General features: G+C 41.1%; 1 protein-coding gene and 1 non-coding gene across 2 annotated transcripts; one reads left to right on the top strand and one right to left on the bottom strand.

The window, feature by feature from the left end:
- The first annotated feature begins 19,011 nt into the window (after positions 1-19,011).
- LOC118712752 (hypoxanthine-guanine phosphoribosyltransferase-like) lies at positions 19,012-19,960 on the top strand. The gene has a single exon (XM_036426839.2). The coding sequence runs from the start codon at positions 19,027-19,029 to the stop codon at positions 19,597-19,599; it is 573 nt and encodes a 190-aa protein (XP_036282732.1). The 5' UTR covers positions 19,012-19,026; the 3' UTR covers positions 19,600-19,960.
- Positions 19,961-38,218: 18,258 nt separating this feature from the next.
- Positions 38,219-38,320, bottom strand: LOC118713859. Its single transcript, XR_004986418.1, has one exon. It is a non-coding gene; the product is annotated as a small nucleolar RNA U13 (small nucleolar RNA).
- Positions 38,321-72,089: the final 33,769 nt, after the last annotated feature.

Here is a 72,089-nt window from a genome sequence, read left to right as displayed (position 1 = left end):
AGGCAGGGTCTTAGATATTTGCATGAGAGGGATTTCTCAAATCTAAGACTATAATTCTTCAAATGGTGCTGACAGGAAGGACAGTAATGGCCATGGGCAGCTTTTGAGGCAGACAGTGGCAACAGGGGGTTAGATACTAGGAGCAAGGACTCTGGCCCTTTAGATTTGACTGCGCTTGGCAAGATTCTTAAGAAATAACAGTGACCAAAACTGAAAACTTTTATCTGATGCCTAATTGTGGACTCTACCTCCTCTTCCCAAACCTTTAGCCATTACACAGCAGCTTTCACTCTCGGCCTGGCTAACCCAGGCCATTCTTCAACATCAGTTTCTCCTCTGACTGTGGCTTCACAGGAGGTTTCAGTCTTGCCGACCCTCAGTCTCTGGCCTTGGGGTCAGGAATGTGATGCATCATGGTGAAACGGAATTTTTGGACTGGAACCCGGATTCTTTGTCCACCGGAGTCGAAGAATGAATCCACGGACAGAGGGGAGTAGAGCAGAGGTGGAGATTTATTGAAGAACAAGTACAGACTCCCCTATGGGGAGAGGAAGAGTCCCACAGAACTGACTCCCTCGTGGGGAGAGGGAAATGGTCTCACTGAGTTCCCTTTTTGTATGGCTTATAAAGGCTGCAGGTCCTGGTGCCTTGATATCCCCTCTGATTGGTCACTATTCCCTTATACGAATTACTGATAGTGACTCTGAGGCCCTCCTCCTTCACTGCCCTCCTATTTCTTCTGGGCTTTCTTCCTTCTTCTTTATTTTGTAAATATAGACTATTGTTTGGCAACTTCCAACTCCCTTGTCTTACATAAATGCAACTGTTGCTGTTCCCTGTACCTGGCTTCCTTGTGTTATGGAGATGTACCTTCTTCCAGTCTGTAGCCCTGTGTTTTTCCATGGACCCCAATTCTAAAAATTCCCTAAGCCTGCCTGTATTCCCCTAAAATTCCTGTTTCAATGGTGGCCTGTCAAATTGTGCAGAGCCTCATTATCAATGAACATTGATTGAAGTGGGTTGTTCAATGCCTTGCGATAAGGTGTCATAGGTTATGAACCTCAAGGGGCTTACAGTCACAGTAGAGAGGTGGGGTGTGTGCATAATCCAGCATAGCACATCCCAAACACCCTCTGTGTTTTTGCTCCATGAAGCACAGATTTCAGCAGCAGAGTCAAAAAGGCATCCACTTGTGGCTTGTTTGCAGCTGCTTTTTGGAACCCCACCTAAAATAGTGCTAGCTCAATGTGCAGAAGTTCTGACCTGTTTGGATATGCCCAAGTTCAAGATACATGAGTTATTTTTAGACCTTTCTAAGCAACTGGGAAGGAAGTTGCCACTTCAGCAACATCAGCAGTTAAGAATAATAATATCAGCCCTGACTAATCTGGATCAGTGGATGGAGTGTTGGCCTGTGGACTCAGGGATCCCAGGTTTGATCCTATGTGGCAGGGGTGGGGGTGGTGGTGGGGAGGGGAGGGACACACTGCATGTGCTTTGGTTGTGGGCATTTTGATGTTTCTGGCTCTCTCCCCCTCTCCCCTACTCTCTGTAAAAAATCAATAATATATATATTAATAAAAGAATAATAATATTAGTCTCTCAGACACAAGCTTTGAAGATTAAATAAAAGTATCCTATCTAATAAAGAGGTAATATACTAATTGATCATCACACCCTCACAAAGATGGCGTGGCCCACAGCCAACAGGGAGGGAATATGCTAATTGACTGCCATGCCCTCAGAGATGGTGGTGCCCACAGCCAGAAGGTGGCAGCACCCAGTCCCCTCAGCTTTGCTGGGGTGGCAGGTGCACAGCATGGCCAGGCCTGCCCTCAGGCGGGTCTGCTGCTCTGCACACCTGCCTCCAGAGTCCCCTAGTCCCTTCAACCCCCCAGCCATCCAAGGCCAGCCTGAGGTGCAGGCAAGCCTCGGATGGCAGCTGCCTAGATGCCCAGGGCTGGCCTGAGGGACGACCAAATGACTGAATAAGCAAGCTGTGTGGGGTGACCAGGCTGGTGGGGGTGGGGGGTGGGGGGTGGAGTGAGGGACAACCAGGCTGGCAGGTGGGGCAGTTGGGGCAACCTGGCAGGCAGTGCAGAGCAGTTAGGGGTACCAGGCCATCAGTGGGGGGCAGTTAGGGGTGATCAGGTTGGCATGCACAGGCAGTGATGGGTGATCAGGCCAGCAGGGGAGGACAGTTAGGGGTGACCAGGCAGGCAGGCAGGCGAACAATTAGGAGCCAGTGGTCCAGGTTTGTAAGAGGGATGTCCGAGTGCAGGTCTAGACCACCAGTTGGACATCCCCCAAGGAGTCCTGGATTGGAGAGGGTGCAAGCTGGGCTGAAGGGACCCCTTGTACACGAATTTCATGAACTAGGTCTCTACAACACTGATTGCCATTCAGATATTCACTGGTATTGTTTGTCATTATTATATATTCAAAAGGCACAGCAGCTTCTTTAACATTTCAGTTTGACTATTAAATCCAGAGTGAGACACTTCCCTCCAACTGATCACTCTGGTGTTTAGATCAGATTCTGGAATCCTCAGAATACCAAAGTACCCATTTAAAAACTGCTATGGAAGATGACTGTCCTACCTTTTATGTTGCAATTTTTAAACAGATGCAATCGGAGAAGTACTTTGATGTTATAAATACCTACATGTCAGCTCATCGACTTTTAACTTAATCAAAATATTTATGCATCTTCAGAGAAGTGTTTCATATTCATAAAGCAAGGCAATAGTTATTTACTTCCAAGCACTATATCATGCTTTGGGAAATCTCTACGTGACTTGTATAAAAGGAATAAAAGGAATTCTACTGTCAGCCTAACAAATGCTTTAACAACACAGTGATTAAAAGCCCACCCAACTCTTTCCCTGTGGCTGCGGAGAGTCTGTCCTCGAAGGTCTTAGAAGGAAGGACATCTCCTTTGCCCACTTCCTGTACTGTCTTTGAGGCTGGGCTGTGGGAGTGCTGGGAGAGAATGGCTCTACTGTTAAAAGGTTAACAACCGCCATGGTGTCGTCAGCATCTCTCAAAGGCACTTCGGAAACCAGTTGCAGGGAGCTGAGGAGCAGCCAGACAGCACCCCCGAGAGTACAGTTGAGTGTGTTATTCCACACGATTACATATTCAGATTGGTTTGAATTCTCTGAGCACCCATGGGGATGTCAGGGGAGGTGGAAAAGATGCATGCTGGGCATGGGCAGGAGCAGTGGAGCAAGCTGAGCTAGCATTAAAAACGTGCTACAGATAGTTCCCTAAGGTATTAAAGCATCCTGATCATAAAGATTTGAGCAACCAGGAGAGCACTGTGCATCTAAAAATATGAGGCTGAATTTCCAAGTGACATACGGTAAGCCCTTTCAATACATTAAAAATTTGACCTTGCACTAGCAAGAACTTCTCTTTCTTCAATCCTTCATAAATGGCTTTTTAAAATTCTCCTACTATAGCTAGATAGGTCAACACATACTCTGCTCTCTACACTAAAAACTCCCCAGGAATTATGAGTAAATGTCTGACATTTTGGCTAACTGGAGTTGGTGTGGGGGGAAGTTTTGAGTATAGTGGCTACAGGCATAACCTTTGGCTGTCTTCACCAATGTGGTTTGAGAGGATACACAGTGGTGCTGGAAAGTGTGGGCAGAGGCAGGGGAATTTGGAAAACATATGAAATAGTTTATCAGTCTCGTATGTTTGTGACCTTTCAATGGCAAAATATAAAGAGAACTTTGCAAAATCATATGTTTCAATGACAGAAGTAGAATAAATAGAATATTGAGAAGGCTAACCCCTATTTTGTAAAACTACTGTTTGGAATTCTTTGCTATTTTTTTTTTAGATGGCCTCTTATTCTAAAAAAACAATAACTTTGCTTTCCAGCCTGCTTGAATAATAAGGAAGATAAACTTAGCTGTCTGACCTTGTAGGCCAGAGACTAGATATGCCCATATTCTCAATGCCATGCCAGGTATATTTTTTAATTGGATAGAACTGTATTGTTTTCAAGGTCAGCAGCAAGATAACCACTAAGCATGCACAGAGCTGGCTCTCTAATAAAAAGGGAAGTCCTGCTTGTAGCTTTGCTTAGAATTTGAATTCATTTTCTCTGAATGAATTCACCCACCACGGTGAATAAAGTGTGATTCCAAGCTCTCTGAACATTGCTTGATTTATTCCGGTTCTCTGTAACAATATGAGCATGTAGATAATAGCAATGCTATCTGTTTAAGACATGTGATAGGGTTGAAAGTTCTTATCAAGTTTTCCATTTCACCCAGGAATATGTAAAAGAGCCACTGAGGTGGGACCAGGGGAATAAAAAGGAACAGAAACTTGGAAGTAAGAAATGTAGATTCAGTACAGCTTTATTTAGAAGGTCTGACAATAGAACACAGGCGATGGATTGTGCAATCGGCAGGAGCCCCACACGAAAGCGGGGGCAATGGGTTTTTGACCAGAGAATTTCAGAGCTTCAGAGCAAGCAATATTCAAAGGTCTAACCAACCAGCACTACTCAATAGAAATTTGTAATTGGACACTTTCTAGTAGCTACATTATAAAAAGCAAAAAGAGGCAGGTAAAATTAATCCTAGAAATACATTTTATGGAATCCAGAATATTCCAAATATTTTCCTATCAACACGTGGACTGTACTTCAAGTGCTCAGTAGCCACGTAGGACTGTGGACAGCACAGAAATTGGCCAGGCTTTTGGCACTAGAGAAGTCTAGTAGACCAGAGGAGGACTAGCTTACCAAATGCTGATGGAAACTGGTATGCTAACTAATCATCCACAGAATATACAATGTAAGTGGTTAGAAAATTCATTAAAAATGTCCACTTTATGCCCTAGCTGGTTTGGCTCAGTGGATAGAGCATCAGCCTGTGGACTGAAGGGTCCCAGGTTCCATTCTGGTCAAGGGCACATGCCCAGGTTGTGGGCTTGATCTCCAGTGCGAGTGTGCAGGAGGCAGCCCATCAATGGTTCTCTCTCATCATTGGTGTTTCTATCTCTCTCTCCCTCTTCCTTCCTCTCTGAAAGGAATATATATATATATATTTATATATATATATGTGTGTGTGTGTGTATACACACATATATACATACATACACACATATATTTAAAAGAAAAAAGGAAACATATGTACTACTATGTGTAATGCTTCAAACAATAAAAAAAAGAAAAGAAGGCTCAGAGCTCATTTTGTTATCAAAGTTATATAAACTAAAATACCAGTGAAATACTATTTCTTACCTGTCAAAATAGCCAAGGTTTAAAAAAAAAAATTGCAGTTGTTGAAGATGTGCCAAAATTCGTATGCTGCGATTAAGAGTATAAATTAGAATAACATTTTTTGAAAAATAGTTTGCATTTCATGTCAAGAGCTTTGAATAATTTTTTTTTCAAATTCTGAGACTCTACAGCTAAAAAGAAAAGCAATCCTGTGTTAAGTGTTTATTATGTAACAGATAATATGCTTAGCACTTCATATGTTTTAAGTCTTTTCATTCTCACAACAACCCTACAAAATATTTATTATTATCCAGCTTTAACCCTATAAAATTAAAACAAAGTATGAAAAATTTAGGATTAGTATGTTATAATAGTGAAACTGAAGTTTTGGACTGGAACCTGGATTCTTTGTCCACCAGAGTCAAAGAATGAAACCAGGAACAGGGAGTAATATAAAAAGGTGGAGATTTATTGAAGAACAATACACACTCCCATGTGGGGAGAAGGAAAAGGGTACCACTGAGTTCTCTTCCCTCTGGTTTATAGAAGCTGCAGATCCTGGTGCCTTGATATCCCCTCTGATTGGTCACTATTCGACTGGTTGCTATAGTAACTCCTGGACTCAAAGGTCAAACACCACAAGGGACTTGTGACCCCCTCCTACTTCATCGTTCTCTCCTTTCTGGCTTTCTTCCTTCTTCTTTATTTTGTAAATATAGATCTTTTTGACTACTTCCAGCTTCCTTGTCTTATGTAAATGTGTATCCTACCTGAGCCTGCAACCCAAGCCAGCTTACCTGAAGCCAAAAAGCAGAGCCATATTCCTGAGAACCTGAAATGCATGTTTATTGTTGTATGTTATCCTGATTCCGTGCTTGTTTGCTAATATGTCTTAATTGAAGCAACAGCAGATTAAGACATGCATTTTTCCATGAAATTACATATTATTTACATACCTGGCTTCCTTGTGTTATGGAGATGTACCACTTGCTGCTTCCTTGTCTTATGGAAATGTAGCTGTGCCTGGCTTCCTTGTGTTATGGAGATGTACCACTTGCTGCTTCCTTGTCTTATGGAAATGTAGCTGTGCCTGGCTTCCTTGAGTTATGGAGATGTACCAATCTGTAGCCTTGTGTTTTTCCATGAACCCCAATTCTAAAATATCCCCTAAGCCTGCCTATATTCTCCTAAAAATTTCTGTTTCAGTAGCACTATTCAAAGAATTAAAAAGAAGCTAAGAAAAACTGGGGGGAAACCTAAATATCTCATCATCAGGGAATTATTACCATAGTGAACACACTTAATGGAGTTGATATGTTTACTAAAGCGTTCTTAAATAAAATGTAATTGAAAGATGAGATAGAGGGCTGAAAATTAGGACTACAGGCTTTATTAGAGAAGGTGCTCTGCAGGGCTGCCCCACAAGGGGGAGTAGCAGCACATGCAGAATTGAACATGCCTTTTGAGGGGAGGAATGGGAAGGGTGGTGCTTAGGGTACTCAGCACAGGCTACTTATATGGTGGTTTCATATAAGCACATGATTAGGCACTTGTAGGTACTTAAGAATCAGGGGCTTAGAGTATTTGGCACGTGCTGATTGGTGGTTCAATGTATAGTCCATATAAGGTGCCTGGTTAGGTGCTCAGGAATGTCCATGCTGCAGGTGCAGTTTACGTCATACTCCCTCCAACACTTTGGGGAAGAGAGGATCTATCAGTAATTGAAAGGGCAGGGCGGGGTGAGGGGGCAGGGCCGGGTAAGAGGGCAGGCGGAGTGAGAGGGCAGACGGGGTGAGAGGGCAGGGTGGGGCGAGTCCAGCTCCCAGTAAATGGACCCTAGGCTTAACCCAACCAATCAGGTCAGCCAAGGTAGCGGCACCACCCTTCCTATAAAACCCATTGATATGTTAAGTTCTTCCTCTTTCTCGCCATGCCCTCCTTGGTGTAAGTGGGATTGAGCTCGGACTAGTCCGAAATAAATACAGGCTTTCTGCAATTGCATTGGATTCGGCTCCCTGGTAGTCTTTGGGGTTTATGATACTTGGGCATAACATAATGTCATGGAAAAATGCATGTCTTAATATGCTGTTACTTCAATTAAGCCATATTAACAAGCACCGACTCCGGATAACATACAATAAACATGTATTTCAGGTTTGCAGGGATGTGGCTCTGCTTTTTGGGCTCAGGTAAGCTGGCTTGGGCTGCAGGCTCAGGTAGCATGCACTGTATTTATTTTGGAGTCCAGGTTGAAGGGGCACCTGCTGCCAGAAAGAAGCTCTTTTCATGGCTGACTCCTGGAGTGCAAGAGGGCAGGAGGGCACAGCATCTGCCTGCTGGCTTCATGTTTGCTAACTTCTCATTGGCCAAGGCAAGACACATGACTGAGCCTAAAACCTAAGTGAAATATAGTGGCAACTATACTTTGGTAAAAACTGCTGTTGGAATTTTAACACTGCTAAGTCTGGCTCCTGCCTGATTAAACACGGAATACTTACCTCAGCTTCCAGGTGGATACCTGGAGGCTAAGGCAATTTTCCCTGGCCTGGGACCAGGACCACAGGAGATTGATTCCCACAGACTCAGTAGCTTCAGGGATAGAAACTGTAGATAACCTTTAGAGACTAACTGCTGAGCTCTGCTTCTCTGTTATAGGCTATTGCAAGATAGGGCCACATTCCAATGTCCAGCAGGATGTGACTAGCAATGACCCTGCGGGCTGACCCCAGTCTTTAGACTGTAGTCTTTAAGATTTAGAATTTAGAACAAAGGAAAATTCCTGTGGTTTGAACCTTTTTTTTTATTTATTTTTTTTAATTTTTTTTTTAAAATCAATCTTTATTGTTCATATTATTACACAGGTTCCTCGTTTCTTCCCCCCTCCACCAGGTTCCCACCCCACCCTCTGCCCCCTCATCCTCATCCATTGGTGCACAGTTTATGTTCAGTCTCTTCCTCCCTCCCTTTCCCCGATAGTAAATCCCTTTTCAGATAGCAAATCTGTTACTTAGCATTTTCTCATATCAATAATACCTCCACATGCCCAATGATACACTTCACACAAAAGACATTTCCTAATAGGACAACCAGCCTCATCCAGGCCCCACCCAAGGCACTCACAGATCAACACCCCAGGACTATACTAACTCAACACATCCAGATATAAGCCTTCATCACTTGATTCAGCAGACCCTCAAGTTCCCGCAAAAGTTTCCAGCCATGTCTGAGAGGCAGTAGTGGGGCAGGGGCAGGTGAGGAGCAAGCTGTTTTGGGCCAGGCTGCTCCGGGCCTGGCCTCTGTTGCTCTGGTTTGTTCCACAACCAGCTGCTCCGTGTCTGGTCACTGCCGCTCCTGACCCAGTTGCTCTGGACTTGGCTGTTGCTGCTACAGGCCTGGCCACACCCGATTCGGCTGCTCTGGGCCCAATTGCTCCGGGCCCGGCCGCTCCGGGCCTGGCTGCTCCCAGCCTGACAGCCGCTTCTCTGGGCCTGGCCGCACCAGACCCGGCTGATTTGGGCCTGGCCGCTCCCAGCCTGGCAGCTGCTGCTTCGGACCTGTCCGCACCCAGCCTGGCAGCCGCTGCTCCCAGCCTGTCAGCCGCTGCTCCTGGCCTGGCCGCACCAGACTCGGCTGCTCCGGGCCTGGCCGCTCCCAGCCTGGCAGCCTCTGCTCCGGGCCTGGCCACACCAGACCCGGCTGTTCCGGGCCTGGCCGCTCCCAGCCTGGCAGTCGGTGCTCCGGGTCTGGTCACTACCGCTCCTGACCTAGTTGCTCTGGACTTGACTGTTGTTGCTACAGGCCTGGCCACACCCGACCCAGCTGCTCTGGGCCCGGTTGCTCCGGGCCCTACCGCTCCGGGCCTGGCTGCTCCCAGCCTGTCAGCCGCTGCTCCTGGCCTGGCCGCACCAGCCCCGGCTGCTCCAGGCCTGGCCGCTCCCAGCCTGGCAGTCGGTGCTCCGGGTCTGGTCACTACCGCTCCTGACCTAGTTGCTCTGGACTTGACTGTTGTTGCTACAGGCCTGGCCACACCCGACCCAGCTGCTCTGGGCCCGGTTGCTCCGGGCCCTACCGCTCCGGGCCTGGCTGCTCCCAGCCTGTCAGCCGCTGCTCCTGGCCTGGCCGCACCAGCCCCGGCTGCTCCAGGCCTGGCCGCTCCCAGCCTGGCAGCCGCTGCTCCGAGCCTGGCCACTCCCAGCCTGGCAGCCACTGCTCCGGGCCTGGCCGCACCAGACCCGGCTGCTCCGGGCCTGGCCGCTCCCAGCCTGGCAGTCGCTGCTCCAGGTCTGGTCACCGCCACTCCTGACCTAGTTGCTCTGGACTTGGCTGTTACTGCTACAGGCCTGGCCACACCCGACCAGGCTGCTCTGGGCCCGGTTGCTCCGGGCCCGGCCACTCCGGGCCTGGCCGCTCCCAGCCTGGCAGCCACTGCTCCGGGCCTGGCCGCACCAGACTCGGCTGCTCCGGGCCTGGCCACTCCCAGCCTGGCCGTCGCTGCTCCGGGCCTGGCCGCACCAGACCCGGCTGCTCTGGGCCCAGTTGCCCCAGGCCCGGCTGCTCCGAGCCTGGCCGCACCTGGGCTGGATGCTTTGGGCTTGGCTTCTGCTGTTCTGGGCCTGGCTGCTCCCAACCCGGCTGCTCTGGGCCCGGCCACTCCGGGTCTGGGTGTTCCTGGACTGGCCACCCTGGGCTTGGCCGCCTCTGCCTCAAGCCTGGCTGCCCCTGCCCCAGGTCTGGCTGCTCCAGTGCTGGCTGTTGATGCTCTGGTTCTGGCCGCTGCTGCTCTGGGGCCTGGCCGCTGCTGCTCCGGGTCCGGCTGCCACTGCCTTGTGCCTGGCCACTCTAGGCCTGGCCGCTGCTGTTCCAACATTCTGTCCCTTTTTCTTTCTTTCTTACTTTCTTTTTTTTTTTTTTTTTTTAAACGCATTTATGTTGCAATGTTGGCTGGTGAGTTGAGTTCTGACTTAGTCTTTGATTTTTCAAGATATTCTTTGCATTCTTTCTTAAGTAATTTTACTATCATTTGCTCTCACTTGATTTCTTCACATTGAGAACTTCTATGGTTTCTTCCTCCCCGTCCTGGAATCTCAGCAGGTTGGCCTGTGGCACCCCTTTGTTCTCCGCGGGCTCCTGCGCTGCTTCAGCCTGTCGCCGGGGTTGGCGCCGCCCAGGAAGCATCCCCGGTCCTTGGCTCTGTTGCCTGCGCTCAGCAGTCGAGGGCTCAGGGGCACCCCCCCCCCCCCTGGGGGCCCCGTCGCCTGGCTCCTTGCTGGCACCCGGCTGGCCGGTGTCCAGCGGGGGCTCCTGCTCCTTGTCACGATCCTCCAGTCTGGAGCTTTCTTTCTCTCTCCCGCTAGGGGAGTCCAGGATCAGAGTCAACAGACTGTCCTCTGCACGCAGTGTGCGCGACTCCGGGGGCTCGGCCTTTCGCCGCGCTCCCAGGACTCCACCTCACAGCCCCGTCTCCCACTGCCCAGCCTGGGTCCCCAGGGACTGGCCCAGACCGGGAGTTCGGGGCGGTCCGGTCTGAGGCTCAGCGCCGCCGGAGGCTTTGTTTCTTCTGGCTAGGGTAATCCAGCATCAGAGTCAACATTCAGTCCTCTGCGCACAAAGTGCGCGTGACTCCGGGGGCCCCCCGCCTTTCGTTTTTCCCCTGGGATTCAGCCTCCCAGCCCCGTCTCCCCCTGCCGGAGCCTGGGTCCCCAGAATCTGGCCCATAATGGGGCTCAGTGCTGCCGGTTCCGGGGTTCAGCCCAGGTTGGGGTTCTATTTCCTTCCCACTAGGGAACGCCAGGCAGCATCCAGCCCTCTCCTCCTCTCCGGCTGCGACCTCTCGGTGCGCGCGTACGTGAGAGCGCGCAGCATGTCTCCGTACCTTAGGCTCTTTTTTCAGCTCCTCTGACTTTTCCTCTGGCTTTCTCCCACCTTCCTATTGTAGAGTTTTCAGTCAGTTGACCACCTGTAGGTCTGGGCAATGTCCACTCTACATTTTAGTTGTATTCCATTGAAATTGTTGTGAGCTGCTGCGGTTAGGTGTCTACCCGAGCAGCCATCTTGGATCCTCCTCGGTTTGAACCTTTAAAAGGGGCTGCCTACCCCTGAAACTGTGCAGTAGTGTGGAGACCACCTGCGTGTGGTGCTCTCATGGCTGTCCTGGCAGATATTTCAATAAATCCTTGCTTGCTTTTTTAAATTAATCATCAGCCTCCGGTGGTCTCATTTTGAACCCAGGATTTGACTCCACAACACTAAGGGTGGGGAGGTATCCTCTGCCTGCCCTGAGAATGTGGCAAGAACGCTGCTGTCTAATTCTATTTCAAGGGAATAAAGAATTGGTACCAATAATTCAGTGGACTACAGTCTGGTTTCTATCATTGTCCTTCACATCCCTCTCATTCGAATATCCCCCAAATCTGCCACCGTGATGGCATCAGGCTAGGTAGTATTGCTGGATCTACATCAACTCCAGATGTGATTCTGTTACAGAGAACTAGAATAATCAAACAATGCCGGAGAGTTTGGAGGCATACTTTATTACATGCGGGTCCAGAGGAAAATGTCTCTCAAATTCTGGGCCCTAATATGGAGGAATTTTCCCTATTTATATGTTTTTACCTTCGTTGTCTCCCAAACATGGGGTGTTTCCTGCCCCCTTTTGCAAGTTCTTAAAGAGCCCCTATGTGCTGGGGCCTTGAGACTTCAACCAAAGGCTTGGCTTGATGCCAGCACTGATAATTTTGTCTGGGGAAGGTTTAATGTTTTCTCTGAAGTGGGAGTAGTCTCATTTTCCTTATTATTTAAGCAAGCAAGCATTTACATAAGCCAAATATCAGGGTTAAAATTTCAAAGAGAAGTTTTTATATAAGATGGATACTTCAATTCCTCTCAAGCTAGTGACCTTTTAACTAAAAAGACAAGTTGTCTTACCCCCTCCCACATCAACTTACAAAAGTGGAACAGAAACAAGATGACCACAATAAACACCGCCATTCTAATGGGGAAGAACAAGGAGCACCTAGCAGTCATGGGTTTATAGTAACCGTGAAATCCCTGTAGGCAAACTTTGGTGGCTTTTTTTTTTTACCTTGGGGAAAGGGACTGTTCTTGGATTAGACCCACTGCTGTTCCTTGGGAGAAGGTCCCCAGACCCCAGTCTGTTTTATCCCCAGACTCTTGGTCCCACTCTTTGGCAAGTCCATCTTCACCCACCTTCCTCCTTGGCCAAGTCTACAGACAGCATGGGATAGTATGCCCAATTTGGTGGCTGAACAGCCTTCTCAGGCTGCTTCCTGCCTGAAGGAAGTTGGGGAAAGGGGAGCCAGTGGCATTTTTATATCTCAAAGAGTCACAATTACTTTTGGTTCAAACTGACACAAGTTTCCTCAACACAATTTTCACCCTGCAAATCCTAGGGTTTCTGGGCTCTGCTTATTCATGCCCAGTTCTGTGTGTGAATGAGTTTTTCCCTGAACTCTTCTCTTAAAGTAGCTTTTCAAATGTAATGATCAACAACCCCCTTGCTCTACCAACATTGTGCCTTTAAACTAGCTTGCTCCTTATCCCACATTATTGGGTCTATTTTCTGTCTTTTGGTCTATTGCAAGTACCTGTTATAACAAAGTTTCCCTGCATATAACATGGATTAACATTTTTCAGTCCTGCCGAAGCCGGTTTGGCTCAGTAGTAGAGCATCGGTCTGCGGACTGAAAGGTCCCAGGTTCGATTCCGGTCAAGGGCATGTACATTGGTTGCAGGCAGCTGCTAGGTGTTTCTCTCTCATCGATGTTTCTAGCTCTCTATCTCTCTCCTTTTCTCTCTGTAAAAAATCAATAAAAATATATTTAAAAAAAACAATAAAAAAATTTTTCAGTCCTCCTCTAACAATTTCTTCCTTGCCTATTCCTGGGTCCCAGAGCCAATGGCTCATATGTTGGGGTTTGTTGTGGCAGCACCCCACTTCCAGTCTTATTCAGCTATTGCCCCACTAGTGCTATGCAACAGACAAAATCTCACAGACATGCAGCATTAAAATGTGTTCCTCATTAATGTGGTTTGATGGGTTTGGCTCAGCTTCCAGCTGAGTGCCAGTTGGCTGAGCTCTTGGTTTACCCCACTGTGGTAGTTTTGCAACTGGCCGCGTGAACTCTTCTCCTTATAGGCAACCACACCAGCACATCCCAAGCTCTGCTTGCATCATATTGTATTAATTATGCTTTTTAAAATATATTTTATTGATTTTAGAGAGGAAGGGAGAGGGCGTGAGAGATAGAAACATCAATGATGAGAGAGAATCATTGATTGGCTGCCTCCTGCATGCCCCCTACTGGGGATTGAGCCCCCAATCCAGACATGTGCCCTTGGCTGGAGTCAAACCTGGGACTCTTCAGTCCGTAGGCCGACACTCCATCCATTGAACCAAACCAAACTACATGCTTTTTATGCTGTAGTTGTGATACTTTGACATCTTGGGGCCTTGCTGCTGGAGGGACTGTACCTCCCAGGGCCAGCTAATTCCTAGAGGTAGCAATCCACTAGCCTTCCGAGAGTGCACCTTTCATGTGCAAACTAGTTCAGAGACTATTTCCTCCCCCCTCCCACTCCAACCATCATCTTCATATCAATATAAAATATTAATTCCAGGCCAATATTCCCCTGATCTGGTCACCCCAGGGGCAGTACCAGACAGCTAGGGAGAGCCCCTATACCACAGAACCCATTGAAATGATTCAGTAGCTTATCCTGTTTGCCCTGCCTCCCCCATTCCTTCCCAGGGAAACCACAATAAAGCTTTTACCCACATTTCCCCTCCCTCCCTCTGTCTCCTGACCCACCCTGGTGCTTCCCTGTGTGGCCTGTGGTATGGCATGACTCTTCTCTTGCCATCTGTATAAGTATAACCAACTTTCTTTTCAAAAGCCCTTGTGTTCTGATCTGTTGGCCTTTTCATACCTAAAGAATGAAACCTACTTTTTAAAATTAAACATTTTTAGTATTGACATAATTGCAGTGACCCCCTTTTCCCCACCCTTATCTCAGCTCCATCCCTCTCCCCCTCCCTTGGCTTTCACCAACCTATTGTCTATGTCCATGGGTATACCTATATGTTCTTTAGCTAATCTCCAAATATCTCCCTATTAATATTCTTTTGACCAACTTAAGTCATGTAAGCTCAGTGTTGACATGTGGGGAAGTACTTTTTGACCACCAGCTTGGCAAGTGAGAATGCATGTTTCCATTAGAAAGAAGAGAAGGATTGGATACTGTTCGCTGGAGTGGTGAGAGTGTGCATGTAACATTCTGTGACTGTGGATATATAATTCTATTGGAGGGGAGTGGAGATTTGGAGCCAATAATTTAGTGTGCCACACTGTATGTATATATGTATATGATATTAGCTTAAAAAAAAAAGTGAGATCTGAATATGATTTCAAATATGTCAAACAGAATCCATGCAGAGAAAGAAATCTTGAAGGAAAGACATTGAAATGTTAATTGAAATGTAAATGATATAACATTTGGGTTCTAGGACTGTGAAAGAATAAAAGTATTCCTTCTTCTATTTTACAAACTGTGTTTCATGAGAATATACTCATTTCATAATTAAAAACAGGCTCTAGTGACTTGAAGTGGAGTCGTCTAAGTATTAAACTAAAATTGTTGGAATATCAATAGGATCAGTAGCGGTCCTAAAAGCAAGTGCAAGGAGGATTCACTCCTGATCCTGTGAGGACAGAAAGGTTTCGGAGTATGGAACCCCAGGAATTAACATGGCTTGTCCTCTTTTTCTTTGTTATTAAAAGTGTGGTGCACAGGTCGCCAGCATTGGCATCACCTGGGTACTTGTTAGAAATACGCAGTCCAGCTGAGACCAGTTTGGCTCAGTGGATAGAGCGTCAGCTTGGGGACTGAAGGAACCCGGATTCGATTCTGGTCAAGGGCATGTACCTTGGTTGCGGGCATATCCCCAGTAGGGGGTGTGCAGGAGGTGTGCAGGAGGCAGCTGATCGATGACTCTCTCTCTTCGATGTTTCTAGCTTTCTATCTCTCTCCCTTCCTCTCTGTACAAAATCAATAAAATATATTTAAAAAAAGAAAAAAGAAAAAAAAAAAAGAAATACGCAGTCCGATCTTCATCCCAGAATTACTTAATCTGATTTGCATTTTTAGAGAATTATCCAGGTGGTTTGTATGCACGTTAAATTTGAGCTGTACTAATCTATTCCACACTGTTATAACATCATTTAAAGTAAACACTTTTTTTCCCCTTTATGATTCAAAAGGAATTATTATTTTAAAATGAAGTGGAACAGATAGTGGAACAGACAGGCAAACAGAATGAGAAAGAACCAACAATATTTGCACTGGAAAAATGAATTATTCAATCTGAAATAGTTATTTAAAAAAATATATATATATTTTATTGACTTTTTACAGAAAGGGAGAGAGAGGGAGAGTCAGAAACATCTATGAGAGAGAAACATTAATCAGCTGCCTCCTGCACACCCCCACTGGGAATGTACCCACAACCAAGGTATATGCCCTTGACTGGAATCGAACTCAGGACCCTTCAGTCTGTAGGTCGACACTCTATCCACTGAGCCAAACCGGTCAGGGCTGGAATAGTCCTTGATTGCCTGCTTGATGTGAGTCACTGTTCCAGGTGGAATAGCATTTCCTCTCCCCAATTATCCTATATAATAAAAGGCTAATATGCAAATTGTCCCTTCGGAAGTTCGACCGCTCACTATGATGTGCACTGATCATCAGGGGGCGGTGCAGAATGAAGAAAGGCCCTGGCCGGCAGCCAGCAGCTGGGGGAAGGAAGACCCTGATTGGCCCTGATTATTGGCTAGGCCTAGAAACCCTACACGTGCACAAATATTGTGCACTGGGCCCCTAGTAAGACAGAACTGTAATTGTGGGATGTGGGATGTGTTAGTAGAATGTTAATAAGTGTCATATTGTATTGTGTTTCCCGTGGCTGCTGTAACATATAGGCACAAACTGGGTTCCTGACCACAACACAGTTGATTATTTTACTGTTCTGGTGGCGGAAAGTCTGAAACAGGTCTTGCTGGGCTAACATCAGTGTCAGCAGCAGGGCGGGCTCCCTTGGAGAAGTTGTACCCTTCCCTCTTCCAGCTTCTCCTGGCTGCTTGCATTTCTTTGCCTGATTCCATCTTCAAATCCAGCAGTGGTCAGTAGAGCTTCTCTTATTGCCTCATCTTTCTTTCTTTCTTTCTTTCTTTTTTTTTTTTTTAAATATATTTTATTGATTTTTTTACAGAGAGGAAGGGAGAGAGATAGTTAGAAACATTGATGAGAGAGAGATATCGACCAGCTATCTCCTGCACACCCTCTACTGGGGATGTGCCTGCAACCAAGGCACATGCCCTTGACTGGAATTGAACCTGGGACCCTTCAGTCCGCAGGCCGAGGGTCTATCTACTGAGCTAAACCGGTTTCGGCTATTGCCTCACTCTTAAGTCAATTCTCTTCTGCCTCCTATTCCATTTCTAATAACCTTTGTAATTGCACTGGGCCCACCCAGCTAAGCCAGGGTCACCTCCCTATGTTAAAGTCGGCTGATTAGCAACCTCAAGTCCACCTGCCATGGGAGGTTCCAGGATAAGAACATGGGCATCCTTGGGAGGCTATTATCCTGCCCACCACACCCATGAACTAGAGATTTAGTGGGCACGTGAATCTGCAAATCACATGCCCTCCTGGGAGCTTTGCACTGTACCTTAGCATAGTGAAGGCTCTGAGAAATGAAGCAGAGAAGCCCATTTAACTTGGCCCAACCCGGGACCTCTTCTTTTATGTGCACATTTCATGAAGCCGAGCTAGAGAAATACACAGACATTCAGAGTAAATGAGAAAACTGGTTTCTGCCCTAGAGGAGTTGAAGAAAGCTTTTCATGTTTTAAAAATCATGGATTGCAACTTAATCCTGGCTTCATTGGTGCCTAGGGCATGCAGGGCAGGGAGTGAGAATGAACATCTGTGGAAACCAGAGGCCCCACTCCCCAGGCTTCTGTTCCATTATCAGGCAGCCTCGAGTGCAGCAGTGGTGGTGGGAGTCTGTGCCAATTTCCATTTTGACCAGGCACACGTTGTGGTGTTATGAATAATAATAAAAAATCTGTCCAGGCCACTCTCCTAATCTCTATAACTCCGTTTCTCATTTGTAAAATTGGGTTAATGGTATCCCTTTCATCCAATACCACTGTGGGGGTTTTAATTAATATTAAAATGTTTTTTTTGGCATCTACATGCAGAAAGAGTTATTACAGTTCAATGCCAGATATTATGATGGTAATGAGGACTAGCTCACCAATGTTTCATTACATGTGCAGCTTTTTTTTTTTATCATTAATTTACTACATAAGCCATTGTACAGTATTATCTCTAGAGCCAGAGCAGCCAGCTTCTTTCATCTTTTAGATAGCTTCTGTGGAAACCAAGAAATATAAACGGGAAAAGGCTGTGTCTTGTAAAAATAAAATAAAAAAATCCCAGAAGGCATTTGTTTTATGTGGTGAGCACAATGATTGCTTCCAATAAAGAGGCCTTGGAAAGCCTCGCTTGTTCTAAGATTATTCATGCAGCAATTATGCTATTGATGGCAACCTGTTTTTATGATAATATATTATAAGCTATTCTGAACCCACTCAACAAAGCATAGGATAGCACTTGCAATCTTACTCAGGACCTCTTTGACTAAGATACCTATTCACGTCCTTATTAGAAAAAGCTAAAGAATATAGGCATTTTAAAAAAGAGATAAAGTACAGATTGGTTGTAATCGTTAATGAATTGGGACTTGTAATTTTAAAGTGAAGACTCACAAAAGAGAGAAATTACTGAGAACCCTGACTTACATTTTTGATAATCTCACTTATCTTAGTACAAATGCTTTCCATGGGTCCCTAAATCATGTGCATGACACAAAGGAAGGGGACTTATTTAGTTTACTATTGGACACGAACAAAGGGTTTCTTAACTTTGTTTTGCTACGGGTTTTCAAGTTGACCCGTGAACAACATGGGTTTGAACTGCACAAAGGCAGATTTTTTTTTTTTTTTAATAAATACAGTAATCATTCTTTTATATTCTTGGGTTTCGCATCTGCAGCTTCAACCAAACACCTATCAAAAACAGTATTTTTGAACTTCCAACTGTAGCTTCCCAAATGCACATTCCTAGCTTTGGATCAAAAGTACTGTTTTCAATCCATAGTTGGTTGAATCCTTGGATGTGAAGGGGCTAAATGTAGAGTTAGAAGTTAAACCCAAAGTATTTTTACTGCAGGAGGTCAGTGCTATGAATCCCCATGTTGATTAAGGCTCAACTGTATTCCTATTTCAAGTGTGTATTATTAAGTTCTTTTAGGTTTTTGGTTTTGCAGGATTCGTAACACATTAATGCATTTTAATTTAAAATAGTTATTGTTGCCGAAACCAGTTTGGCTCAGTGGATGGAGCGTCGGCCTGGGGACTGAAAGGTCTCAGGTTTGATTCCGGTCAAGGGCATGTACCTTGGTTGTGGGCACATGCCCAGTGGGGGGTGTGCAAAAGGCAGCTGATCGATGATTCTCCCTCATCGATGTTTCTGACTCTCTATCCCTCTCTCTTCCTCTCTGTAAAAAAATCAATAAAATATATTTTAAAAAATAAAATTAAAAAAAAAAGTTATTGTCATTGTTTTGCTGAGGTGAATTTCTATGAAAAGAAAGCTCTTTAGGCTGCCCTCCACTGGTGTGTTTGTCGGGCTCCATTATGGCAACTGGCAGTCCCAGCCTTGTGATTACGGATAATGAACCAGGTTATGACCAAGATTTACTTTGCATACCCAATCATTACGTGGAGGATTTGGAAAAGGTGTTTATTCCTCGTGAACTAATTATGGACAGGACTGAGCAGCTTGCTGGAGAAGTGATGAAGGAGATGGGAGGCCATCATATTATATTCCGCTGCGTGCTCAAGGGGGGCTATACATTCTTTGCTGACCTGCTGGATTGCATAATAACACTGAACAGAAATAGTGATAGGTCCATTTGTATGACTGTAGATTTTATCAGACTGAAGAGCTACTGTAATGACCAATCAACAGGGGACATAAAAGTGATTGGTGGAGATGATCTCTCAACTCTAACTGGAAAGGATGTCTTGATTGTTGCAGATATAATGGACACTGGCAAAACAATGCAAACCTTGCTTTCCTTGGTCAAGCAGCATAATCCAAAGATGGTCAAGGTCAAAAGCTTGCTGGTAAAAAGGACCCCTCGAAGTGTTGGATATAGACCAGTCTCTGTTGGATTTGAAATTCCAGATAAGTTTGTTGTAGGATAGGCTATTATAAATACTTGACTATAATAAATACTTCAGGGATTCAAACCATGTTTGTGTTATTAGTGGAACTGGAAAAGCAAAATACAAAGCCCAAGATGAGAGTTCAAGTTGAGTTTGGAAACATCTGGAGTCCTATTGAAATCACTAGTAAAGTTATCAGATGTTCTAATTCTGTGGCCAGCTGCTTAGTAGAACTATTGCATGTATCTTCTAAGAATTTTAACTGTTTTGTACTTTAAAAATGTCAGTTGCTGCATTCCTGAACTCTTTATTTGCACTATGAGTCTAAGACTATCAGTTTCCTTTGGGTGGATTGTTATTTGACTTATGGATAAAGAATATCTTAAACCACACCACTATTGAATGGAAATATTAAAATTGTATTTGTGCCGGGACCGGTTTGGCTCAATGGATAGAGCGTCGGCTTGGGGACTGAAGGGTCCTGGGTTTGAATCCGGTCAAGGGCATGTGCCCTGGTTGCGGGCATATCCCCAGTAGGGGGTGTGCAAGAGGCAGCTGATCGATGACTCTCTCTCATCGATGTTTCTAACTCTCTATCTCTCTCCTTTCCTCTCTGTACAAAATCAATAAAATATATTTAAAAATAAAAATAAAAAATAAAATAAAATTGTATCTGTAAGAAACCTTTAAAGAGAAGATATATTAGCTTTTAATTGGTATTTTAATTTTTATATATTCAGGAAAGTACAGAAGTGATTGAATATTATTAATTATTCCACCATGTGTTTAGAAAAGTAAAAAGCAGTCAGGTTTTGTATCTAAGACATCACCTAAGAGATATTGTTATATTAGATAAACCATATGTCCTGGAATTCTTTAAGTAGTGTTTCAGTATTATTAACTGTATTTTCCAGCTTGTTCACATTACTTTCAGTGAAACTTTGTCAACAGTTCCTTTTAAATACAAATCAATAAATTCCAGAATAACATTAACACTTTTTGAATTCATCAGTGTAAAAATAAGGGCTGTCTCTTTAAAAGGAAAAAAAAAGTCAAAATAAATATTAAAAGATGTGTGCCTTGATCTTAAAGAGGTTGCTTAAATCTTACACTTGTTTCACTCAAGTTTTGTTACAAATTTATTTATTTTTTAAAATATGTCTTTGTTAATTTCAGAGAGAGGAAGGGAGAAGGAGAGAGAGATAGAAACATCAGTAATAAAAGAGAATCACAGATCAGCTGCCTACTGCATTCCCCCTACTGGGGATCGAATCTACAACCTGAGCATGTGCTCTGACTGGAATCAAACTGTGACCTCCTGGTTCTTAGGTCAATACTTAACAACTGAGCCACACTGGCTGGGCTTGTTACAACTTCAAATTGAGTTTATATCCACATGGACAGAGTGGAAAATCTCTCAATGAAGCATCTGTTTCATGTTGTCATCTATTTTCACTATCTACAAAACTGAATATAAAATTTATTATACAAAAGATGCCTTTTATCCCCAATAGGAGGATCCTGCGCGCGCCCCCCCCCCCCAATTGTTTTCTCCCCATTTCATTTTGCTTTGTAGATATAATTCTGGTAAGTGATTTGAAGATGGGTAAAGAAAATGTTTGCTGAAGCTGATGAGAGCAAGCAAATTGATTGATTAAGATCTTGGTCTCCTTTATAAGCTGCGTTGCAAAAATAGTTACGTAAAATAGCCGAAGCCTGTTTGGCTCAGTGGATAGAGCATCGGCCTGCGGACTGAGGGGTCCAGGGTTCGATTCTGATCAAGGGCATGGACCTTGGTTGTGGGCACATCCCTGGTGGGGAGGTGTGCAGGAGGCAGCTGATCGATAATTCTCTCTCATTGATGTTTCTAACTCTCTGTCCCTCTCTCTTCCTCTCCGTAAAAAAATCAATAAAATATATTTAAAAAAAGTTATGTAAAATAAAATTTAAAAATATGTGTATAAATCAGGGTAAAAGAATATGTTAAAGAGAAAAGTAAAATGAAACCTAGTGTGAAGTCACACTTAAAATGCACCTTACTCTTGTAATACACACTGTCAAGCTAAGTGGTATACACACGTTTATTTCTATATATTTTTTAGCAGCCCATGAAATAAAGGAAAATCACTTCTAATGAGAATCTCTTGAAGATCAAGTCCATTATTTAGCTGGAGTCTATTTCCAATGATGAGGCTAGTGGAGAAAATGAAACTATGTCTTTCTTTATCTGTCTATCTCTCCTATGTCTCTCTCTGCCTCACTGTCTTTGTCTCTCTCTCATTCTGGGATTGAGAATAATGAGTTGAATTCTCTGATATTAAGGGTGCCTCTGATACAACCTTATTGCTCTCTGAATTGGGCTGTTCAAGGAACAGAATTTTAAAGTCCACGTGCCTCTGTTATTTTGAGAAAGGTGGGGAGTGATGTGGCTGATCATCCGAAAATATCAGATGATACAACATTTATTTTTAGCTCAGAAATGCAACTGTGGGACTTTTAAATAAAATCCAACGCATTTTGTTGGCTAAACCAGTCACGACCAGCTGGCACGGCACAAAACTGAAAGTCACCACAAAGGGAATTATCAGTGGAGGGAAAGTCCTCAAACAGTCGATGGGGGCTGACAGTTTGCCCAGTGGTAGAGAGCTGTGTGTGTGTGCTGATATAATGAATCCAGGGATTTCCACCATCAGTTACTATGGGTGAAAGCCACTCTGGATTTTGAACGCTCACATGTCCGGTTGCCTCAGAGATGTGAAATCCTGTCCTGGCTCTGTCACGAACTCTCTCTGTGATCCTGAGCTAGCCACTTCCCCATTCCTCAGTCTGTTCCCTCTCCATGCAATGTGAATTGGACCTGAAATTTAAGCAGAGTAGTTCACATCCCCCGAAAACTTCATGTGTGTAAACATGTAATTCTTTTTAAAAAAATATATTTTATTGATTTTTTACAGAGAGGAGGGGAGAGTTATAGAGTTAGAAACATCAATGAGAGAGAAACACTGATCAGCTGCCTCCTGTGCACTCTCTACTGAGGATGTGCCCACAACCAAGGTACATGCCCTTGACCAGAATCGAACATGGGAACCTTCAGTCCCAAGGCCGACACTCTATCCACTGAGTCAAACCAGTTTCGGTCATGTAATTCTTTTTTACTTCTCTATAGCCAAACTAATTGCTCATAGCCCCTATTTTAATGACGAGAGAAGGAGGGAAGGAGTGAAGGAGAAGAGACAGAGAGAGAGAGAAACTAAGCAAATCAAGCAAACAAATTTCAATTTTGCCACTTCAAGCTCTCTTACTTTCTTCTGGTTTAGAAGTTAGCCTTTTGGTGTAATGGCTCAGGACTTAAATTCAGTGGATTCACAACTCAGACTCTGTTAGGGCTGCCTTTCCCTCTCAGGAGTTGTGCCCTGTCCTCTTAATCCCGCCGCTGTCCTGTGTGGTGTCCTCTACTTGGCACTTCTTTTCCTTGCGATGGCTTCTGCTGCCAGGGAAACTGAGGCAGCAGTGCAGTGAGAGGTGGGGTGTCTGGGCCTCCACCTGAGGCTCTCATCCCACCACCCCTGCTTGTGCTGCTGACATGCATGTGCACCTGCTGCTGATGCCCCGGGGTGGCCATGTCCTCAAGTCCACGTGGCCGGTGGGTACAACTCCCCTGCCATCCCAGGCAGCGAGGCTCTTGGGGCGCTGCTGAAAGAAACGTGTTCAGAAGCACTCATGGGAGGATGGGAGGTGGGAAAGGTTATTTGCATAAAGGTACTACATTTCTCAGGTTCCAGTCCTGGAAAAGGTGCAGCTGGGAGTTCAGTGAAGCCAGGAACCAGGCCAGTGTCCAGTCTCCAGTCCATGTTGCAGCTGGTGTGGCTCAGTATCCAGGCCGGAGTCAAGTCCGTCAGTCCCTGTGTGGAGCCCTCATGGCCATGCACCCGGTGGGCACAGTGAGTGCAGCCCCTGCAGCAGGGGCCCAAGAGGTCCCGGCGGCCTGGAGCCTGAGGGCCTGGCTTCTTTTCTAGAAGCCCATGGATTTAGACTTCGTGAGCTTGCACCAGCTCCGTCCATCCTGGCCAATTTCCTATTTCCAGGTGTGACTCATGGGCCAGCAGGGCCCAGGTCACTCAGACCTTACTGGGCATGTGTCTCAAAGGCCTTTGTTCAGTTCCTTTCCCCATCGAGGAGCAGGGAAGCGACTTGTTAAATGAAGCTTTTTGGCAAAGCTGTGTCTAAATGGATGGCTCTATCCAGCCTCCCCCTTCCTCCTTTCCTGAGAAATAACAACCAGATTATGACCATGGTACGGCATGCACTTTGTGTTCGCCTTATGATGCCCCCACTCCCTACCCCTCTTAGCTCTCCCCCCTCCCCCTGCAGCATGCAGGGGCTGTTGGACAGGAGCCAGCACTGAAAAGCCAGGAATTCAAAGCTCTCTACCTCTCTATGCTATGCCTTCATTTCTACCACCTGAATCTAAACTAGGATGCAACTAAGAGGGCTAAAGGCGCACAGTGAGTGCTTTTTTCTTTCTTCTGTCATAAAGCAGGCTCTTCGGTCCTGAGATCCTCAAGCCCACTGAGCGGTTTTCAGTTTGCACCAAGTGTCGCTCCATCGTGGAAGGGAGGGTACTGACCGATGTCTGTCTCTCTTTCCTGCCTCCTGGCTGGGGGGGGGATTACTTCCTCTTGTGTGGTGGGATATGGCATCCATTCCATATTACATATAGTATCTTTCTATGGGTCACACTACGCATTCTATTATCCAGTCTCAGTTTTAAGGCTTTGGAGTCTGCAAAGGACCCCCCCACCCCCCCCCCCTCGATCCCAAGCCACATGTTTCACAAAGTTCGGCTCTTGCAAAGTAGAAGTAAAAAATTCTGGATTTCTTGTCTTCAAAGTGTGCATGAAATCTGACTATTCTCTTTGTTGCTCCTAAGCAAGAGATTCTAAGACGTCTATGAGCAGAAGACAAAATTATCTAAAAATATTTAAAAATAGAATTCAGCTATGTGAAAAAAAATCTATAGCATTAATAAGTGGGGTTTATTTTAGGGATGCAAGGCTAGTTCAATATTTGAAAAATCAGTCAATGTAAGTAAGTTGACAGGTGGAGGAAGAAAAAAATTCACATGATTATATCAATTATGCAGAAAAATCACATGATAATACTTAATTTTCATTCATGATGAAAATTTTTTAGGAAAATAAGAATAGAGAGGGAATTTTTTTTAATTTCATAAAGAACACCTACAAAAAAACCAACAACTAACTTTATGGTGAAAGACTAAATACTTTCCTTTTAAATTCAGGTACAAAGCATGGATGTCCACTCTTATTTCATGGAAGTTCTAGCCCATGAAATTAGGTTAGAAAAGGAAATAAAAGTCATGCAGATCAGAATGGGCAGATGAAATCATCCCTATTTGCAAATGACCTGATTGTCTATATAGAAAATCTCAAGAAATACAAAGATTACATTCTAGAACTAAAGAGTAAACTCAACAAGGTCACACTATATAAATTAAATGTACAAAACCAATTGTATACCATCCATATGCTATATGTAGTATTTAGTATTAATGAACACGGACAGTAAAATAAAAAATAAAAATGCTATTTACAATTGGCCTATTACACTGAGTGGCCAGGTTATTATAATCTCTGAACACATAATAAATAATAATCTGGCCACTCAATATATATATATATATATATATATATATATATATATATATATATAGAGAGAGAGAGAGAGAGAGAGAGAGAGAGAGAGAGAGAGGCCCAGTGCATGAATTCTTGCATAGGTGGGGTCCAGCAGCCTGGCCAGGGGGAGGGGACATGGGTGGTTGACTGGCCTGCCTGCTGGTGGAACTTCTGGTAGAGGGGACAATTTGCATATTAGCCTTTTATTATATAGAATATACACTGAGTATATATTCAGAGATCATAATAATCTGGCCACTCAGTGTATTTTAAATACATTAAAATTTAATGAAATACATAGGTGTAAATCTAATAAAACATCTACAGGATATATGCTAAACACTACAAAACACTGATGACAAAAATCAAAGATGGTTTAAGTAAATGGAGAAACATATGTTCATGGGTTTGAAGATTCAATCTAGTAAAGTTTTTTCCCAAATAAATATACAGGTTTAATGTAATTCTCAACAAAACCCTAGCAAGATTTTTCTGTAGTTAAAGATAATTATTCTAAAATTTGTGTGGAAAATAATTAAAATGATGTTGAAGAAAAAAAATGGGAAGAATCAGTCCACCAGATTTCAATACTTACTACATAGCTACAGTAATCAAAATTATAGGGAATTTGTAGAGATATAGGCACAGAAATCAACAGAATGGATTAGAGAACCTGTAAATAGACTCACACAAATATTCTCAACTGTTTCTTTTCAAAAGTGGAAAAGCAATTCAATGGAGGAACATGAACCTTTCAAAAAATGATGTTGAAACAATAATACATTCACAGGGGGAAGAATGGATCATGGGCTTAAAGGTGAAATGTACTAAAATGGTAAAACTTCCTGTAAAAAATAAAGGAGAGAAATCTTTGGGATTTAGAGGTAGGCAAGGAATTATTAGACTGGACACTAAAATGAAGACCTATAAAAACTGACAAATTGGACATCACTAAAATTAAAAACGTTTGCTCTGAGAAGCACTTTGCCTGGAGAATGACAATATAAGCTACAGATTGGGAGAAGACATTTGCAAACCACATAGCTAACAAAGCACCAGTATGTAGAATATACAAAGAACTAGAGAATTCACAAAACTCAATGACATAAATAATTAAACTATAGAAAATGGGTAAAAAACATTTCACTGAAGATGACATACAGGTGGCAAATAAGTAAGTGGAAAAATGTTTCAACATCATGAGCCATCAGGAAAATGCAATGTAAAACTACAATGAGATATCACCGTGCACCTTTCAGATGTTTAAAGTAGAAAATAGACAACAGAAACCTGGCAAGGATGCAGAGAAACTGGACTGCTCACACATTTCCAGTAGGGATGAACACATATAGTCTCTCTGGAAAAGTTTGGTGTTTTCTGGAAAAAACTAAACATGCACTTATCATATAAACCAGCAATCACTTTCCTGTATGTTTATTCCAGAGAAATGAAAACTTATGTTCACCCAGAATCCTATACATGAATGTTCATAGCAGCTTGATCTGTAATACATAAAAGCTGACACAATCCAGTTGTCCTGCAAAGGATGAGTGGTTAAAAACACACTAAGGTGCATCCATACCATTGAATATCACTCAGCAATAAAAGGAAATGAACTGTTGATAGAACAACTTGGCTGAGTCTCCAGAGAATTATGTGGAATGAAAATAACCAAGCTCAAAAAAGTTGCATCCTGTATGATTTCATTTATATAACAATTTCAAAATTATGAAAATGGAGAATAATTTACTGGTTGCCAGGAGTTGGTGGCGGGTAGCAATGAAGAGGAGGTGGCAAAGGGAGGTAGGCAAGGCTACAAGGTAGCACCACCTGAAATCTTAGTGGTGATGGAAGGGATTAGCACTTTAAAAATTAATTAATTATATTGGTATATACTTAAACATTATTGGGGAAAGTATTACAGATGTCCCTCTTTTCTCCCCCACTCCTTTGACCCTCTCCACCCAGCTCCCATTGACTGGATCAATGCCAATATCATACTGTAGTTTTGCAAGATGTTTACATGGTAGGAATCTGGATTAAGGGTTTATGGGATCTCTGTACTATTTCTTACAATTCAATGTGAATCTGCAATTACCTCAAATAAAACTTTCAATTTAAAAAAGTAGAAAGGAAAGCAACCACAATCCTATCATCAGTACCTGTGCCCCCTACAGGGATTCTTGTACCCAGGACAGTCTCTGGCACCTAGAGGGCACTTACATTTTGTTGGATGAATGCATAAGACATTCATTTGAAACAAGGGAATGATTCATAAAGTATTTCATATTTATGTAAGACTCACACATTTTAAAACTTCCAGGAGAAAGAGGAACTATCTTGCATTATTTGCAGATGCTTTAAAGTCTCTCCCTGGCCCCCTGTAACATTAGCTCATTCTTCTAAGTTTGTGGACAAACCTTTGAAGGATTGTTGGAACCTAGAATATACCCGAGAGCCCAAATAAACTTCGCACAGAAGACAGTGGACAGTTTTCATTTTCCAAAGAAACTTTATCTGTTTTGCTTGTGCACCCATTTCCCGAGTTTCTTCCTCCTTTGCAGGTGCCTGCTCTCTGGGCCTCAGTTGGCACAGAGCACAACAGCCCCCTGACCTCCCTGCGAATTACAGGGACCAAAGCCTCCGCAGGTTCTGTTTTAGGAGTCCAGCACCTAGTGAGTTTTTGGAAACGAGCATTTTGCGGGGAGTGGAAGGGAGAATTATACTTTTGACTTGCTCAATGATGGAATTGCCTGCGGAGACTCAGTTTACCCCTCACCCTAAATAGAAGTCAGTCACCAGAGAGGCTGCGGAAAGGAAACCAGGTCTTTGAGAACTCATTCTGGCGAACAGGTGTGCTCCCACTCTTACAACTTTGAGGCCAGGGGAGGATATTTTGCAATTCGTGAAGGGGCCAGGACCAGATTAATGCTGGATTCATGCTTCGGAGAGAACTGGTATAAAAAACGGTGGAGCAGCTCCCTCTAGTGGACAGAGCCGGTGTTGCCGAATGGATCGAAAGGGCGTCTTGTAATTCAGAAATCAAGGCGAAGGAAAATAGAGCCCTTCCTTAGTTCGCCCACTAGCAATCATCTGATGTTCACAAATGCATCTTGAAGGTTTATCAAACAAACCGCCCTCCACAGGCACCCAGAGGGGACCTAGGTAATGGCCGGTAATCAGTCAACTACAATAGATGCATGCAGAATAGTGATGTGTCCATTTGCCTTTGATGCAGACTCCCTCCAGGGCTTCTTTACCCGGAGCTGTGAAACCTCCCACTTCTCCCGAGGGCAGCCCATCACATACACACCAAGAAATCACGGCTATTGCCCTTTATCAAGATCTGTGACATAGTATCATCAGCCTCAGATTTTAATGTGATAGACCAATACTGGTAGATTCCCTTTCCCAGTGGAAATACATTCTGAGCCCTGTTCTCTAAATGTAGAATTTAAAGGCCATTACTTTTCAAGCATTGAGTAGAGGTTAAAATTGGTTAGGGCAGTCAGCCCAGCCCCGCTCACGTCTTAGAATCCTTGTATCTGGATTGTTCTGAGGGTGTTGGGGCAGCAGCGACACAGACATGACCTAAGGCACTTGATTGAGGCCCCAAACTCTCTACCCACTGGAAGCCCTTTTTCACAAAGGCTCCTTTGCCCAGAAGCTTCCTGTCCTCAAATACCTTTTAGTCATCTTCAGGAGTTTCATTCTTTGGCTGTTTCTCCTAAATTGGATAATTGACACAGGTGATCATGCATTTAGGGGGCTAGGCTATGACGTTTGGAAACTCACTCCACCCAGTAAAGGCTCTTTGTGTGAGTGGTGTTGCCAAAAGGTGGCCAGGGAGGAGGAGGGGGAAGGAAAATGGTGCCTATCCACCTATTTATTGAAGTTCAACAGAGTACGTTTTAAAGTTACCATGGTTTGCGTGTGCTTTCCCCCACAATCTTTATTTAAAAGTTTAAATACCGTTAGAGAACGCTAGGTGGGCACTTGAGTTCTTGGAGCAATCACTTTGTAAATTATATTATTGTCTGACCACTCTGCTGTATACATGAAACTAATATAAAATAATATTGAATGACATCTGTAACTAAAAATAAAATGAAATAACTACAGTTTACTTGGGTGTCAAGTATCTCTAGGAAGTGTACATGGCTTTGAGGACTCCGTCATGCTAAGTGATAAGACTTCTGTAGGCTCTTATATTAATTATTTTTTATTCTCTTTGGTATCTAGTGTTTAAGCTGTTAACAACAACAACAACAACCACAAAAACAAACAAACAAAAACAAAAAAACACATTGAAACCTGTAAAGAATTTTTGTGAGATTATTTGAGCCAAACTGTCGAAATATGCTGGGAAGCAGAACCTTAACGAATTGAGATAATGCTCCAGAGAATGCAGGGTTACATCTATATTTACACATTGCAATCAAAGGAAAGGGACATAGGTGAGTTACATGAAATTCATTGGTGATGGATTAGGGAGGTGGGACAGAGCGAAGCGGGGGAAACCTCTGGGATAGGGTAAAAGGTGAAATGATGGACATGAGCTTCTTTCACAGAGATGGATACAGGATACTCTAACGTAATTAACAGTTGACAATTAGCTTGATAACAATAACACTGAGGGAATGTCTCCGAGACATTGGTTGTGCCCTGAGGGGTCCGGGGTAAAAAGGAAGTTACAAGTTAACCAGACTATCTGAGTTTGCAAGACTGGCACACAGGCCTCCCCTGAGCTTGTCAGGTTAGCATGTGGCTCTTTTCTATTTCCCCCCCCCCCAAATATATTTTATTGATCCTTTACAGGGAGGAAGGGAGAGAGATAGAGAGCTAGAAACGTCGATGAGAGAGAAACATCAACCAGCTGCCTCCTGCACACCCCCCACTGGGGATGTGCCCGCAACCAATGTACATGCCCTTGACCGGAATCGAACCCCGGACCTTTCAGTCCGCAGACCGACGCTCTACCACTGAGTCAAACCGGTTTCGGTGCATGTGGCTCTTTTCATCCACAAAGGCATACTTACATCAGAAAGAAGATAAAGAGAGCTATAGGTTAAAAATTAAAAATTTCCAATACCTAGAAGAGTATCTAGCACATGATAGATGTTCAGTAAACACTCATTTCCCTTAATTCCAATCTCCTTTCCGAACCTAAAAACCGAGATGCTACACTAATTTATTTTTCCCAGGTTAAATGAAGCTATTTTCCCTTCCACTGAAACAGGAATTTTTTGGGGTGAAAAAGACAGGTTTTAGGAAATTTTAGACATTAAGGGGCCCATGGAGGAAGCACAGGGCTGCAGAGCAGCAGAAGGTGTATTTCCATAGAATGGGAGAGCTGAAAAGCTGCAACTGGTACATTTCCATAGAAGGGGGAGCTGGGAACAGCAGAAGGTCTATATTTACAGAATAAAGAGAAGGAAGCCCTTCATCCAAAGGGAATAGGAAAACATTAAGGAAGGCGGGTGAGGGGGGAGAACCTCACATGTCTCCTGTGAGGGTCAACCTTTGAGATCAGGAGTTACTATAGTAACCAGTCCAAGGGAATAGTGACCAATCAGAGGGGATAACAAGGCACCGGATCTGTAGCCTTTATAAGTCACGGGGCAGAAGGAACTCCCCTCACCATGTGGGAGTCCATTCTGTGGGACTCTCCCTCTCCCCACAAGGGAGTCTGTACTTGTTCGTCCAGAAATCTCCACCTTTGCTATACTACTCACTGTCCGTGGATTCATTTTTCAACTCCGGCGGACAGAGAATCCAGGTTCCAGTCTAAAAATTCCGTATTACCACTCTCCTTCCCTCCTCCCACTTCCTTCTCCCCCCCCCCCCCTTTACCTACTTTTGTCTCTCTTGCAATAATTACCACTCTCCTTTACCTTCTCTCTAGCTGGGTATAAATTAGAATCTATTTAGGTAGACTAGTTATTATTAATTAACCTGGGCTATTTATAGCTTTTGGCAGGCTTTCATTCAAGAAACACTTAGACTTAATATGTGCTAAGGATTGTGCTTTAACTGTTGGAGAAAATGATAGTAATAAAAAATATAGGAAACTAGCAACTAACTGATTTGTTTTACAGATTATCCTACAGTTCTTGGAGAAATGCTCTATCTTCTCCCTCAAGTCTGGCATCTTTTTCACAGAACATTATATTCTGAACCAAAATGAGAAAGTTTCTGATTTTATCATAATGTTCCAATTGACTTTATTATATATATATATATATATATATATATATATATATATATATATATATATATATATTATATATGTTATATATATATATATAAACTTGGCCTAAGAGGACTAAATCAGGATTATGAATTTCTCACTTATTGTCACATTATGAATTTGGATGAAAACAAAATAAATCCTGATATTTGTATTTCTAACTGCTACAGTATAAATACACAAAAATTGCAAGACAACTACAACTGGAAGACCTTTGAACAAAAGATTATTTGTTTTGGGATCCTCATTTCAAATATCATTCTTATATGTGTCATTAAAAAAAACCACCATATAATATGGTATCCCAAAAAATGTATACACAAGCTTTGTATAATTATCAAGGCAGCGTTTTTTTTTGTGTGTGTTTTTTTTTTAAATACACTTAATTTTCCACATTGAGCTATCAGCTGTTACAGTGTGTACAAGCTGTAGTTTTGGGGAAAATTATTTTTAAATATGCCTTTCAGATATATTTTCTTAACTCTTTCTGCCTCTCTCTCTCTCTCTCTCTCTCTCTCCTTCCCCCCCCCTCTCTCTCTTTCTCTCTCTCTCTCTCTCTCACACACACACACACACACACTAAAGAAGTTATTTAATTTTATTCCTTTGTATTTGGTAGTGAGCTTGGAGACAAAAACAGCCATTTAGCCTAAGATCGCAGCTTTCCTCTACTGAGAAACAATCGTATACAGATGAGAAAATGTAACAGTTCTGACAGTGATTTAATGTTACCCATTTAAAAGTCATCTGCCAGTTTTAAATATGGAAATTTTAGTCCCATTTCCATCCACAGATATTAAAAATTTCTGCAACCCCTTATGGCTATGTCAGTTTGGATGTGCATAATGCCTTTTTAAAATAAGACTCAGCAGAAAAATCTCCATATTAATCTGGAGGTTTGGAAGAAGCAAAATTACTTTTCTGTGACAACTGAATAGCTTCTTAAATCATGAAAGTGTTTCTTCACTTTAGTCATGGGTTCCAGCAAAAGAATAAATCTTAAATATAAAAGTGTTTTCTAGCCCAAATATTGGAAGCATTGCCTGGTAGTCAAGGCTGGAAGCATCCTTGGAACCATCCCTCCAAGGCCCAACCTCCGAGTCTGAAGGGACTGGTTCTAAGTCCCACAGCCAATGGGGGTGGAGCTGGGCCTAGAACCCCTGACAGCGACACTCAACCCAATCTGTGGGTGCCAGCCTTCCCCAAACTGTCCTTTGAGATCCATTCAATGATGTCAAGAAGACACACTCTATTGAAAGGCAGTGCACTTCAATGTCAGAGCAGGAAGGGATGATTCCTACCCTAAGGTTCTTAAGCACAGAAAGATAATCTCAAACATAGACATAAATAAATCATGAATGTAACAGTCTAGTTTTCAGTATCGTATATACAATGCTTTCTATAATGAAGTAGTAATATTATCAAGAAACTTTGAAGCATGGACCCAACCATACAAAAGAATGGAGAGTCTTAATAGGAAAGTTATTTATCTAAGATATCCATAATGGAGGCTTTCGATTATTTTTTGTCTAATTAAAATCGTTACTTGAGCAAAGCATCAGGCTTCTAGCCTCATCTATTCCTGATCCTCCCCTACTCCTAGAGAGAGAACCTTTGTATAAACATATTCCCTTCTGTTTTTCCTGTGTGTTATGTAGACAACTGAGAATTCACAAGTAGGAATAAACATTTCTTTTCTTTTAGAAATAGAGATATCTTGACTTCCTCTGTTAACTTTTTCAATTTTCTAAAAATTGAGAAAACAGCGAGGGATTGGCTTCCTAAAACGTAATGCTCAGCATCAAAGAGAGTTAGGGGTGAGACAGGATTTTCTGAAGTGATAATTAATTGGCTACATCTCTATTTTATGCTTGATAAGAAATAATAGTCAAAAGCAGAGAAATCTGATATTTATCATTTTTGGATGAAAGCAAGCCAAAGATCAATAGAAGGTGTTGTAAAGGCACATGTCTTGATTTTCAAAGGAGAACGATTGGGGATTTGTTAAGAAGTGTCAGCATTGACTTAAGATAAAAATCACCCTCATTCTCTCAGATCAGAAGCAGGAAATTCCAGTCTTAATCTGAAGCTATTTATGGAGAATAGTGCTCTTTAAGGGAAAATTTAAATTTAATTTTGTGAGTAACCCTCCAGCTGGAACATAGAACCCTCTCTCAGAGGGGTTTCAAATGTAGAGAGCCCCAGAAATGACATTCCTATTGGTGTTTCCTTGAAGGAGTATCCTATATAATAAAGAGGGAATATGCGAATTAACCATCATGAAAGATGGCTGCACTCACAGCTGAGGCCAAGTTCCCATAAGGAGCCTTGAGCAATCAGCAGGGACCAGTGGCTCCACCCTGCTCCACCCCCATGAAGCTTGACAGGGGACCTCAGGCCACGCCCCCCACCTGGCAGGGCTTGACAGGGGACCTCAGGCCACGCCCCCCTCCTGGCAGGGCTTGACAGGGGACCTCAGGCCACGCCCCCCACCTGGCAGGGCTTGACAGGGGACCTCAAGGTGCGCTTCCTGTCCTGGCGCTGGGCTAGGGGACCTCAGGCTTCTCCCCCTGCCCCAGCACCAGGCCCGGGGAGCTGAGCCTGCACACCCCCTGCCTGGCGGGGCTTGACAGGGGATCTTAGGCCCTGTTCCTCACCTGGCAGGGCTTGACTGAGGACCTCAAAGTGCATCCCCAGTGCTGGGTCAGGGGAACTTGGGCTGCGTCCCAGCCCAGCGGGGCTTGACAGGAGATCTGAGACTGTGCCTGCCCTCCCGGTGCTGGGCCCGCTGCCGCTTCTGGGTTGGGGGACCTCAGGCCACCCACACCCCGCCGCGCCTCTCCCCCCCCCCCCCCCCCATCCTGGTGCCGGGCAGGGTTTGACAAGAGTGGGACTGGCTGGGTCTGGATCTAGCCCAATTGGGGGAGGGGGGGGTGTACTGGCTGGGTTTGGATCTCATGCGATTTTGAGGTGCATGTGGGTAGGCGGGGACTTGACTCTGGGTGCTGTGGTGTGCCCCAGATAGGAGGAAGGTTTTCATATACATTTTACAAGTTTTTCTTTCATCTCTGACACTACTATTACAGAGAAAGAGCAAATACCAATATTAAATTATTTCCTCTTATTAACTCCCTTTTAATGTGCACAAATTTCGTGCAACGGGTCACTAGTCAAATATAATTTCCAGTGTTGTTGAATATTAAAGATGGGAGAAAGCTTATTCTGACTTCTGTATGGTGCCTTATTCTGACTTCACCAAGCAAGATACCATATGTACTGTTATTTCCACATCTCTTACCACTCTTTGAAAGTCAAATCACACATGTTATTTCAATGTTTCCTATGCATTTAATAACTGTGACAGAGGTTCTGGTGATTAGTAACAACCCTTCCTTTCCTTACATTAAAACCATTGCATCTTTCTCACTTCTCTGACTTCCCTTCCTTAGCCACCCTCTGCTTACTTGTTACTTGTGAATTCTGTCCTACAAAACTTCAATTTCATCTTCCTTGACTTGTCTTTCCAGATTCAGCAAACTTATTTAACTCCTTCCTCCTTTGAATTTCCAAAGAATTGTGCTCATATTGTGCATTATAGCATTTCAAATGTGATACTGTTTGCATGTTCTATCACTACTAGATTTAAGGTTATGTCTGCATCATCTCTACAACCATCTCCAACATAAGGTCTCATTATAAATGTGATGACTGTCTTTGAGGAGCTTTCAGTCAATCAGGGAGCATATGTAAAAGCACACACACACACACACACACACACACAAAAAATAGGTGGCTAAATCAATTTAGTCAACAAAATTTTATTAATTGCCTATTTTGGCCTGGATATTAAATGGAACAAGACAGACATGGGTCCAGCTGGTGTATCTCAGTGATTAAGCATTGAACTATGAACCAGAAAGTCATGGTTCAATTCCAGTCAGGGCACATTCCTGGGTTGTAGGGGGTGTACAGGAGGCAGCTGATGAATTATTCTCTCTCATCATTGATATTACTATTTCTCTTTCTCTTTCCCTTACTCTCTGAAATCAATAAAAAATATATTAAAAAACAAAAAAAGACACAGGACTTCATAGAATTTAAAATTGGGGCTTAAAGATAGATATTAAATAACATATCATACAAATTATTTGCAATAATCACAACAATAAAGAAGAGCAAGGAGAACAAGGAATAAGCACAGGCAACAACATGTGCAAAAACCCTGAGGTGATAAGAAGCTTGGTCCTTTGGAGAAAATGAGAGAAGATGGTATGACTGATACAGGAATCGAAGGAAAAGACTGCCAAGAGATTAGTTTGGGAGGCTTGGTAGAGGCCAGCTCATGCAGGGTCTTCAGGGTTATTTTAAATGTCTGGAATTTATTTTAAAATCAAAAGGAAATCATTCAAGAATATCAAGCAGGACTGCAACATTACTCAATTTATTTATTTAAAATACATTTTTATTGATTTTAGAGAGAGAAACATTGATGCATTAACATTGATCAGCTGCCTCTGCACACTCCCTAGCAAGGATCAAGTCTGCAACCCAGATATGTGCCCTTAGCAGGAATTGAACCAGGGACCGCTTGGTGCATGGGTCAATGCTCAACCACTGGACCACACTGGCTGGGCTGAGTTTATTTAAAGTCTTAAAAAGATCATTCTAGCTGCCAAATGAATATTGGAAATAGGTAGATAAGTTAGCTGTGTAAATGATGATGGTAACTTACACTAGTGTGATGTTAGTTGTAATAGAGAAAAGTGGATGGACTTAAGAGAGTTTTAGAAGTTAGAATCTGCAATATGTAGAGATTATTTGGATTTTCGTTTAGGTATTTTGTATCAGACGAGTGGTGGAAGCAACAGGGAGAAGAAAATATCAAAAATGACTCCCAGATTTCTTAATTGAGCAACTATATGAATGACAGCATGTTTTTTTAATGCTCATGTGGACAAATTTAGGAAATGGAAGGATAAAAACCCCATCCTCTGTCATCTTTCTTCAACCTGAAATCCACTGAATCTTTATAGATTCTCAAGTGTCTCTGATAAAAAGGCAAAAGACTCTGTTGATGCTAATCTTTTAAAACATCCAAAAACTATTTTTCAAGTATGGTGAACATGCACTGTCAAAACAACACAGTGAAACATTTTTAGTAAAGGCTGTGGAGACACTCACTTCTAGCAGAGCCTTGTCTGGGAGGTGGCTCTCAGAAGCTGGAGGACTGGAAGAGCAGACAGGCTGGCTCTCCTTGTTGGCAAATGTCATACTTTTGCTGAGTGGGGAAGTTCTGACAAAGATGTATTTCAGAGCTATTGTTTCTAGAGAAACGGAATCGGCAAGTGTGCATCTGCAATGCAAGTGGATTCCTCTTAGCCTTCAGGCGCTCTCCCCCTTGAACTTCATAACCATCTTCTTCCACAAGCTTAAGCATCTTCTAGCTGCGTTTCCCTGTCTCCACTTCTACTTTCCTGCAGCTTTCTCTGAACTATCTAGCTCATTAGCCTATAATATGTCTGTGACTCAGTACCCCTTACTAATGAATGTAACACATTTTAAAACGTGTTACAATTAGATTTAGCTTGCTGCAACATTACTGAACTTATTATTATTATTATTTTTAATAAATAGATTTTCCCGCCATCCGACACTTGGAACTAAAAATAAGCCGGCTCTCTCACTAAATGGGTGAATCCTTTATAAATGCACTAGATGGCAGTGGAGGCACTTTGCATGCCTTTGAAAAGCCTTCTGTGCGAGGGGAAGAGACCTGTACATGGCCAAATTCCAGCTGCCCTTCACCTGCAAAGGCAGAGAGAACGTACAGGAGGAAGAGGAGCCCGGCAGCGAGCTAAATGCTGCCTCATCACTTCAATAGGCCGGGTGTTCCTGTCACAGAGAGAAAAGGTGCCTTTTGCTTGATGAAGTAAATGCATTTGTTTTATTTTTAAAGCCATAAAATTAATTTCCATGAAATAAATTCCATTTCTCCTCACCGAATTTCATTATTAACTTGGGGATATAGTTCTTTAGAGAAAAATAGCTCATGAATATCATTAAATCACAGGAATGCAGCACTCCTTCTGAAATATCCCATTTAAATTCTATAATAATTTGTGCCAAACACTGACAAAATAGTATTAAAATATTCACAAATATTCAATAAGTATCAGTAATGTGTTCTATGCAAATAAGTCATACCATAGAAAATTAAGAAAGAAAATGTCATACCAGTTCCTTTATACATAAATAATCAAACTTTCTTGCTGTTAGCTCCTTAAATGTTTAGTAGTTTGATTCAATTCTTCCATTGCCTTGCATTACCTTATCCCTTTTGAACTGTATTATTAAGTATAATTCATTAATTTTTTTTTTTCTGTATGTGAAGTTGGGCGGTTTCCAGATTAGCTCATACTGACTCTTTAATGTTCAAAGCAATGTTGAATTTATTTAGCTGATGATATATTTTCTTATTAGTTGATGATATTATTACTAACACTTATTTGTATGTGTTATAGTTTATAGAATTCTTTTCACATACATCATCTCATTTAATCTTTATAACAATGGGTTGTATAGGGATGATTATTAACCCCATTTTACAGATGAGAAACAGGAGGTCATAAAGGCTAAGTAATTTGTCCAAGGACAGACACAAACCACCACCCCCAAAGCAAAAAAAAAAAAAAAAAAAAAAAAAAAAAAAAAAAATCAATTGGGTAACATGTCAATATTATAACAAGATTTGAGGGAGGCACATCTCACATGAGAACCTGAACACCCAATCATCACACTGATGAGCTATAAGGATGAGGTCACACACATTTTAAGTGGCAGAACTTTTATATGAATCTAGGTTTTTTAGTGTAAATCATAGATTCTTTCCACTATTCCTCACTGACTCCCAAAAAATTAGCATCCTATCTAATAAAAGAGTAATATACAAATTGACCATCACTCTAACACACAAGATGGCTGTCCCCATGTGGTCAAAGATTCTGCCCCCATGTGGACAGATGGCCACCACAAGATGACCAGCATGGGAGGGCAGTTGGGAGGGACTAGGTCTGCAAGGGAGGGCAGTTGGGGGTGATCAAGCCTGCAGGGGAGGGCAGTTAGGTGTGACCAGGCTGGCAGAGGAGGGAAGTTGGGGGTCAGGCCTTCAGGGAAGGGAAGTTGGGAGGGACCCAGGACTGCAGGAGAGAACAGTTAGGGGTGACCAGACCTGCAGGGGAGGGCAGTTAGGGATGACCAGGCATAGAGGATTGGGTCTAGATGGGAAGTCAGACATCCCTCAAGGGGTCCCAGATTGGAGAGGGTACAGGCTGGGCTGAGGCACATCCCTCCCCGTGCACGAGTTTTGTGCTCCGGGCCTCTAGTTAGACAATAAAATCCTTGTTAATGGAATATATTTTAATATTAAAATTACAGTTCAGATGGGCTACACTCTTTCTTCATCCTACAAACTTAAGCCTAATCTGTCTCCTCCCAGAAATCCTTTATATTTTTCCCGCTGTAAATCTGTTCCTCCTCTGTTCTACCAAGACACCACCTCTACCTTTGGTTTAGCTATTGTCACACTCTGCCATTGCCTCAATCATACTACAATTCTTTTAAACTACACTTGAATAAATATAATATAGCCTGAATAAATATAGCCTGAATAAATAGCCTGAATTAATTTATATGAACTCCCACTTTCCTTCCATTTTACAGCAAGTAGGATCATCTTTTTTTTAAAAGGGAAACTTTGACATGATAAATAAGATATTTAAGCCAGAGATCGGGAGGGGAGAAGATTAGGAGTCACTTACAACTCTTATCTAAAATAATTTAAATTCTAGCTCCAGTCACATTGCTTTAGAGGTGATCTTAGAACTGTGAATAACAATCTTTTAGCAATCATAGAGAATTGTCAATAGCCTCAAGTGAATGCAAATAGGAGAATGCCACAATTCCAATTAGGAAAAAAATGGTAGGTTCCATGAACAATAAGTCACTAATTTTTACTTACGTTGCAGAAAAAATAAATTGATTAATTCTCCCATTTATTTATTTTATAAAAATACATTGACTGCAGATGATACAAAAATGAGTAAGAAGGAAGCCTTACCCTCAGAAAGGGAGACAGAGGCATAAAAAAATTAAAATAATATGGCATGACCTGTGTTATAATAGAGGTACATGTATACTGATGAGAGAGAAATTGTGTCAGAGCATGTGGTCAGGGATAGCTGTAAATAGGAAGTGACATTTGAGTTGCTCATTAAATAATGAATAGGAATTCTCCAGTAATCAAATAGAAAAGAGCACTGAAGGCATGCAGAAATGCATAATTAGATCACGAGAGAATCACAATGCCTGTCTGAGTAGGTGGATCAGAGGGCATATGGGAGAAAATGACCTGTGATAAGCACAAAAGGGCCCATCTAGGAGCCCTAAGAGACTGGACATTGGTAGAAAAATTTAGAGCTTCTTTTACAAACACTTGGTTTACAAATATTCAGGAAAAAAAATGTAGTGATAAATACGAATATAGTGATGTGGGCGAGAACCCATAGTGTCTGGCACAGAGAAATGTTCAATATATGTTGAACAAATAAGATGAGGTTCATAAAGAAGTTTTACAATAAAGCAGAGTTATACTATTTATGATATAAAATAAATATATGTGAACCAATAGCTTTTCTGTATCTCAGAAGTGAACCACTGGTATATAGAAAAAAAGCATAATGAACATATGTGCAATATTGTAAGAAGTGACTTAGAACTAGAGAAGTAAAACAACACAATATTGACAAGTGATATAAAAGATGACTTGAATGTTTGAAAAAAGTAAGATTTAAAAGATGTCAATTCTTACAATGCATTTAATATTTTGTTTATTTATTTTTATATTTAGTATTTTAATGTTATTTCAATAAAAATTTCAATGCTCAATGACATTTTTTTTCTATGCAGAAAAAAAAGTTTAAATTTCTTCTAGAGAAGTAGTAAGATAAAAATACCCAAAGCCAATTTGTAAAAACAACAACAATAAAACGTTAATGACAGTCTTTCCTTCTTAATATCAAAAGACATTACAAATCAATACTAATTGAAATATTGGGGTACCAGAACAAAGCTGGACACAAAGACCCTTGGAATGTTATAGAGAACTCAGAAATAAATGTTAGTGTATAAATAAGAAGCTGAGGAAAATTAATGTGAAAAATGGTTTATTCCATAAATGACACTGGCAAGATTTGTTTGCCACAATAGATCATTTACCCAAGCATCTAAATATCAGAAGACTCCATATAATATCTCCAATGTGATTATTATTTTTATTATGTATGTATTTATTTTACATAGGGAAGAAAGGGGTAGAGTAAGAGTGAGAGAGAGAGAGAGAGAGAGAGAGAGAGAGAGAGAGAGAGAGAGAGAGAGATTTGTTGTTCCACTTATTTATGCACTTATGAGTTGTTTCTTATATGTGCCCTGACTGGGGATTGAACCCACAGCCTTGATATGTTGGGACTATGTTCTAACCAATTGAGTTATTCGACCAGGGCCTCAATGTGATTCTTTATTTTAAACCAATGCCATTGTTATTGTTGAAGAAAGACTAGATAAAATGTGTAACCAAGGAATTACAGGGTTAGAAAAAACTGATTGGTGATTTTATGAAATGTATAATTTGTGATGGTTCTTGCCAGCTACATTTTAACAGGCACTATCTTAATTTATATTAAGACTAAAGGCCCGATGCATGAAAGTCAGGTAAGAGTAGGCTTCTCTTCCTCCAGCTGCTGGCACCGTCTTTCCTCTGGCACCCGGGACCTGGGCTTCCCTCACAACCCCAGCTTCATCCAGAAGTTCATCTGGAAGGACGTTCAGTCTAATTAGCATATTACACTTTTATTATCCTATCTAATAAAAGAGTAATATGCAAATTAACCATCATTTTACAACAAAAATGGTGGTGCCCATAGCCACAAGATGGCGGTGCCACTCCCCTCAGCCCTGCCACCGGAGTGTTTGGGCCTGTCGGCCTGGCCAGGAGTCATGCGGGATCCTCCCACTCCAGTAGTGGATCACTCCTGCTGCTCTGCTGCCTCTGGAGTGTCTGGAGCTGAGCAGCGAGGCTGGATTGTTTGGGCCTATGGGCCTGGCCAGGGGTGTGGGTACCAAGTGGACAGGCGGGATCTGCCTACTCCAGTGGCAGATCCAGCCTCACTGCTCCCCAGCCTTTGGCATGTCTGGGCCTGTCAGCCCCTGCATGAGGTTGGATGTTGTGTTCAGGGGACACACAAGTGGGCGGGAGAGTTGACTCTAGGTCTTCTGGTGCAGGGGCACTTGATGCTGTGTCCCAGTTTGTGCTGGCCGGGACTTTGACATCAGGGAGGAGGAAGTCCCACCCCCACAGAATCAGCCAGAATCAGCCATTGGTCAGACAGCTCTCAGTGGTCTGACAGCCATCTGACAGCAGGGAGGAGGAAGTCCCACCCCTAGGGAATCAGCTGTTAGTCAGACAGCTCTCTGCCATCTGACAGCCAGGACTCTCATTCACCTGGCAGCAGGGAGGTGGGACTATGTCTAAACATCTACTACAAGGTAGCTCTGCAGCTGAAAGAAGCCAGCATTATTGACAGAAAATGTATCGATATAAAGACCAGCATGCATCTGATTTTGAAGGCAGGCAGGCAAACAGTTGGGAGCCAGCAGTCCTGGATTGTGAGAAGGATGTCCGACTGCCTGTTTAGGCCTGATCCGGTTGGGATTGGGCATAAAAGGGCAGTTGAACACCCCTCAAGGGGTCCCAGAATGGAGAAGGTGCAGGCTGAGTTGAGGGATACCTCCTCCCATGCACAAATTTTGTATAATATAAGATTATATAAATACTTATATACAATGTGCCAATTTACAAAGTATGCATCCTTTTGTATAAATATTGTTAAGCCAAATTCTTGACTTCATGAGTATACCTTGTTCTACTCTATCTGGAGTAAATTAAAGCCACACTTGCCTTTATAAAGACACTCCAATAAAAGGTCAGAGAATGTCAGAGTGTATAAAAAGGAGAGGTAATTTTAGGCTGTGTACAGCAAGCATATTTTAAATGTAAAGATAAAGATAGAATAAAAGTAAAAGGATTGAAAAAAAACTATACCATGCAAATACTATAAAAAGAAACCAAGAGTGGCTATATTAATATCAGACAAAGTAGACCAAAAAATGAGGAGATGATACGTAATACAGAAAATCAATATAATTGATAAATCTATAGCTAGTATGATAAAGAATAAAAGACTACACAATTTATCAATATAAAAAAAACAGATTAGGAACTGTCACTATTGATCTTACAAACATTTGCATAAGAATATATTCTGTGTAAAGTTATGACAATAAATTTGACAACTTAGGTAAAATGGATAATTCATTAAAATAAGTAAAATAGATCGAAGAAGAAGTTAAAAACTTTAATAGCTTTTATATCTATTAGAAAAATTGATTTTTTATTAAAAATTCTTCCCACAAAAAATGTCCAGGCAATATGGACACTGGTCCATTCTACTAAATATTTAAGGAATGAAAAATATCAATCCTGTGTGAATTCTTTCATATGGAAAAAAAGGCAGATATAGTTCATAACTCACTTTTATGAGGTCAAGATAGAGATATGTTCCTGGATTAGAAGGCTCAATATTTTAAAAATATAAATTACCCTAACTTAATCTATAAGTACAATTCAATTCCAATAAAAATTGCAGTTGAGTATTTTTGATTTCAAATTGATTTCAAAGTTTATTCAGAAATGCAGAGCACCTGGAGTATTTAAAACAATTTTAACAAAGAGCAAAGTTGGAGGTCTTCCAACTGACTGAAGCTACAGAAATCAAGACTGTGGTTTTGTTTAAGTATGGACATAAAAGTCAATGGAACAGAATAACAAGGTACAGAAATGCACTCACGCATCTATGTTGATTTCCTATAAAAGGACCATGATAATTCCATGGAGGAAAGCATAATAGCCTTATGAAAAACAAACTGCCAGAACAGCTGTTTGTCTCCATTAAAAAAGTGAATGTTGATTCTTATCTCATGCCATTTGGTTAAGTTAAATCAAAATGAATTTTATCCTACCTGGATTGGCTCAGTGGATAGAGCATCAACCTGTGGACCAAAGGATCCTTGGTTTGATTTTAGTCAAGGGCATGTTCCTTGGCTGCAGGCTTCTCCCCGGCCTGGGTCCTGGTTGAGGCTCATGCAGGAGGCAAAAAATTGATGTGTTTCTCTCACATCGATATTTCTCACTGTCTTTCCCTTTCTCTTCACTCTCTCTAAAAGTCAATAAAAAAGTATCCTCATGTGAGGATTAAAAAAATAAAGAATTATAGTGCTAAATATAAAAACAAAACCTATTGAACTCCCCTCTCCAAAATAACAGAAACTTTTATAACCTTTGGGTTGAAGTAGATTTCTTAGAGAGGACACAATGTACACAAAGCATAAAAAGAAAAAATGAAAAATTGGACTTAGTAAAAATAAAGACAATTTTGTTATCTGAAAGACAAATTTAAGAAAATGAAAAGGCAAACCACAGATTGGGGAAAACATCTGCTATATCCTATCTAATAAAAAAGTAATATGCAAAATTGACCATCACTCCAACACACAAGATGGCTGCCCCCATTTGGACACAAGATGACCTCCACAAGAAGGCCAGCAGGGGAGGGCAGTTAGGTGTGACCAGGCCAGCAGAGGAGGGAGTTGGGGGAGACCAGGCTGCAGGGGAGGGCAGTTAGAGATGAGCAGGTTGGCAAGAGGTTGGCAAGGGAGGGCAGTTAAGGGTGACCAGGCCTGCAGGGGAGGGCAGTTAGGGGTGACCAGGCTGGCAGGGAAGGGAAGTTTGGGGCAACTGGGCTGGCAGGCAGGTGGGCGGTTGGGAGCCAGCAGTCCTGGATTATGAGAGGGATCCCAGGTTGGAAAGGGTGCTGGTTGGGCTGAAGGAAACACCCCCCCTCCCCATGTTTGAATTTCATGCACCAGGCCTCTAGTATTTTATATAAGACATAAATAGAATCTATAAAGAAGTTTTACATCTTAATAAAAATAAGAAAAAATAAAATAGGAAAGGATTTAAATGGATACTTTATAAAAGAATGCATGCAAATGGTTCTTAAGCACATGAAAACGAATTCAACATTATTAGTTACCAGGGAAATCTAAATTAAAACTATAATCTGATGTCACTACACATGTTAGAATGACTAAAATTTTTAAAACTACTAGTAACAAATGTGAGTGAAAATATAAACTATCTGGAACTTTTATACATTGATGGTGGGAATGTAAAAGGCTACAAATTAGTAAAAGAAGTTTAGTAGTATAATACTTATAAATTTAAATCTAATCTTACCATGTAACTCATCATTTCAATTTCAGGTATTTAAATATCCAATAGACATAAAAGCAGATAGTAACAGACTTGTACACATACTTTCATAACAGATTTATTAATAATAACCCCAAACTAGAACAAACCTATTATTATCAAACAGGCAAATGGATACATTTTGGTATATTTGCACATGTTATACTACTCAGCAATAAAAACACGAGGGATTGATACACACAATCACATGGATCAGCCTCAAAAATATGCTGAGTGCCAGAAATTAGAGACAAAATAGTACATGTTGTATACTTCTCTATAGCTTCAATTCCAAATAATAAAGAAATGTTAAATTAATGATTTTCCCCCCAAAATGTGTGAAAATCAAATGGAAGTCTTTTTAATCAAACAAAATCTTACTTAGAAGCACAATAATTAAGACACATAATGGAAGGTCTATTGTGGGAATGGCAGAACCTGGGCTGTGCCTGCCACTCCAACTGTTTTTGGCTCTTTGCAGTGGATTTTGCAGAGCAACTTGGCACCTTATGACTTTGAGGGCACAGTTTGAACAGTCACTCCATTAATCAAGTCACTGCAATCTATGCAATGCTATATGATAATTCTTGCAAATAATATTTGGAGGTATGAGAAAATCTTTATGACAACATTTAAGTTGTAAATGTAAGTTTATGATCTCAGTTATGTGAACTATATGAGGGGGGGAAAGAGTGGAAAAGAAATAATAAATGAAATGGAATGTTTTCATAAAACATGAAAACAGCTATGATACCTTGGCAGTAAGATTTTAATTTTAGTTTCACTTTTATTTTCATTTTTTTCTCTGTTAAAGTTTTTTTCTTTTTTTCTTTTTTTTTGGTTTTCCTCTGACTAATTTCACTTTGCATAATGTACTTGAAGTCCATCCATGTTGTTGCAAATGTCAACATTTCATTCTTTTTTATTGCTGAGTAATATGAGTTATATATACACAAACACACACACACACACACACACACACACACACACATGCACACACACACACACACACACACACTAGAGGCTGGCTCAGTGCACAGATTCATGCACCAGTAGAATCCTTCAGCCTGGCCCTTGCCCTCTCACAACCTGGGACCCCTCAAGGGATGTTGAACTGCCTGTTTCCTATATAATCCTATATAATAAAAGCCTAATATGAAAATCAACTGTACAGTGGAAAGACTGATCACTATGACATGCACTGACCATCAGGGGGTGGTCACTCAATGCAGGAGTTGCTCCCAGCCTACAGGCCCCATGCCAGCCAAGCAGGTGCCAACAGGGACCCCTGATTGGTCCACCGGTTGCCCCACAGAGGAAGGTGACCAGCAGTGGCAGCAGGGTGATCAGGGATGGGGCTGGCCAGCGAGTCGGTGGCATTGCCCCTGATTGCCTCACCAGTCAGAGGGAGGTGACTGGTGGTGCAGGCAGGGGATGGGGCCGGTGCCAGGCCAGCCAAAGTGGGTGCCAGCAGAGGCCTCCCCATCACCCTTCCAGTTGTCCCACAGATCAGCCCTGACTGCCGGCCGGGCCTAGGAACCCTACCCATACATGACTTTTATGCACTGGGCCTCTAGTGTGCATATATTAATAAGATCTTTGGTTAATCTCTTCCCACCCCCAACCCACTTCCCTCTGAGATTTATCAGTCTGTTCCATATTTCCATGCCTGTGTACTGAGCTCTGCCCCGCTGGTAGTCAGTGCATATCACAGCTACAGGTTGAATGGTCTAATGATCTAAAGGTTGCTTAGACTTTTATATATATAGATAGATTTTCTTTATCCAGTCATCCATCAATGGACATTTAGATTTTTTCCCATATCTTGGCTACTGTAAATAATGCTGCAATGAACATGGGGGTGCATATGTTGTTTCTAATTAGTGTTTTCACTTTCTTTAACAAATACACAAAGATGGAATTGCTGTATCATATGGCAGTTCTATTTTTAATTTTCTGTTTTCCATAGTGGCTGCACCAATCTACAGTCCCACCAATAGCACACAAGAGTCCACTTTCTCCACATCCTCGCCAACTCTTGGTGTGTCTTGTCTTTTTGAAAGTACCCACTCCATCAGGTACTTTTCAGCCCACTGTGGTCCTGACTTGCATCTCCCCAGGGAGTAATGATGTTGAGCATTGTTTCCATGCTCCTGTTGGCTGCCTGGATGCCTTCTTTGGAAAAATGTGTATTCAGATTTTTAATTACAATTGCCTTTTGTTTGTTTGTTTCTACTGAGTTGTATGAGTTATCTAAAAAAATATTTTTATTGATTTCAGAGAGGGAGAGGGAGAGAGAGATAGAAACATCAATGATGAGAGAGAATCATTGGTTGGCTGCCTCTTGGATGCCCCACACTGGGGATCAAGCCTGCAACCCAAGCATGTACCCTTGACCAGAATTGAACTTGGAACCCTTCAGTCTGCAGGCTAATGCTCTATCTACAGAGTCAAACCAGCTAGGGTTGTATGAATTCTTTATACACCCTGGAGAGCAGATCCTTATCAGATATGTTCTCCCATTCAGTAGATTGTCTTTTAATTTTGTTGGTTTCCATTGCTGCAACCAATAGTTGTATGATGCAGTCCCACTTGTTTATTTTTGATTTTGTTGTTTTTGCTTTTGAAGTCAGATTTTAAAAATCACCACTGAGTTCTATATCAAGGAGCTTAACACCTGTTTTCTTTCAGGAGTTTAACAATTTCAGCTCTTACATTCAAAGTTATTTTAATGTAAAAATACTGTACATGGTCAATGACATCTTTCTTTCAGACTGGATGGGAGAGTGTGAATTATCAGAAAAGGTCTCTTGGAGACAGGAACATCACAGTTATCTTCACCTTCCTCATCCCCTGCCTCCTCACCTTCGTTGTCCCCTGCCTCCTCCTGCTCCATTTCTAACAAACTGTCCCTGGTCTTCATTTGCATGTCCCCCAAGAAGGCATCTCTGAACATGGTGTGAAGTTGGTGATCCTGGGCTCCAGAACCATGAGGATGTAGGGGCTGCCCTGGAATGGAGACCGGGGGAGGGTCTTCTCTGGCTCAGGGGACATTGCGCCCAGCCTGAGCTCCTGGAAGTCCAGCTGAGGCACCACCAACCCAAACCCAGTGCCCACGGCTACCACAGTTACACTTTTATACTTTTAACTTCCCAAGCTTTTTTTTTTTTTTTTTTTTTTTTTTTTTTTTTTTTTTTTACAGAGAGGAAGGGAGAGAGATAGAGAGCCAGAAACGTTGATGAGAGAAACATCGACCAGTTGCCTCTTGCACACCCCCTACCGGGGATGTGCCCGCAACCAAGGTACATGCCCTTGACCGGAATCGAACCCAGGACCTTTCAGTCTGCAGACTGATGCTCTACCACTGAGCCAAACCGGATTTGGCTAACTTCCCAAGCTTTTAAGGAGAAGGGTGTATTGTTTTTATGTTGAGAAACAAAAAGTGTGTGTGTGTGTGTGTGTGTATGTGTGTGTGTGTGTTTAAAGGCTGTCTTGCCACACATACCTCGTTTAGTTTTTTAATATGTTGGTGGGTTATTGGAAATGCTGTAGTCCTGCCTACCAATCTTATTTCAGCTCAGTGATTAACACAACTTTTCTTATTTTATAACAAAAATAATAGATTGTGGGCTGGGTGAAATACAGTTAGGTAGAGTCACAGTTGGTTGAGCAGTTCAGCAAGTTGCACAATTTATTGAACATTCATGACTCTCTGAGTCCCTGAAATTATAAAATGAATGAGATAGGGTCCTGCCTTCACAGATGCCCAGTGCAGGGAAGAACAAGCCTTAGTGCAAATAGTCACAGTTCTGTGGGGACATACATCTACTACAGGAGTGCCAGGAACACTTGGCACTGGCTGTCTCTGGGGCAGCATCACAGAGAAGGGAATTCTATGACCACTTACTGTATGGTAAGCATCAACCATGGCCAATCATGCAGAATATGAGTTTCATTAAAAAGATATTATATAGGCCCCGGTGGCGTGGCTCAGCCATTGAGCATCAACCTATGAACCGGGAGGTCATGGTTCAATTCCCAGTCAGGGCACGTGTCTGGGTTGTGGGCTCAAACCCCAGGGTGGGGTGCGCAGGAGGCAGTGATCAATGATTCTCTCTCATCATTGATATTTCTACTCTCTCTCCATCTCCCTTCCTCTAGGAAATATCAGCTTGGTGAACAGGCCCAAAAGAGTTTCTAGGAACAATATGTAAAAACTTGCTGTGGAATTGGCTTCAGGTCATAGAGCCAACACCATGGCTGAGCCTGCTGAATCGGGATTCAACCTTGCTACCACTGAGTTCATGAAACTCCATGTCTCTGCAACCAGCATCACCATCAAAATGATTGCCACACAAGGCCTTCTTCAAGCTGCTTCTTGGGGATTGAAGTCTTGAGTGAGTGAGTAAATGTGGTTGGAGTAGCCTGGGTCACGTGCCTATACCCTCACTGCAATGAGGCAGGTTTTTGCCTTGAGTAGATAAGATGTCCATTATATAGCATGCTGTTCAAAATATGGTGGGTAAACCAGAAAACCTGCAGATTATCCAACATGTCATTTAACTCTTATGACAGCTGGAGGTATTACATTTTCTCAGTTTTTCAGATGAGTAAACTAAGAATTTAAGAAGTCAAAGCATATGCCCAAGTCTTCAAAGCTAAGAAGTGATAGAACAAGGAACTGTTCTGTTCTTGGAGTCTGTCTGGCTCCAAAACTCACGCACTGTCAACCAACTACAATCCATGCTATGACTCACAGAGGAGGGGACCTCTGGCAAAATCCTGAAAGGACCAGTTCCAAAGTCATTGTGAAGGAGAAGGAGATGATAATGGAAAGTAGTACAGTTTTGGACCATGAAAGAGGAGAAGCTGGTACAAATGACCAGGCTCAGCAGACTTGGGGCCCCATGGTGGTCTATGTCCAAAAGAATCCAGGATAAAGATGTTTAATCAGTGCCTTTGCTGGAATCTGCTTCTTCTGATTCCCTGACCCTCCCCCTCTCCCCCCTATCAGGGTTCCAAATGTCTTTTAGTTGTTCTGGCCAGAAGTGTCTGGATTTTGTTTTCAAAGTCCTTGGTTCTTAGCCTCTTGAAAGCTATGGGATTTTCCTCCCATACACCATTTTGAATGGACAGAGGTGGCAAAGGTAGATTTACAGTTGTGAATACACAAAACAGTTAATTATTGTATTATTATTTATTAATTATTTTACTATTTTCCATATGAACAACTGTAAACCTATGTTTGCCCCACTCCTGTATATCCCCAGGTGGTTTATAGGCCTTTCTTAGGGCCTATCCAAGGAACTTCTATGGGTTCAGGTTATGAGGAGAAAACTGAGACTTTAACCGACACAATGCTGCAATGAGACTTGTACTTTTTTTGGAGGGGGGAGGGAGAAAAATGGAGGGGGAAATGGTGATAAAAGGAGGACATAAAATAATTAGAAAATAATTACGAGGCTGTCATAAGCCTCTGATAAAAAAAACAATGAAGACTTAGTTATGTAGAAATTGTTAATTGGTTCTATGAAAATTTTATTTTTTTATTTTTTATTTATTTATTTATTTTTTATTATAAAAATTTATTTTATTGATTTTGTACAGAGAAGAAGGGAGAGAGAGAGAGAGTTAGAAACATCAATGAGAGAGAGTCATCAATCAGCTGCCTCTTGCAAACCCTTACTGGGGATACGCCCGCAACCAAGGTACATGCCCTTGACTGGAATCCAACCCGGTACCCTTCAGTCCCCAAGCTGACGCTCTATCCACTGAGCCAAACCGGTTTCAGCTGGTTCTATGAAAATTTAGATGTACATCTCTACTGATGGCCATACTTAAATCCAGCGTACAATTAAACGGGGTAGGTGAGAGTCCCTGACCTGACGAAGTTTGATTGTGGGACCCTGGCAGCCTGTTGAGGATACTAACCAAGCAGCTGCCTTAACTCCAAAGGTCCTTTTTTTGGTTGAGAGAACAGAAGTACTGTTTTCTCAGGAACATAAACTGTTCTTCTCTGGCTGAGCTATAACCCTTGGGTATTATGATTAAAAAATAAACAAGACAAAAAAACCCAAAGGGAAAATGAACCCAAAACATGTAGCAAAAGTAACAGGGCATTTAGGAAAAGGGCGAGAAGACAAGAAAATGCTAGAGAATGATTTCACAGATGTAAGAGGAAGGATCAGAGCATGGGACTGCTTGAGTGAGTTAACAGGAGATAGAATTAGGCTTTCAAATATTTGAAAGGCCTGCATGTGAAAGAATAGTTACATTTACTTTATCAGACTCCAGATGTCAGAAAAGGACACAGGGAAGAAGTTAGATTTGAGCTCACTTTAAAAAACAAAGATGTGACAATTCCAGCTGCCTGCCTCGTAAGACAGAGAGACATTCCGACAAGAGCTGGGCAGCCATCTGCCGGGAGTTCTGCAGAGGGAATTCTACATGGAAGCAGGGGCTGAGGTGGGAGCAGGCGATGGGTGAGAGAGATAGAGGAGGAATGAGCCATTTGAACTGAATTTATTTTAAATTCTGAGAGCATGCAATATCACCTAATGAGATATCACTATGTCTTAATTATTAAACAAATACAACAAAATTATTGGGGGAAAAAATGGCTAACAACTCTTGAGGCCACAGCAGCTTCTGATAGGTTGGAGGAGAAAAGGGTGAGAAGGAAATTTCCTCTCAAAGTAACTTTCAGACACTGTTTCCTTTGACATCTGAGATTTTCTTCTCTATGCTTGCTAGGCAACAGTGAGAGTTCATGGAAGAGATTTTCATTTTCATGCTTGAGAAGCAAAGAGCAATGCAGAGCATACTAGTACAATGTTTGACAAGGCATAGGGAGGAAAGTAAGGAAAGGAAGAGATAGGAATTCTTTCCCAGGAAGAGCAGGTGGTTGTGAAGACAACATCATAATAAAATCACTGATACATATTTTATAATTATTAACCATTGGTCACATGCCAGATTCTGTGCAAAAAGTTTTGCAAATATTGTTTCCATTGACTATCACAAAAACCCTAGGAATTTGTATCAGTGTGAACCCTCAGATATTATCTAATAAAAAGGGAATATGCTAATTGACCCTCATGGCCACAACCAATAAGGAGGGAATATGCTAATTGACTGCCACCCCCTCAAAAATGGCAGTGCCCACAGCCACAAGATGGCAGCGCCCAGTCTTCCAGCCCTGCTGGGGTGGCACACACCCATCTGCCTCTGGAGTCCCCCAGTCCCCTCAGTCCCCCAGCTAACCAGGGCCAGCTGAGGTACAGGCAAGCCTAGGATGGCGACTGCCCAGCTGCCCAGGGCTGCCCGAGGCTCAGGTAACCAGGGCCGGCCAAGGCTTGGGCTGCTGGCAGTGGCAGCAGCATAGGTGTGATGCGGTATCGCCTTCTCCTGATCACTGGGTCTCCTTCTGCTCCTGAGGACTCCCAGACTGTGAGAGGGTGCAGGCCGGGCTGGCCCCCCCACTATGCAGTGCATGAATTTTCATGCACCAGGCCTCTAGTTCTATAGATAAGAAAGAATTTTTGAATGGTTTATTATCTTGTTAGTAAGTACTGTTGGGATTATTAAATAGGCCACTTAGATGTTTTATCCAAAGACCTACAGTCTCCCAGGTGAATCCACAGCAGTTTAAAAGCCAAAGTTTCTATAATTGAGAGCTATTTTATTCTTTTAATAGTAATTACATTCTAAAGCACATGTGTCAAACACAAGGCCTGCGGGCCAAATCCGTCCCGCCAGGCCTTGCAATGTGGCCCACACCGCGCTGTCATCACTGCACTCCGCTGCGTTTCCATCACAATGACAGTTTATGACTGTTCAGTAAACCATTCGGCCCGCGATTTAGGCTGGATTTTAGATTTTGGCCCCTTCTCTGATTGAGTTTGACACCCCTATGAATCCAAAGCTCAAACAGCTTTCCCTCTCTCTTCCACTCTGTCTCTCTCAGATAAAGCAATGTTGCAGCTGTATAGCCAGATGGATGTAGCTCCAATTTACAGGGGTTCTCTCTGTTTGTAAAGAGCAGTTTCATGCTCATCTACCCATCTGCTTGGTGTCCATGCAACCTTGGAATAGAACGGCTTTTGCATATTTATATCCTTCTTCATCCTGCCATGCAGAGTTGGGGAATTACATGGTCAGTTAGAAGTTTGACTTTCCATTAGGAACATCACCTGGATGTTCCTAAAGAATAAAATTATAGATGGAGAACACAACAATAATAAAACTATAGGTGGAGAACATTTTTTTTAAAGAGACTATGTTTGTGTTGTAGGTAACCATATGGCTACAATGTGCAATTTGCATTACTAAGACTCAGTAGAGCAAGTTACTTCAGCTTGTAAATCAGTTCTCCAAATGATTTGGCTAAGCAAAATTCTAGATGGCTCACAAATTCTTATTTATCCATTCTTGATCCTATTGCTTTCTATTTAGTTTTGCATTGATAAGCCAAGGGAATAGGAAACAGCTGTTCCTATCAAGTACTCTTGGACTTTTAATAAACAGGACTACTCTGAAAATTAAGATGTAATACACATTGATACATAGGGAGCATAAAAATGCTTTATTTTCAATACCTTGTAATGGACAAATTTTACTAAGATTGTCATTTCCACAGTTATCCAAGTACAGGGACATTAAAGAATATGGCATCTCTCTATGAATCTTTTACTTTATTAACCCCATTAGTAAATCTGTAAACTCCATTTTACCATAAATGCATTATTGCCAACCTTCACATGCCCATCACACTTGTATGTGGCTTTATTGTAAATTACAGTATTTGCCCTACATTTGTTTTGACCCAAATAGGGGCAATTTTGAAGAATAGAGTGATTTCCTTCAAGGTAGGAACTTGACCACAACCATGAACCTTAAACACCTTTTGCCTTGTGCTCTGCTTTTCTTTCTGACAATTTTCAAGTGAAAGCAATTACTGGCCTCTGTAACCTGACATAAGATCTCATTAATCCACAGGTTCAAGAAACATTAGTACTAGAAAGGACATTCCCTTGCCAGATAAGAGCAATATTTCTCAAATTACAGGTTGTGACCCATTAGCAAGTGGTAAAGCAATCTAATGAATTGTGATTGATTAAATATGGTCATAAATTCTCTGATTCTTCCACCATTAAGAAAAGGAGTCTGTGTCTCTTCCTTTTGAGTCTTGTTTGCCTTAGTAGCTTGTTTGACCAGTAGAAGGCATCAGAGTGTCATTCTGGAACTTCAGAGGCTAGGTTACAAACCAGCTTGCAGCTTCCACTCAGGTCTCCTGGAGGCCTATTCATATATATATATATAAAATTGATTTTTTACAGAGAGGAAGAGAGAAACATTGACCTCTTGCACCACCACCCCCCCCCCCCCCCCCCCCACTGGGGATGTGCCCGCAACCAAGGTACATGCCCTTGACTGGAATTGAACCTGGGACTTTTCAGTCTGCAGGCCGACACTCTATCCACTGAACAAAACTGGTTTTGGCTGGAGGCCCATTCTTGGGAAACTCTCTCTGGGAACCCAGATGCCACACAGTGAGAACCCAGACCTCAAGGAGAAGCCAAGAGTAGCTGCTTAGCTCACACCCAAAGTTGAGCTCCCAGCTGAGAGCCAGTACCTGCTGCTGACCATGCACAAGAGGACTGCAGGATAGCTAACACCACTGAATCACCAGAATTCTGCAGCCTATGTTTGTGACTACATGAAAAACTGCAAGCACCACCCATTGGAGGCCATTCAACCCATAGAATTGCTTGAATAATAGCATGCTGTTTTTAAGTCCTAAGTGATAGATAACTAGATAGAAAGAGGCCAAGATATATATTTTAGTGAAACAGAATGAGAATAGAAAAACAATAGAAGGACATAAAGATAAGTGTTGTTTTATTTTTAAACATATTTTTATTGATTTCAGAGAGGAAAGGAGAGCGAGAGATAAAAACATCAATAATGAGAGAGTATCAAAGCTTAACTACAAGAATAGGGTGTACACAGCCCACACAGGGCTGTGGGTGCATATTTGGAGTGCCTAGTTTGGGTGATTATGGAGGCTGTGTCACTGGACTCCTCAGAATAACTATTATATAAGGTCACTCTACCAAGTTCAGAAGATATACCAATTCTATCTAACACATAGCAATAAACATAGGGAGGGTGTCAAAATGAAAGAAAAGGACAAAACTCCAGTGAAAGAACTAAACAAAATGGAAGCAAGCAATCTATCAGATACAGAATTCAAAACACTGGTTACAAGGATGTTCAATGAACTTAGTGAAAACTTCAAGAAAGAGATAGTAAGCATTAAAAAATGACATGAAAACCATAAAAAAAGACCATTCAGAAATTAAGAATACAGTAACTGAAATGAAGAAAAATTTATAGAAAATCGAGAGCAGAATAGATGAAAACAAGAATCAAATCAGTAATTTGGAATATAAAGAAACAAAAAGTACCTAATCAGAAAAGAAAAAAAAAAAGTATTTAAAAAAATGAAGACAGTGTAAGGAGCCTCTAGGACAACTTTAAATGTAGCAACATTTGCATCATAGGGGTGCCAAAAGGAGAAGAGAGAGAACAAGAAGTTGAAAACCTATTTGAAAAAATGATAGTGAAAAACTTTAATTCAGTGAAGGAAACAAGCATCCAAATCCAGAAAGTGCAGAGTCCCTAACAAGATGAACCCAAGAAGGCCAACACCAAGACACATCATAATTAAAACGCCAAAGATTAAAGATAAAGAGAGAATCTTAAAAGCAACAAGAGAAAAGCAATTAGTTACCTACAAGGGAGCTCCCATAGACTGTTAGATAATTTCTCAATAGAAATTTTGCAGGTCAGAAGGGAATGGCAAAAAATATTCTAAGTTACATAATATCCAATAACTGGGGTAGTCACCTGAAGCTAAATATAATAAGTATGTCAACTGTAATTGTAAAGTAAAAATGATTAAAAAAAAAAAGATTACTGACACAATGCTATGGGTTATCTACATGATTTGTTACTGTTTTCCTTATTCAACAAAGGCAAGAGAAAAAAATATCTCTGACTGAGTTACAACATGAAAGCAATTTACCACCTTATCACCCTTACACAAAAATTTCAAATCAAAGTGTGTTCAGTCTTGATATATACCATATGCCTAAAAATGCTCACTGAATAGAAATTTGGGTGTGAAAATAATGCATATGAATGACAACCACTAAATATCTCAATGAAATTTTTTATTCTGCACAGTTGGATGTTGAATAACTCAGGTGCTTGCTAGGGAAGGGTCATTTAATCAAATTTTCTCACTTTGAGATGAACACACTGGTGTCAAAAACAGAGAAATGATTTAGCCAGAGAAACAACAAGGGCTAGCACTCTGTTATTTGGATTCCCAGGCCCAGTACTTTATTTTTATCTAAGCTGGTCTTGATCTACCTAATGGTAGGCACTCATTTAACACTTCCTGCAGATGTGTTGGATGAGTTGGAAGAGTGTGAATTCATTGGTATATCTTTAGAACTGTCTAAGCAAGAGATTGATCAGATGATAAATCAGATTGCACTGGAGCTCACTCATCATTGCATGGTGAAAATAGCTCTTACATTTGTTTATCTCCTTTCTTCAGAGTCTTAGTAACCTCATCTTTAGGAAGCAAACACTACTAGTAAGATCAGCCTGCCACTCACCCTGTCCTGGCTCTCTTTATGTATCACCTGAACTGCTACCGTATTGTTCTAAATAAACTTTCATCTTCTAATCTAATCTATTTTACTTCATCCTGTATATGACTCAATAGTTGTTTTTTAGAAAATAGAAAGCTTGTTATATAACTTCATGTCTACTACCCATAAGCTGAAGTTCAAGTATGTAGCATGGAATACAAGATGCTTAATTATGGCCCACCTTTTCAACTTCCCTGTGCATGCTTCTAAATGTTCTGTAATTTCCAGCTCAGGCCCCAAACCTTGGAACATCCTAGACTCCTTGATTTCTCTTTTATTTCATATCAAATCCATCAGCAAATCCTTCAAAATATATGAAAAATCTAACTAGGTCTAGCTACACATATTGATAGCATTCTGGTTCATTTCACCATCATCTCTCACATGGTTTATTGACAAACTTTGTAACTAGTTTTTCTGTTGCCTACATATCATAGAGTGGCTAAAACCTAAGTCATGTCACAGAGACCTAGCTGGTTCACTGGGAGATCTGTGCTTGTCAATACCTGTGGACCTCCTTCCCACCTCTTCACTGCAGGGAACAAGCCTCATGTCAGCATTCTGAGCACAGTGAGGATAAATCTCCCTCTTAAATCTCTGTGTTCACTCTCACCTTCAACTCTGTTGGCACTCTGGCACAGAGCCTCTCTCATTCATAATCTCCTGAGAATTTGGGAGTTTGCTGGAATTGGAAAGGGGGAGTCTTTGACTACATGAACTGGAGTTGTGAGTCTGGGGACCTAAATTCTTCTCCAGACTTGTAATCATTATTCCTATTTCCAGTCTCAATTTCTGCTTTCTCAGGTCCTTTCCGTTTTGTATTACCCAAAGTGACCAGCAGTGAATAAGAGACTAGACCAGGAATTAAACATGGATCTTTTGTTTTTAAATCTCTGTGATCTTCTTAGCATACCAGGCTGCAACCTGCCAGTTTGACCAATTTAGGTTTTACCTACAAGGGAGCTATTATCTACATTTCCCTATTTCTCTGTTCTATGCTATTTTATGTTCATTATTAACCTGTTAACCGGGGAGTTCCCTTTTTAATTATGCAAAGTACAACGGGCGCATACTATTATATTTCACTAGGACGTGTCAGTACGTCACGCCCAGTGGACGTATATATTATTATTTTTTAAATTTATACTTAATTAAAATAAATGAAATATATATATTCTCGTTTCTTTAGATATAAGGCACAAAGGAAAATACAAACTTACAAACAAATAGAAAAGAGTACCAACAAAAAAATGGAAACATCGAATTAAAAAATTATAAATTTTACAAACAATTATAAAGATGACAAAAAATATATATTTTTTATTTCTATACACAATAAAAAATATAAAAAAGTTAACAATTACAGAACAATAAATAAAAGCACACAAATAAAATAGAAATATTGAGTTTAAAAAATTGAAATATAGATGTAAAAATTCAAAACTCAACTTCCGTGTGATATATTTTAAAACAATTGTTGATACATAGTGCTACCTTACAATCTGGACACCAGTATGTAGATTCTTTCCTAACACCTTTTTTGTAGCAAACTCGGCATTTCCTGGATTTAGTTTTTCCTATGTCGCTTTTCATTTGTTCTGAAAAATGCCTTTCAACTAAGCATGATGGTTTAGATGTAGAGCTGCTTGTTGATGTCTTTGGGTGGGTTTTCACTATGTTGTTATCTATCAATTTCTCATCCAAATGACCTTTATCTTTTTTGTATATAATATATGCATTGAAGCAGCACATATCAATTAATCGTAGAAAAAATTTTTTATAAAATTTTTTTACCCTGTTACGGACAGCCGTGTAGGCCACCATAACTCCAACTCCCAAATCTGCGCTGCCCATATTCTTGTTATAATCCAGGACAACATTCGGTTTTTCTTTCCTTCTTCCTCTCTTTTCAATCATTGTCTTTTCGTCATTACAAATAGAACTGAGCATCAGTACGTCTTTTTTATCCTTTCATTTTAAAACTATAAGTTTGTTTTTGATTCTTACTATATGTTCATTTTTCTGTAATTTTTTTTGTTTTTATTTCACTGGGGATTCTGACTCTGTTTATCCTCATTGTTCCAACAATATCTGTATTGTTTTGACACAAGAGTTCAGCCAAATGAATTGACGTATAGAAATTATCTAAGTAAATCCTATACCCTTTATTCAGTAAGTCATGTGTTAACTCCAAAACAATTCTTGTTGATTGTTTTTCTTGTGGGTAGTTCAAACCATAATTTGTGTCCTTGCTTGTGTATAAAATTATATTTTGTATGTATCCAGATTGGCTTTCACTCAAAATAAACAACTTCATTCCAAATCTGGCTCTTTTTGTAGATATATATTGTTTCCAAGATAAATTTCCTTTCCATAATAAAAGAGATTCATCTACACATATTTCTCATTCACATACATAAAAATTTTTAAACTTTTCTAACAAATTATTGATGATTGGATCAATTTTATATGTTTTTCTATTATATAAAGGTTGGAGATATAAAAAATATAAGTAAATAATATATAATAAGAAAATAGGTAGGTAAGTGTAAGTACGTACCTGTCACTGCTCACCCAGAACACGTCCACCACTCTCAATAGCGAAATTATACTGTTTTCCTCCCTTGTCTTAAATTCATTTCGAGACATGTATGGATGACTAATACCTTTGTTGTTCGGAAATATACGTCCCTCCCGTTTCAGGGCGCAACATATATTTCAAGGACGTATTCATATGTCCTACCCGTACCCGATATTGTTTACGTTTGACGTATTTATACGTCCCGCTCGGTTAACAGGTTAATGTAAGAAGATAAAAACAATTTGGACCCAGCCAGTGTGGCTTAGTGATTGAGCATTGACCTATGAACCAGGGTCACCATTCGATTTCTGGTCAGGGCACATGCCTGGAGTTGCAGGCTTGATCCCCAGTGCAGGAAGCAGACAATCATTGGTTCTCTCTCATCATTGATGTTTCTATCTCTCTCCCTTCCTCTCTGAAATCAATACAAATATTTAAAAGGCAATTTGAAAAATGTGATTATAAGTGACAAAAATGGAAAGTCAGTCTCATTATTTCATAGTCGCAGTACACATGGAAAGTGATGGTGATGGTGATAAACTCTTACACAGGCTTTTTAGAATACAACAATAGGAAAAATGTAACCGGAGTTAATTAATATTATACCATTGTAATTAGTTAATTATTAATAACGATATTTGTGCAAGAGGCTCAGCCCTCACAGCCCTGGCTTTGTCCAGAAGGTCATTGGGCTGTCCGGTCTAATTAGCATATTATGCTTTTATTATTATAGACAGGAAAGAAGCAAAGGGAAGCCCAGACATTGTAGGCATGACATTTAGGCAGCTTCCCCAAACAAAGGAAAACTCGCTTGTTGGAGCCCCTAGTTAGAGCATTAATTGTTGGGGTTCTTCTTTCCCAGCCTTACAAAGGGTTCAGCATTCTGGAGAAAGGGTTCAGAATTCTGCATGTAAACGATTAAGAAGGAGTCCAAGATGAAAGATATTTTTGAAAGGCATTGAGTGTCAGAGGAGCTTCAGCTGAAGGAGCTAGAAGACTCTGCCTTGACCAAAGACCTGTGCTTTTATTCACACAACCTGTCTTAAGGCAAGGTGGAAATATACACTTCAAAGGGTATGGTATCCAAAGGTTTTCAGAGATTGTCAGTTTCAGGAATAGCCTACAGCTGTTCAGGTGTTGGGATAAAATCCCTGAGCTGTCTGGCAGTTAGCAATCCCATTCAGGTTTGGGAGAGATGCTTTGTAGCCGTTTCCAACAAGTAAACTACATGTGACTCAATCCTGTTGAGCTCCTCAAGCTTCACCAACGTTTTGGTAAAACTCTTGTAATTATTACATACTGGAATTGGTTCTGGGCACTCTCTTGTATGGCTCTTGGCTCTTGATTCCTTTGGCTTTCTTGGCTTCTTGCATTCGCCCTATTTCCTGCCCAGCCATGTAGGCCCTGCACACCCCACAGGAAATGGACGGATGAGCTGCAGTGGGAAACACAAACTAAGCTAGCCCACTGCTGAATTAGACCATGCCCTAACCTTGTCACTGGCTCTGATTTAGCCCTGCTAAAGGCAAAATGAGGCTTCTTCCTTGAGAGATGGAGGAAAACGGGACCTTAGAAACTCAGGTGCAAGTTTGTACAATATTTCATCCTCCCATGTGAACCTCAGAAAATTCTTTTTTGGGGGGATATCACCAGAAGCCCACTCCCACAAGCAACAGGTAGGGACGAGATCTCTCCCCACTGATGATGATATAGTTAGGAAGTAAGAAGTCATTTTTTAGAGCTGCTCAGCATGAATACTCAAGAGAGTATTTTAATTATGGTACGGGTTTCTAAATTATTTTTCTTGCACTATTAAGAAAGATACAAATCATTAAACATGATTAATGGAATCCACAAGATGCTCAAAGAAGAGCAACAACTCTGTTGACTGACATTTGTTTTAAATAAAAGGAAGTGTCTGTAATTGCAAGCCCCAAATTAAAATGCCATCAGCGGCATTTACAAACATCAGCCCTGTCCTTCATTTGCATTAGTGCTAGTGTTTATTCATTTACTAACTTATGAAGATAAATTAATTGGGGGTTATCTAAATAAGAAACTGTAACATCTTATGAAATCTCCTCCAGCAAAGGAGCAAAGGATGCCCTTACAACCTGTGCTGAACAAAACAGAGTGGGCCAGGCCCTCTGACTTTCGTTATCCCTGGTGTCTGCTGTGGGTCTTTCTGGAGTGGGTGAAGAATGAGAGAGAGGAGTTTTTTCACATCACATCAAAATAACTAGCAAATCATCCAACTTTACTTTTAATCAGAACTAGTTAATCCAGTGGAGGGGTAATGGGAAAAATGTTTTTGCTCTACCTGTTTGTGGGAAGCATTGTTTAGATTAAAAATGATTTGATTGGTTATAATTTTATGTAAAAAAGACAAACCTAGGGCCAAAAAAATAAATAAAAAAATAAGAACACCAAAAGGTAGATACTGTATTTGTGATGACTTTTATATTCTAGAACATATGATAGAGTAGGTGCCAAAATATTTTTTGAATAAATGAAAGCAACATAGGTCAGAGGACACTCTTAATACTTGCAGTAGCTTTGTAAGTAAGGTTTGTGTTCATGATAGTTTGGCTGTGGAGTAGCTTCAGAATTTAACTTGAATCCAAACTGACCTCAGAGTCAGCTCTGGCCTGATGTTGGATGTGTCTCCTTTAGATCATTTGGTCAAGATTTCAGTAAGGCCTTCTTGAAATAACTTGTGTCTGCTCTGCATTCCAGTGATAAACTTTAATAAGGGCAGTGGAAGTGAGACCATGGAGGGTGAGTGATGAAGATTCTTATACAGGGGCATTCTGGTAAATGTTAAAATTTCTTTATGGGGCAGAGGTGGAACAGGGAAAATTAGCAAGAGTACATTTAGGGACAATGTACAAACAAGTTATTTTTATTTCTTAGCAAAAGTAAAAAAAAAAAAGGTAATTTATATAAAGGCAACTTATAAAGAGCCTGGCACACAGAGCAAGATTCAATAAACATCAGTTCTTTTCCTTTCCCTTCTTGACAAGGACAAAGTATGCTTAGAATATCTTTTTGGAAGCCTCTTGGGTGTTGTGTGTATGTGTTTGTGTGTGGAGGAGGATCCAGGTAAGGAGAGAATGATATAATTTTATGCTCAAAATATGCATATTTGAGAATAAATATATGTATATAACATATAAAAATAATATATTGAGTATTAATTACTGTGTCCTCAAGTGCCATTTTTACAATCCCTTCCAACCTTGTCTTGGTGATTAGCTGGACAAGCCATGGTACCCGCTTCCTAGAAAAATTCAGAAGGGAGTATGTGATTCAGTGCTCAGCCTTTAATTCTCAAAGTAGACATCTGAAGCTCTTGGCAAGAGAACAGCTTTGGAAAAAAAAAGGTGGGAGAGTGTTGAACTGCATTCTGTGGCATTATGAAATTGATGATAAGTCAGGATGAGTAAGTAAAGGCTCCCTAACCTGGAAGACTGAAGAGGAGATTAGACAAAAATCAAGAGAAAGTGAAACTTATTATATAAGACAAAAAAATAAAAAGAACAGCCAAAACCAGTTTGGCTCAGTGGAGAGAGCGTCGGCTTGGGGACTGAAGGTTCCCGGGTTCAATTCCGGTCAAGGGCATGTACCTTGGTTGTGGGCATATCCCCAGTAGGGGGTGTGCAAGAGGCAGCTAATCAATGACTCTCTCTCATCTATGTTTCTAACTCTCTATCTCTCTCCCTTCCTTTCTGTACAAAAATCAATAAAAAATATATTATTAAAAAAAGAACAACTATTAATAAAAACAAAACAAAACAAAACAAAAACAAACAAACAAAAGAACCAGATCCAAGAGCTGAGAGGAGATTGGTGATGGATGATGAGGGTTTCCGGTAAGTGCAGAGACTTGAAAACAGACCTGGAACTCGGTAAAGAGGGATGTGACCTGAGTCTTGTGTCTGCACTGCATGGAAGCCATGGAGTTCCCTGGCTCTCCCAGGCCCACCTACCATGGGATGCGCATTAGAGAATGAAGGGGAAAATTAGAAAAATTTGTCTTTAGTGCCTGCATACAAACTAAGAGAGACAAATATAAGACAGGAAGGTTGGCACTGGGCTAGTTTGAAGGACTCCTGCCCATCTGAAGACAAAAACATTGTAACACGTTATGTAGGTTAAGTTTTTCGTGTCTGTAAAATGGAAGTAGTTCGCTGGTTGCCATACCAGTTCTGTGGACAGATTTGACCATAATGCTCCTTGGCTCTCTTATAATTTAATGAACACCTTATTAGTCACTGTTTTTTTTAGTACATTGCAGGTAGTATAGTAGAATTGATTTAAATGTGTGTATTAGTCAATCAGAATGCTTGTTAAAATAATCAAATAAAAAGACAAAGTGTATTAACAAACATGGCTAGAATGGTGCAACCAAGTCTATATAAGCCCACTTTATTTCTGCTAGGCTGCATTCTTTGTTTCTAAAGATTTAGACTCTAAATCTTTAGAGACTTTTTCCCCTTCCCTGTTTTTTCTCTCCCTATTTTTCTTCCTTCTCTGTATGTTCTGTTTACAGTCTCTGCTTCCCCAGAAACAAAAACATGGCCATTAAAAAAAATAATAGTTTTTACAACCTCAGAGCCTATGTTCAAACATATTTCAGATAGCTCTTTCCACCATTTCTCATAAATATAAAATAGGCCTGAGTGTCATAAAATTCCTCTACTAAATTCAATATGCCTCCTCATATTTGACTTGTCTCTTATCCTCTGTATCAGCTGGAGGTACTCACCTATAATTCCCCAGCTCCTTTATATTATCCTGTGGGGACTGCTGGCATTGCAGGCAAGGAGGGGGACTGGGTACCGGTGGGGTCTCAGCACAGAAAACTTCACTTGATCACTCCCTTCCCTGACCACAGTGAAGACAAAGGAAAGCCACCATGGAAGGTTAACATCGTTCAAAGGCCAGGGGATTTCAAATTAAATATTATTTTCTTTTTCCCATAAGTTGATTTCTTCATTTTCGTGCAAGTATAGATTTCCTTCTTGCCCTTTATGCAAGCAACAATTTGAGCAAAAATAAATCACTCTCAATGTGTCGGATGTTTTCTTCTGAGTTGATACGATTTGGTGGGAATAGTCCTGAAATAAGAGAGGGATCCATGTTCTGTACTCAGGGTCACTAAGCATGAGATTTGGGGACAAATGCCCCGTGTATTAGTCTTCTCAGGCTGCCACCACATACCATAGACTGGTGGCTTACATAACAAAAAGGAATTTTCTTATAGTTCAGAAGGTGGGTTTTCTGAGGCCAGGTGCCAGTATGACTGGGTTCTGGTGAGACTCTCTCTTGGCTTTTCTGTGCTCATGTGGCAGAGAGAGAAAGTCTCTCTTTTACTTCTTCTTCTTCTTCTTCTTTTTTTTTTAAATATATATTTTATTGATTTTTTACAGAGAGGAAGGGAGAGAGATAGAGAGCTAGAAACGTCTACCAGCTGCCTCCTGCACACCCCCTACTGGGGATGCACCCGCAACCAAGGCACCTGCCCTTGACCGGAATCGAACCTGGGACCTTTCAGTCCGCAGGCCAACACTCTACCACTGAGCTAAACCGGTTTCGGCTTTTCCTTCTTCTTATAAGGCCACTAATCCTATCAGATTAGGATTCCACCCTTCTAGCAACATATACCCATAATTGCCCCCTAAAAGCCCTATCTTCAAATATAGTCATATTGGGCATATATGAATTTGGGCGGGGGGGCATGATTCACCTTGTATCTTGGTTTCTTAATCTAAAATAAGCTTTAATATCTAAGTTACCTAGTTCAAAGGGTAAAGATCAAATGAGATAATCAATGTATATGAAAGTATTTTTAAAACTGTAAAATATTATGCAAATGAGAGATATTAATTAATAAAACAGCATGGAAAGAAAAACGCCACAAATTGAAAAGACAATAAATTTCTGACTTCTGAGTTATATACAGATATTTGAAAAATCTCTTTCCTATCTACCTCAGTCAAAACAAATTGGGGCAGCAATGCCCTAAAATAGACCACATAAATGAATGTGTAATCATATTAACAGATAGTGAAATATTTGTTCTTGTCTAAGCAATTATCTTCTGAAAACCTAATAATTACATCCTGCAACCCTTCTAAATTGCATTTCACATGTGAACATCGAATTACTTATCCCTATAACATTTAAATATCACTAATAATCCTCATCAACACATCTGAAAACCTTTCACAGCAGACCTCCACTTGCATAAAGTGTCTGGTTATGTAAATACTAAAAAATATACATTTTTCACTTTAATCTCCTTAATTTTTATTTATTATTTTTAAGTACAGACAGCATAACTAGTGCTATGTAAAATAAGAGAAAATATTATAGCAGCATGAAGACTTACAATGTAATCAGAAGATCTAGCAATTTGAAAATAAGAACATAGGTTTGAAAGATGGTCAGTAGAAGTTCTAGCTTTGCTTCTTTGGCCTGTCAGCTGTTTTTAGAGCTGATTGACCAGTGTCATCAGCAACAGTCACTGGTGATCACACAGGACATATGTGACTATTGAAAAGCTATACTCAGATTGGCTGGCTTCCTGTTTCTGTGTTAAATCAGTGTGGTAGGAGGAAACAGACATTATTCTCAAAGAAGGGTCTTCTCCTCTGTTAGAACCCAAGGGTTGGGATGAACCATGAGCCACAACTGACCATCTTCATAATAACAACAAAACAACAAACTGTCAAGAACAGTAGTTCTTTAGCTGGAGTTCAGGAATGGCTCCATGGGATTTGTAAGTGCCACATAAGTTGATAGTTTTCAATGGATTCTCAAAAGGTTGTTACCTAAAAAGATTTAATTACAGAAAAAAATGTTAGGTAAGTTAATTCGTATGCGCTTTCTTCCTCATAGTACTTTCTTTAATGTTGTATTTTGTTAATAGTAATTATTCTAAAAAACACCATAGCATCCTCTTGTTATGCATAAGGTACTATGCTTAATGCCATGAAGAATATAAAAATGAGTAAAGCATGTGGCTCCTATACATGCAGGGTCATGCAGTCTTACACTAGAGTTCAGAAATTTGTACCTAATGTGATAAAGACAATAAAACAGGCATTTAGGAATTTTTAAGGAAACTGTGGAAAGCATTAGGACACCCGAGAGGAAATAATATTTGAACTGGGCCTAAGAATGTATGCACCCCTATGTTCATAGCAGCACAATTTATAACAGCTAAGATCTGGAAACAACTCAAATGCCCATCAGTAGATGCGTGGACAAAAAAAGCTGTGTTATAATTACACCATGGAATACTATGCAGCAGTAAAAAAGAAGGATCTCTTACCCTTTGAGACAGCATGGAGGGAGCTGGACTATACTAAGCATAATAAACCAGTCATAGAAAGGCAAGTATCACATGATCTCACTCATATGTGGAATCTAATGAACAAAATAAACTTATGAACAAAATAAATCCAGGGACATTGAAGCATGGAACAGACTGCAGAATCTCAGTGGGAAGGGTGGGTTTGCACCTAGTGCTTGCCTGCCTCCTGTTTTCCTTGGAGATGCCAATACCCAGATGTTCTTGGCTGTGTCTTAGGTTCACAAGGTGAAAATAGCTACACTATTTTCTAATTTCTATAAGGCATCCCCCCGAAAATAAGGCCACCCTAGGCTAAACATGAGAGATTTGGTCCACTGATTATGAAAGAAATGGAGTCATAAGAAATTCACCAGGAAATTTAGGAATTGGGTTGTTATGATGATGTTCCAGAAGATGATGACATGATTATCATTGAATAAATGAGTAAATTCTTGATACTGTAGGATTCACAGTTTGTCTGTTTTGTGTTGACAACTACCGTACTACCGTACCATATACAGGTAATAAATTTCCTTTATTTTCATTTCACAATAAATGTGTACCGTATTCTTCTTCATGGAAAAATAAGACATCCCCTGAAAATAAGACCTAGCGCATCTTTGGGAGCAAAAATTAATATAAGACACTGTCTTATTTTCGGGGAAACAGGGTACTTCTGGTCTTAACTTCCTCTGTCTCTTCTTAGCAGCCAGGACGCCAGAGCAAAAGCAGGCAAAGGGAGTGGCCCAGACCTGGGGGTTTGGAAGAAGTCTAACAGAATGAGGTCCACTGGGTCCTTCCAGACAGAAGGAAAAGGAAATAAAACCAGAGTGTGCATCATTGGTCCATGTTGATTGGTCTCATGTCCTGAGCTTGCCTGTAAACTTCTGGAAGTGGTGCAGCACAGAGGTTAAGAGCATGGGCTTTGGGGCTGGGTTAGAGCTGCTGAGAACTGCAGTTCTGAGACATTGTAAAGAGTGGGTCTTTATAATGCAGCAATCCTGATCTTAGGAGGAGGGATTTCTAGATACCATAATTCTGGATGCTAATGATCAAGATGCATGTGCTTCCTATCTGATGCCATAAACAAATTTCTTTGATGACATTAAAAATCAAATTAACACAATGATAATAAAATTCCATATTAATATACCTGAGAAGCATGTTATAAAACTATAGTGCATGGAAATTGGTTCCTTTGTTTGAAACATACAATCTTTACTTTTGAAAGCCTCACTAAACATAGATACTTATTTGTCTATAAATAATGAAATATTAAAACTCAATTCATTAGAACTTAAAAATACTTTGTGTTTTAATCAGTATTATAATGGATATGCTTTGTTTTTAAATATCGATTACCTAACATTTAAGAAATTGCAATCTCTTTCCAAACCCATGTTGCAGTCAGAATGACTGTATAGTACACTTTTTTAAATTAAAAATATATAGTTTCTCTTTGTTCACAGAACTAAATTCACAATCTACGTTTTGTTGCTTCTTTTCCCTAAAGGTAAAAATTAATAGGGAAAAATATTGAGGACAAGGAGATTAATGTCTAGTTTATTGAGGGATGACTTATTCCTTCTGGAGAATAATTTCAATCAGAGTTCACTAGTCTCAACATTAAATATTAAAGAAATAAAATATTTAATTAAAAACAAAAAACAATCTTACATCCAAACTCAAACATAGCATCCTGCTATAAATCTAAATGAGAATACAGGACTAATCAATACTTAATTCCAGAAAGGATAAAATAATGAATTGTTTTTGCTTTTAATAAGTTTTTTACTTTTAAAAATTATTACTTTTCTTTAAAAAAATAATGGTATTGTGATATACAGTATTTACATATAATAAAATACAAACATTATACTGGTGTAGTTTTTATAAATGTATAAATCTCTGTAGCCTCAACCACAATCTAGATAAAGAATATTTTCATCGTACTAATGTTCTTAGCCTATTCACAGCTAATTTTCACCCACCCCCTGCCTGAAGCAACCTCTGTTCTGCTTTTTGACAGTCTAGATTGTTTTTTCCTAGAATTGGTTTTGTTCTATAAGTTTATATAAAGGAAATCATACATATATACTTTTGATTCTGGCTTCTCTTCACTAAGCCTAATGTTATTGCATCTATCAGTATTTTCTTTTTTAAAAATTTCCAAGTTTGCTTATTTACTTACCTTGTTGGTAGGCATTTGAGCTATTTCCGGTTTAGGACTACCTATTTATCTATATCTATATCTATATCTATATCTATATCTATATCTATCTCTATCTCTATCTCTATCTCTATCTCTATCTCCATCTCTATCTCTATCTCCATCTCTATCTCTATCTCTATCTCCATCTCTATCTATCTATCTATCTAATCTATAAAGCCAGCCACCGAAAAGGCCATAATGACTGTAACAACTGGTCATTGTGACACCCACTGTAGCCAGCCAACCAGCCCAATCATGGGGTGGGGCTGGCTGTCCAACCTCAAGGCCCCTTCCTCCTGCCCACCTACCCCAGATTGGACTCTCCCACTCTGATCAATAGCTGGTCAACAGGCCAAACATCCCCCGCCACCACCAATCCCACCCCTGATCAGCCCACCCCACCATGATAGGCCCACAGCCTTTCTCCCCTCACCCTCCCGACCCCTGATCATACCCCCCACTCCAATAGAGGGTGGGGCTGGCCAGCTAATCTCCTGCAGCCCCTCCCCCAACCCTAGATAAGCTCCCCCACCCCAATCAGGGGCAGGGCTGGCTGACCAACCACCCATGGCCCCTCCCCCAGGTCACTGGCCCCAATTGGCATCCCCACCCCATTTGGGGGTGAGGCCGACTGGCCCACCACCCACAGCCCCTCCCCATTGCCAGCCTCACCCCCAGTCAGCCCTCCAACCCCAATTGGGGGTGGACCCCCCAGCCAATTGCCCACGGCCCCTTCTCCCAGCTGGCCAGGCCCTGATTGGGCCTCAATTGGGGTGGGCCAGCCAGCCAACCTCCCACCATCTCCTCCTCCTGACTGGCCCAGTCCTGATCTGCCCTGATTGGGGCCGTGCTGGCCGGACTCCACCTGTGCACAAATTTGTGCACTGGGCCTCTAGTTATAAATAAAGCTGTTATAAACATTTGAGTCCAAGTCTTTTGCTGGACACATTTTTTCTAAGTGTGAAATTGCCTAAATGTATGATAAGTGTATGTGTAACTTTATAAGGAAGAGCCACCCAGTTCCCCAAAGTAACTGTACCATCATTAGATTTCAATCAGCAATGTATGAAAGTTCTAGTTGCTTTATGTTTTTGCCAATGTCACTAAAGATATTTTATTTTTTGTGCCTGAAGCAACCTCTGTTTTTAAAATTTGAGTTCATTTCCTGGAGTTCTGTCTGTAGGAATTCTTTGGGATCTGTATTGAGGAGGGGATTCTTCATAGAGGGTTAGTGTGTTCTTCTTCTGGTTGTACTAGAATGAAAATCCAATATCCCTGCATCAGAAATCTCTGAATGCACCAGTTTTTGTACTTTCTGGGCTTACCTGATCATAATTTTCTGAATTTTTGAGCTCTCTAGTAGCTCTTGTCCATGTACCAGTGCCCAGTATTTACTTATTACAACTAAGAAAATCTAAGAAAATGTTCAGAATTGTAAACAGCTGTGAATGCAGTGGATACTATGACAGAGAAGAAATCCAGAAGTTTTTCCTTAATCTCTTATATAATCTTGTACCATCACATTCCCCTTTATTAGGAAGAAACAACTCACCTTCCAGTGTCTTCACAAGGATATTGTAGAATGACTTTGTTGCAAAGTCAACAAACCCTGGCATGGGTCTCACAGCTAGGTGCTGTCTACCCAATGGCTGATTCAGGAGTCAATCAGAGAAACAGGAAAAGTGGATCTGGGAGTCCCACATCATACCCTACATGCAGAACTAGTTATGAAAATACAATATTTGCCACCACAATGCCAATTTCTGATTATATAATATTTGGAAAAATTTCTCCCTCTGTTAAGCAAATATAATACTGTACGGTGTAAATAATGGCTCCTGCTTTCAGAGCATGCCAAGAAAAGTGTTTGAGCACTTGGTACTTTTTTCAGCTATTGATTCTTGGCTGTGTCTTAGGTTCACAAGATGAAAATAGCTACAGCATTTTCCAATTTCTAGTGCTTACTTATTTACCTAGTGATGTAGCACCCTTTGGGTTAGTTGGCTTATTGATTTATCACTGCCTTAAGCAACTCATTATTTTTTCTTGGGAGAAGAGTTCAAAGGCCATTGGCACTGGAAAAGTTGTGTCTGCACAGTAGCTAATCAGGGGTTAGTGGTTTACAAGTACACTTGGCCCTTGCAGGTTCATTGGCCCAGAGTTTAGAATTTAGTCACAAAAGTACATTCCATACTCTGACTATCAGCAGGGATCACCATGCCATGCAAGCTTTTGTAGGCACAGGTGCACACTGCAATGCACTTGTGTGATAGAAGGGAGGTGCATTAGAAAGAAAGAAAGATTAAATATAGGCAACAATTTTCCTTCACGACTGTGTTCTTAACATCCACCCACAGTCATTCTGTGGCTATTTACTTAGAAAAAAAATGGAATTTTAAGGTTGGCTTTATTTTTATAAAGCAGTTTTAGAGTCACAGGAAAATAGAACTGAAGGCACGGAGATTTCTCACCCTGTCCCCACATATGTGCAGAATTCCCTCCTATCAGCATCCTGCACCAGAGAGGTGGATTTGAATTAACCTGTGAACCTGCATTGACACATCATTAATGCTCAAAGTTCATAGTGTACACCAGGGTTCATTCTTGCTGTCATACATCATGTGATTTTGGACAAATGTACTGATCATTATGGTATCATACAGAGCAGTGTCACTGCCTTTAAGATCCTCTGTGCTCCACCTGTTCACCCCTCTCCTTTCCAAACCCCACTGATCCTTTTACTGTCTGCATACTTTTTCCTTTTCCAGAATGCCATAGAATTGGAATCACACAGTTCTAGCCTTTTCAGGTTGGCTTCTTGAACTTAGTAATATGCCTTAATGTTCCTCCGTGTCTTTTCATGGCTCTTTTTTTTTTTTAATGCTGATTAATATTCTATTGTCTGGATGCACCACAGTTGAATGGTAATTTTTTTAAAATTTATTTTTTACTTTTACTCTTTGAGGGAGGTTAGGTGGTAGTTTAGTAAGGAATAAGCTAAGGTGGAACAGGAAATGAAAAGACCTAAGATAATTAGTTGTGGGAATGGAAAATAGATTGTATAATTACATTGTAATACAAAGCAGGCAAGCAATAAGTGTTTGTTAAACTGAACACAAAGAGGGCTGTTCCCTGGAATAAGACTTGTTTGCAGGGATCAAAAGGAACATGGACCATGATTAGCCATATTAGTAACCCTGTCAAATAGTAGATGATTGCCTTTAAGTGATTCAGTGTTCTCAAGACTCAATCTTAGATCATTAAATTGTCCAGCCAGTGTT

Source organism: Pipistrellus kuhlii, unplaced genomic scaffold, assembly GCF_014108245.1.
Source record: "Pipistrellus kuhlii isolate mPipKuh1 unplaced genomic scaffold, mPipKuh1.p scaffold_m20_p_9, whole genome shotgun sequence".
In the NCBI taxonomy this organism is placed as follows: domain Eukaryota; kingdom Metazoa; phylum Chordata; class Mammalia; order Chiroptera; family Vespertilionidae; genus Pipistrellus; species Pipistrellus kuhlii.
Note: the sequence above shows the minus strand (reverse complement) of the source record. Positions and strands in the feature narration are given on the sequence as shown.

Coding starts and splice junctions, on each gene's coding strand:
- LOC118712752 (XM_036426839.2), top strand. CDS start 19,027: ATGGCAACTGGCAGTCCCAGCCTTGTGATTACGGATAATGAACCAGGT.